At 34.3% G+C, this 65724-nt stretch overlaps 2 protein-coding genes across 2 annotated transcripts; both read right to left on the bottom strand.

Moving 5' to 3' along the window:
- Positions 1-1646: 1646 nt before the first annotated feature.
- On the bottom strand, positions 1647-7768 carry LOC138319489 (uncharacterized). Its single transcript, XM_069262644.1, has 4 exons — positions 7448-7768; positions 6339-6420; positions 5340-5540; positions 1647-2327 (listed from the first exon to the last, which is right to left on the bottom strand). The coding sequence occupies exons 1-4, from the start codon at positions 7766-7768 to the stop codon at positions 2137-2139; spliced, it is 795 nt and encodes a 264-aa protein (XP_069118745.1). The 3' UTR covers positions 1647-2136.
- A 7922-nt stretch (positions 7769-15690) lies between these two features.
- On the bottom strand, positions 15691-34815 carry LOC138317642 (cell surface hyaluronidase-like). Its single transcript, XM_069259443.1, has 27 exons — positions 34789-34815; positions 33976-34119; positions 32957-33176; positions 32257-32426; positions 31102-31246; positions 30585-30764; positions 29598-29816; positions 28887-28991; positions 28035-28207; positions 27653-27725; positions 26277-26413; positions 25896-26026; positions 25565-25634; positions 24930-25061; positions 24365-24497; positions 23697-23757; positions 22966-23001; positions 22456-22590; positions 21837-22020; positions 21264-21479; positions 20693-20889; positions 19871-20041; positions 19293-19452; positions 18802-18870; positions 18231-18324; positions 17661-17778; positions 15691-15802 (listed from the first exon to the last, which is right to left on the bottom strand). Exons 2-27 carry the CDS (start codon positions 34102-34104, stop codon positions 15742-15744), a joined length of 3519 nt encoding a protein of 1172 aa, XP_069115544.1. The 5' UTR covers positions 34105-34119; positions 34789-34815; the 3' UTR covers positions 15691-15741.
- Positions 34816-65724: the final 30909 nt, after the last annotated feature.

Consider the following 65724-nt stretch of genomic DNA (forward strand, 5'->3'; position numbering starts at 1 on the left):
TCCCTGTATAAGAACTGCTCTCTGGTCAAAGAAAAAGTGATATGAATTATCATTAGTATAATAACAAGAACAGGCTCGAGATTCTCTTAAATGGTCGTGATACAGATCAGAGTTTAAATTACTTACTTGGTTTCGTAGCTGGCACAGAATAATGTTATATCTACGGTCGCCATGATATTTAAAAATATTAGAAATTTCTGTAGTTGGAATATCATTATCTATTTTGATACTTTTTTTAAATTGTTCTAATGAATTATTAAATATGAGTTCTATATCTGTTTGATTAAATTTTCTTAGCATTGAGGGACTAAAGCTGTTGAAGTATAATTCAGTTCTACAGAGGGGAAAAGGGGGGGGGTTAAACAGGCGATTATTCCTTAATGTGTAAGGGGTATTATTATTATCATTAATAAGATATCTAGGGGATACATTAATTTTCAATTATAAACATCTATATTGATTTATGCAGTTTCCGTCTGAATGCAAGTGAATAAAGTCCAACTTCATCATAAAATTTATTATGCGATGTTCCTCGCCTCAGGCCTGTTATAATTCTTATTGCTTCTATCTGTACAGATTCTAATAACTCTTTATCTTGTTTTGTACAATTATCCCAAATGACATCACCATATTCTAAAACAGGTCTTATAAAGGATGTATAAATTTTTAAAAGGCTCAATAATAAATGTGAATGTAGAACTACATTAACTATCTGTATCTGTGAATGAAATGTTTTAAAAATATGCATTACCAATATTTATAAATGCAAGGAAAGAGTCATTATATGATGCATTAATTAGCCTACCTGAGGAAGACTTTTCTGTCAACAGAAATATGCCGCGTGAATCGTTGTTTCATTAATATGTGTGAATATTGTCATCAATAAACTGGAACCAGTAAATATCAACATTGTCTACAAATTGTGTATGTAATATTAAGATGAATCAGTTTACATATGTGACACTATGTGAGAAAATGTACGTTTAAAAGGTGAAATAACATAGACTGACGATAACTGTCTCCATGTGACGATAACTGCCTCCGTTCAACCGGAAGTGCAAATAATGAATTCTCCCTTACCGTCAGATTAACGCTGAAAACGAGCGCATTTATTTCTAATTTACTCTAAACTATCCTGGCTGGATAGATACTGAATACTAATTATTGAATATTGAGAACCTTTATGGTATGATAACTATGTAATTGAATGATCAAACTCTGTACATATTAGAACCATAAATGTTGCTTAACTCCAATTGTATAAGAAATTGCATTCAATCTCCTAACAATTTTTTTTTCATATTCAACTAAAGACAAAATTGCTTAGTTTTTGTCAGACTCCCATACAGATTCCAAGGGGATGGGTCAGTGTGCATAAGCACAGGGACTTTATGGCCTAATATCTCATGGTGTGTATGTATGTTAGTCTGTCATGATTTTTATCCCTATTCAAAAACTACAATCATTAGGAATATGAATTCCAAATAACTAAACTTGTTCTGAAACATTTTCTATCAAAAATAAAATTGGAGTTATCCCCCTTTAAATAGTAATTATTAATATTTTTATTACTGTACTGTAACTAATTCAGTTTATATGTATATATAAATATATGTATTAATGAAATGCAAAATGGGAGACAATAATCAAACATTGATTAAGTGAAGTATTTTAAAGGGCTATTAACAATGCCATCTTAATGGTAACTTATAACGTAAATGATACAATTGAATATCGATCTATAATCAGCGGGGAAATATGTGATTTTAATAATAAGAAATTTGAAAGGCATTGATTTACAACACGATACCTGTATATTTATATTACAATTAAAGCAAGAAGTTATTAGATAAATGTAACACCATTAAAGAGTTTAAGAACAATGATGACATTGGTTTGCAAATTTTGACATTTAACGTTTAAGAATTATTTTTAAACCAAAATAAAAAAAAATCTTCGATCAAGCTTTATCAAGCTTAAACATAAAACATTCTAGCCAGTTGTTTTCATTTTGTGTTTACCAACGATTCAACTTCTAAAACAAATATTGAAATGAAAAGTTATAAAAATTCAATGATCTTTTAAAGCATGAAGTGCAAACAGAATACAAATGTTTCCTTCATTTTCATAATCTTTTCACAAAAGTTCACAAATGAATGGTTCTGTAAGATAACACTGATGATCATTCAGAGAAGAGTAAAGCAATATAACACACTTAACGTATCCTGCGTCATTTACATCAACCTGTGTTACAGGCACGCCGCTATCCCACACCCATTTTCCTTCGGCACTCCTGGCGGCTCCCACAAACCAGTAAAGAGTTGATTCTGAAATCAAATGACACCATCGGTTTAACGTACAGCAGTGTGATACTTAATTTTACTGATTTGAAGCTATGTTATTTACAGCAAGATTATAAGAACGAAGAAAATTGACATCGAATGACAATTAATATGATACTTGTTTAAAGATACTATATCGTTGACCAATAGTATTTTTTTCTTTATCAAAATCAGGAGCAGACGAATTAGAGTTTTTTTTTATTTAGCTACAAAAGTTTGCACCATTACCACTATTGAAAATTCTGGGTTTCTTATTTTAAAAATAAAGATATTAAAAATAATTATTTGCGTCCCGAATAGTTCCAAGGCACTATTCCCTATATAGAACTAAGTGCTTATTGGGCTATCACCTGAAGCTAAATTAATTATTTTAGATGCATTTTTGTGTTATTTAGACACATATAAACACGATTATACATCAGTTATTGTTCAAATGATAGGTATCGTTTATGCTCTGTCGGCGGTGGTGTATACCATTACTATGTGTAGAATGCGGCTTGATCAATAACATTAATTATCCATGTGAAATGAAGTTCAAACATTATATTAATTGACTGAAAGCTTAATAATCTGAAGTACTGCGAGGTAAATATTATTTACATCCTAAAATCCAAATTTGAATAAATGTTTTTGGGGAAAATATGCACAACAAATCACCATTTGTTCACGAAATTCGTCGCCCGCATGTGAGTTTCTTATCTTATGAACCAGTTTAAACTGTTTGTGTCACTGTGTTTTTAACAATAAAAACTTGTAATCAATTAGACTCAAAGTAAATATTTAATGAACATTTAAACGGCTTCCAGTCTTAGTGTTATTCCGTATGCATATATATCAATTCTTAGACGTACGTTGTATGATAATATCACCAATGACTCGATATGTATGCTTTTGTAAAGTCGAATCCGCACGAACAAGCATTCCGTGTACCTAATATAGATACAGGTAAACTTAGTGGAATGGTGACAGAAATATATACCGAACCCTGTGGACTTGTTTAACTGAAATTTCGAATATTCGTTTACATATTTTGTCAAACTTTACAAGCAACACAACAGTCGCCCAGCCAACAGTAATACCTAAGGTTAGGCAACATGCATCATTTTTGTCAACTTATTTATGTCAAAGCACACCTAATATGTGATGTATGAGTGGCTATGTGATATGAAATTTATCAAACGAGTTTAATAATTCGATATGCCACGAGGCTTTAGGCGAGTAGCATATCAGATTATTTAACGAGTTTGATAAATTTCATATCACTTAATCACGAGTGTAAGATACTATTTATCACATATTAGGTGGGCTTTGACATAAATAAGTTGACTTTTGATGATAGAAATATAAGTCAAACTTTAGATTTCGTCTCTATATAAAACAATATCAATCCGGCTTGGATGTGACATTTCCGTCTACTGAGACAATTATGCCACGCCATATATAGATTATGACGTCAAAACTACCTGTGACGTTACAATAGTGTTATTACATATGTGTCTTACGATATGTATAACATGACCGTATGACTCGGCTGGATGGGCTAATTATGTTATAAAAGGTTTTATTGTTTCAAAAACAGCGACACAAACAGTTTAAATTGGTTCACAAGATAACAGCCTCACAGGCCGGCGACGTATAACCGTTGAAAATGGTGATTTTTCTCGATTTTTTTTTCTAATCGTTGTATTCAAGTTTAAATTTGGGAGTTGTAACTCATATTTATTACAACTCAACTTGAGATTAATAAGCTTTGTAGACAGTTTTAAAAATATTTTACGATAAAAAAGCCGTTTGGAAAAAAATCAATCAAATAGGTGCTTTTTACTGAACATAATATGGTGATTTACTTCAAACAATTACTTAAAATGTTATGCGATGGAATGAATTAAATTAGGTATCACTATGAAGATTACTATTTGACCTAATTGTTAACAAACTAATTGGTGCGAAAAAGCGTTTTGTTTATGAACAATCACATCATTAGAGTATGGCAACGATGAAAATGAAGAGTCCACCATTTACCAATCTATGTCTGGCAAAATATCGAATACCTTTCGTGTGTTGTATGAATTATAATCATTCTGAATTGATATAAAAGTGAATAGTCATGTTTAGAGAATGTTTTAGGATTCCTATAATATGGATAAAGGTCTTCGCATGTAGTGCGACAAAATTGAAAACCTTGTGGTTTTTTCGCCTGGCCAGAAGCGCTTGAGTGACATCGATAATCGTCCCTTTCTTAAATTGAATTACCTCCCTCACAACTTCCCTGATATTATACTTGGAATGTAAGATTCACTGAATCTCTGTTCTTTATGCAAAATTTTTTTTTTTTGGTTTTGGTACGTGTCATCTTTCTAAACTCAAAAATGTTTGATAATTGCATTTGTTATGCTGCGCCAATCAAACTACGGTACTATGTTCTTTACGATAATATGTCACCAGACAATATGGTGTTCAGTGTATTAATGATAAAAGAATGATATATGGACCTTATAGCCCAGTTATAGCACATATAACTTTAAGATAGAATAAGGGATCTTGTTGAAATGTCTTGAATTATAATTACATATTGATAAATAAATAAAAAAAAAAGATAGTATAAATAAGTGTTCCAGATGACTGAACGTTCTTTCTTTTATCCAAATTCATGTGAGATGATAATTTCTCATTAATCAAAAAAGTTTATATAATTCTATGCTTGATAGATAGGGCATTATAGTTTATAGATTATATAGGCCAAAGAATATTGCAGTTAATAAATATAACTTTAATGTAGATAAAAATAATAGTGTTTTCATAAAATAAAAATGGGTCATGAGGTTAGGTTGTAATTCGTGCGTTATGCGTGAAGTAGGTAAGACGACAACAATAGGATTTCATATTAAATTATAATCCTGTCATCTACAGAAAAAGAAGCTGCCGTACAAACCTACAAACCAAGTCATAAAAAGACAGTATTTTCCCCTTGTAGATTTGTCAATACGAATACGTTACCTGACAATTTATTAACTTCATGGTCCAATATTTCGATCTTCCTCGGAGTATCCAGAATGGCGAGTGTTCCCGACAGAGTTGTCTCACAGTATTTCTGAGCATTAGCTTTTGTTTTTTCGTATCGAACCAATCCAAACATTTTTCCATCAATGTCCACGAACAGAACATTACCAGACGATATGACATCCACATCATAACCTCCTGGAATTAAATAGGGGTTAATTAGGGTACATTTCGAAAAAATCTGAAGGAATGTTTTCAAATTTTGAAAAAAGTAAAATGTATCGAACATTCAAAATAACAATTTTCTGGCTGGAGCCAAGTGTTAATATATGAAATCGATTTATGTTCAATAAAATAAGGAAACGAAATGTACACACATGATGCCCGATACCTTTCATAGGAATTAAGCATAGATAAATAAAACCATATAAATCATTTAATAAATTTGTCTACCAATTATTGATTTAAAGTTGTATGGTATGTGATTTGTGATCTACGTATTTTCGTTGCCTCTCTAAGTGTTAAACTTTCGATATTTACCGACTTTTGTACATTTCGTATTAGCAAAGTTATTCAAAATTTAATCAAAATATTGATTTTAAACGTGTACACGTTTAAAATAGCTCGGAAGTATCCGAACTGACCACGTGATACGGCTCGGGAGGTTCCGATCTTTACGAGTATCGCCGATGCGATCACGTTATGTAACTCAGTTTTGCGATAATACCGAAAGTTTGAAACATGGCGTTGACTGTGGAGTTTCTTTCAAAACGTTTAATATTTCATGCGAATGTCAATAGTATATTGGTGCTTTCATGGATCTGAACCATCATATATAAGCATCCATATTCACATATTGTATGTTTCATGAGAGTTTATGATGGTGAAAATTACAAGAAATATAATTTTAGTCTATCCAGATTTGTGCTAGTCTATGTGACATGTGTTGATTGATAAAAACCCATGCTATATAATTATCAAATAATTATTGCTTACCTCTGAAGCATTCTGCCCACGTTTTCCCTGCAATGCATATGTTGTCTGGACACCTCCCGTTGGTGCATTTCCCAGCAATTGCCTACAGACATGAGAAGTGATTATTTGATTTGATTTTTTTTGCATTTCATTCCGTATTATTTAAGTAATTTAATTTTTGATAAAGTCAAATAAGAAAGTATCAAAATCTTGCTGAAAGCATTAAGTAAGAATCTGATTTAAGTAATTTAATTTTTGAGTCCCTAAGCGAGTGATCACATTAAATCAATAAGTCATTAAGCACGTGATCACAGTAAAACAATAAGTCCCTAAGCACATGAACATAAAAAACAAATAATTCACTAAGCACGTGCTTACAGAAAACCATAAGTCACTAAGCATGTGAACACAGTAAATCGTAAATCACCAAGTATGCGATCACTTTAAACCAATACGTCACTAAGCACGTGATGATAGTAAACCAATAAGTCACTAAGCATGTGATAACATTAAACCGATAAGTCACTAAGCACGTGATCCCCGTAAATGATAAGTCACTCAGCACGTGCATGATCACGTGAATGGAAAGGGAATTGAACTTAACTAGATATAGTTTATATATCACTATGACTATATAGTTCAACAAATCATCAACATATACATCGCAATAATTGTAATAGTTAACAAAAGCAATGGATGGTTCTGTAAAAGCATTTTTACTAGTTTATTGACACTTCTCTTACCAGACCTGGTATTGTTTTCATTTTCAATGTTCTCGAAATTATTGGGTAATACTACAAAACGTCTAATCTTTATGAAAGAAAACAAATCTGTAATATACGATAAAACTTTCTAAAATGAACTAAAAGTGTATTTAAGATTATACTGATATCAGCCATTAATGATCTAGCCTATTAAGAAGTGTTCCCTTAAGACGTTAAATCTAGAATATCTGAATTTTTAACATACTATTTCGGCTAGATCCTCATCAACTGTTCTATATGTTGCACAACACATTTAAATCGTTACATCTACACATGTTTGTTACTGTAACGTTAGTTATAATACAAAATAATATCTGATTAATACTCTCTTTGTTAAGAGTATTGTAATCACGTTGTGAGTATTACCTCCTCAATATCAGCCCTGAAGATAAAGAAACCCGGTTCTGGTTCAATGGCCGTCCCAGCTTCCCCTTCTTCACAACTTCCAGAAAGGTAGAGAAAGCATTTAAGCTGTATTTTATCATATTGCAGTATACTGCAAAGGGAGTAGCGAAGACAGGTTCGTTGACATTGTATGAATCCGATTGAGTAAATGGTCATAAATGGATGATCAGTGCAGCGTAAAGCCTCATGTCCCAGGAAGGAAGATACCAGGTCATCAGCTGCGATACTGGTCAGGAACTGTACCAACAGTCGTGTCAAAAATAGTAAGTCAATGAATCTCATCTTTGAAATTTGATATACTTGTAATGTATACAAAATCAAGACCTGAATCATGGATCTTGGGATTCTGTTACAATACCATGGACGTGCCTTCATGCACAATTAACATAACCAGTTTATTACATCAGATGTAGTTTCCTTATCTTAATTGCTTCTTCTTAATCGATATCTGATTTCGGTTGAAGACCTGTAAATTAGTTTTGCTTTGCTATAAATATTTGATATGCGTTTTACACACCATATCCAAGATATATATATTGTATATAAGATGCAGATATTGTATACTAAATATACAATATAAGACTCTTTCATATTTGGATATGAAGAATAGGGATATTCTACCCGAGGGTTACAAATTGTAGTAAAACCCAACGCTTGCCGAAGGTTTTGTACATTTTGTGATCCCGAGGGTAGAGGGTTTTTTGATATCCTTATCCTTCATATTCATACCTCGACGTTTTATTGCAATTTTACGAATATAATATCCCGCCATTTTGAAATAAATTCGATGAAATCCACGGCTGAAAGTCAATTTTTCATACATAAAAAATTACGTAATATTTTAACAAGAACTCCGTTGTTTGCATCTTTTATAGTAAAACCAGCCAAGTAAATTTTACCGAGGAAATAGAAATTTTGTTGACGCCGTGATGTCACGAGGCTTTATTGCATGGGTAGCGATGCCATACAGTTTCAAGCGACATGAGTGTATTGCCCTAAACCAGCCAGTATTACACCCGTAGGCATGAAAGAAATATGTATTCTATATTAGTTATAAAAATGGTATGTCAGATATATATATAATAGATATGTTATGATTTTCCACTTTTTTCATTGGCTAATACATAGTCATGTGATTTGCAATATACAGGATATTGACTCGTTGTTTCCATTTTTAGAAACACGTAGTCAATATTCATTTGCGAACTTTTTATCGAACGCCGCATTATTCAAGGTGGTTATCTTTGACCAATACTTAATCTTTAATTTAAAGATAAAACATAGTAATTTCATATCATTTTATGTTATGCTAGTACACATTGTGTCTGATCATATTCTCAGTCAATGGGGAGTGAATTATGTAAAATTCATTCCATTGAATCAGGAATGTGATTGAACAAAATTGACTTAAAATTGTTATAAACGATTTTGCCGAGTCATAAGTTGCTTCAAATTGACTGTCAATTGGCTCAAGTTGATCAAAGCAAATATCATATTAAGATTATCATGGCATTAAGTGTATCTAGATACATGTAAGAATTAATTTGTCGCATTTTGTGTTACTTAACAAATCACAGTACAGTCGACTCTCATTATCTCAATTGTGGTTTTAAGCGATTGAATAAACGATATATCTTGTTAATACCAATTATATTCCATCGAGTGAGATGAAATATTACTGGTATTAAATATACTAAAATATAACTGGTATTTATCAAGAAATCAAAAAAAATCTATTAAATATACTAAAATATAACTGGTATTTATCAAGAAACCAAAACAAATCTATTTATTACTTTTTTCTCGATTCCATTTACAGAAGACCATCACTACTAGTTCCGCCAAAGGTGATTTCGCCATTGTATTTTACAGAGTTATTTGTCCTTACGATTATTACGCCGTATTTTTGTAAGCATAACGTTATATTTCTAAAAAAAACATTCGCGCACAAACTAATGAGGTAACAATCATTTACAATGCTCCATTTCCATTTGTAAAAAGCGAGTGAAAAAATCAAAATTGATATTTTTCACTGGAGTGAAGTATATCGCTTGTAACTTCACCGTAAAGCTTTAATTTTCACAGCGAAAAATTTAATAAAACTACATTATTTGTTAAAGATGCTCCACCGCTAACAAATGGTATTTTTCACTATCAAAAATAGCAGCAGACGATTTAGTATTTTTCTTCAGTCACGAAATTTACGTACTTTACACCGTTACCACCACTGAAAAGTTTAAGCTTCTAATTTGACTTCAATTTGAAAATATGAAAAGTAATTAATTGCATCCCGAAAAAAAAATCCTTGGCACGAAGTTCTATATGGAATGAAGTACTGATTGTGCATGCACCAAAGGCGAAATAAATTATTTTATATTATTTTTTGTGTTAATTAGACATATATATACACGATTAAACACCATTTATTGTTCAAATGATGAATATCATTTATGCTCTGTCAGCGGTTGAGCATCTTTATATACCTTCATGGAAAAACATCCCATATATGTCAACATTTAAATAAAATAAAGGCCATCCATTACCATAAGCCTGGCAAAAGAATTTTTGTTTTGGAATTAAATCAAATTAAGATGTTACCGTTTAGGCAGTGGTAATAACTTGTTTATGATAATAGACTGATACCTTGATGTCAGCTGGCTCTTATAACTACGTTTTGATAGAAAATATCCCGTCTCCAAGGAGCTTTTTTTGTCCAAGTGTGCCCGCAGCGTTTATCTTGTCCATGTGTGCTGGAAACCTTTATCTTGTCCATGTGTTCTGGAAACGTTTATCTTGTCCATGTGTGCTGGCAACCTTTATCTTGTCCATGTGTGCCGGCAACCTTTATCTTGTCCATGTGTGCCGGCAGCGTTTATCTTGTCCATGTGTGCTGGAAACCTTTATCTTGTCCATGTGTGCCGGCAACGTTTATCTTGTCCATGTGTGCTGGCAACCTTTATCTTGTCCATGTGTGCTGGCAACCTTTATCTTGTCCATGTGTGCTGGCAACCTTTATCTTGTCCATGTGTGCTGGCAACCTTTATCTTGTCCATGTGTGCTGGCAACCTTTATCTTGTCCATGTGTGCTGGAAACCTTTATCTTGTCCATGTGTGCTGGCAACCTTTATCTTGTCCATGTGTGCCGGCAACCTTTATCTTGTCCATGTGTGCTGGCAACCTTTATCTTGTCCATGTGTGCTGGCAACCTTTATCTTGTCCATGTGTGCTGGCAGCCTTTATCTTGTCCATGTGTGCTGGCAACCTTTATCTTGTCCATGTGTGCCGGCAGCGTTTATCTTGTCCATGTGTGCTGGCAACCTTTATCTTGTCCATGTGTGCTGGCAACCTTTATCTTGTCCATGTGTGCCGGCAACCTTTATCTTGTCCATGTGTGCTGGAAACCTTTATCTTGTCCATGTGTGCTGGAAACCTTTATCTTGTCCATGTGTGCTGGCAGCCTTTATCTTGTCCATGTGTGCTGGCAACCTTTATCTTGTCCATGTGTGCTGGAAACCTTTATCTTGTCCATGTGTGCTGGAAACCTTTATCTTGTCCATGTGTGCTGGCAACCTTTATCTTGTCCATGTGTGCTGGCAACCTTTATCTTGTCCATGTGTGCCGGCAACCTTTATCTTGTCCATGTGTGCCGGCAACCTTTATCTTGTCCATGTGTGCTGGCAACCTTTATCTTGTCCATGTGTGCTGGCAACCTTTATCTTGTCCATGTGTGCCGACAGCGTTTATCTTGTCCATGTGTGCCGGCAGCGTTTATCTTGTCCATGTGTGCTGGAAACCTTTATCTTGTCCATGTGTGCTGGCAGCGTTTATCTTGTCCATGTGTGCTGGAAACCTTTATCTTGTCCATGTGTGCCGGCAGCGTTTATCTTGTCCATGTGTGCCGGCAACCTTTATCTTGTCCATGTGTGCTGGAAACCTTTATCTTGTCCATGTGTGCTGGAAACCTTTATCTTGTCCATGTGTGCTGGCAACCTTTATCTTGTCCATGTGTGCTGGCAACCTTTATCTTGTCCATGTGTGCTGGAAACCTTTATCTTGTCCATGTGTGCTGGCAGCTTTTATCTTGTCCATGTGTGCTGACAATCTTTATCTTGTCCATGTGTGCCGACAGCGTTTATCTTGTCCATGTGTGCCGGCAACCTTTATCTTGTCCATGTGTGCTGGAAACCTTTATCTTGTCCATGTGTGCCGGCAGCGTTTATCTTGTCCATGTGTGCTGGCAACCTTTATCTTGTCCATGTGTGCCGGCAGCCTTTATCTTGTCCATGTGTGCTGGAAACCTTTATCTTGTCCATGTGTGCCGGCAGCGTTTATCTTGTCCATGTGTGCTGGCAACCTTTATCTTGTCCATGTGTGCCGACAGCGTTTATCTTGTCCATGTGTGCCGGCAGCGTTTATCTTGTCCATGTGTGCTGGAAACCTTTATCTTGTCCATGTGTGCTGGAAACCTTTATCTTGTCCATGTGTGCTGGCAACCTTTATCTTGTCCATGTGTGCTGGCAACCTTTATCTTGTCCATGTGTGCCGGCAACCTTTATCTTGTCCATGTGTGCCGGCAACCTTTATCTTGTCCATGTGTGCTGGCAACCTTTATCTTGTCCATGTGTGCTGACAATCTTTATCTTGTCCATGTGTGCCGACAGCGTTTATCTTGTCCATGTGTGCCGGCAGCGTTTATCTTGTCCATGTGTGCTGGAAACCTTTATCTTGTCCATGTGTGCCGACAGCGTTGATCTTGTCCATGTGTGCCGGCAGCGTTTATCTTGTCCATGTGTGCTGGCAACCTTTATCTTGTCCATGTGTGCTGGCAGCCTTTATCTTGTCCATGTGTGCTGACAGCGTTTATCTTGTCCATGTGTGCTGACAGCGTTTATCTTGTCCATGTGTGCTGAAAGCGTTTATCTTGTCCATGTGTGCTGGCAACCTTTATCTTGTCCATGTGTGCTGGCAACCTTTATCTTGTCCATGTGTGCTGACAGCGTTTATCTTGTCCATGTGTGCTGACAGCGTTTATCTTGTCCATGTGTGCTGAAAGCGTTGATCTTGTCCATGTGTGCCGGCATCATTTATCTTGTCCATGCGTGTTTGAACCTGTGTCATACGGGGATTATAGATTAGCTAACTATGTACGATTTTGTCCTCGGTTTAACAGTGAGGAAAAAGAAACATAAAAACGAAAATATTTAGCTGTTTTTGCAGTAGCTGATTTAGTGGCAGGGCTTGCCTCCCCCGCTCGTAACTTCTTTTGTGTTCACAAATCTGTTTCATAAACATCTTATTGTGTATTCAGTGTTTAAAAGGGGTTACTATATGAACAGGTTTATCCTTTGATCTATTATTTTTCATATGTCTATACCAAGGACTTATACGATCGATAACCTGTCTCGGTTGTGGATCAGTAAATGAGATTTGCTTTCCTATGAATAATTTATGCACGAGCTACGTATAACATATTGTTCGTTGCTTAGTATGCGATCAACCACAACTGTGGATATTTTGATATATGAAATCATTTCGTGTGACAATGATTGTGAAAATTTCTTTGATCGTGTTTTAGATAAATCATATCAATTTAAATGTTATTGTTGTCATACTTTTTCATATAGTTGATTTACACAGAAGATCTTCTGGGCTCAGTCGTTCGAAGGATGATCAGCTTAAAATGATCACTTGATAAATGGCATTTTCATTTATCATTTGGTACAACCTCTGGTTATATCTTCAACAAAAACGAGTAAATAGGGGTAAATAGAACACTTCAGAATGTTATAAAATTTTGTGAAGTTTGTTTAATACAAAATTTAGTTTCTCTTGATTTGAAAATTTCTGTTAAGCAATGAATAGTCTCATCATGTTTTAAACACCTAGGCTCTGTTCTAATAGATATACTAATCAGAACACAGTGTTAATTTATTAAAAACGTCCGCAAAATTCGCTAAGACGAATTTAAGGAGTACGGTTCAAGCAGCGATAAGCATCATCACTGCTTTATGAAGCAGTGCTTGTAAAACATGTTACTTTCTGATATACTATATGTAGCATGTTTTAGTTATAAATAGTGTATACGGTAATACGATAGTGTTTCAGCTTTCTACTAGAAGACCTGTTTAACACAGTGTTTCACCGAATAATATGAAACAATTGTGGTGTAAAAACCTTCTGTAACGTACGTGGGTTTTTTTTGGGGTGGGGGGGATATCTGTGGAAACAATGTTCTGCTTCTGTAAAATCAACCATCTACGCTCCAGGCCGAATGAGTGATTTTATGTAGTTGTTTCAAACGAGTGATGATATTTTAATAGCAAGAACTGAAAAGGAATGCCACAGAATAAATGCATTAGAAGGGCGTTAGAACTGTACCTGCTGCCCCTATCCATGGTCATTAAAGGCGACTAAAATAAGGATTTAATCGTTTCTTTTCTTTTCCCAAATTCTGTTCCTGCTTAGCGCTCGGCATTACGGGGATGAGGGTCTGGTTCACCCGTTGTCAGTATAATGTGACCCGATGGGGCCTGTTGCTTGGTGACTTCGGCGGCATGCTTCAGTGATATAGCACTATATAATGGGCAACAGTTCCACTATACAAGACTAACACAGTCTTAAATGAACTTTGCTGTTAGTAGGGCGTTGATAAAATAAACAAAATTTGCATGTTACGATCTATTTTAAATCTCCATCAGCACCCAATAACCATAACAAAATTGCGTTACTCGGAAAAAATACATACGTACATTGCTGTATCCCGGTCATTGGTTATTTGTCTACTTGTTATTGGTCGATTGTTCATGGTTTTAAAACAATATCATTTGATAATATCAATAATCAATTTTATAAATTGATGTCATTTTTTATCACAATACGAGATATTCACATCGGGCATCTCATTCTCATGAATTAAAGTTATTTTGTGAAGTCCAAGTCTAAAACGTGAACTCGAATGCACGCATTCAAACGTCGTGGGATATTTGTTTGTCATTATCAATGAGTAATATTTCTCTGTTCGTGTATATTGTAATTAATGAGGTGATTTGTTGTGAATATTATGAAAATGTAACTACAGCCGGTTTGCATCATGTACAAACAGATTTTGAAATATAGTCTCATTTTAGTATGTAGATGTTATTCCTATAATTTCGCTTCACGATGACAACTTTTGTCTATAACTGGTAGTCAATTGCAACTTCAGTTATCACACAAACATATTTTCTATTTCTTTATTTTTGCTTCGATTTCAAAACATGAAAAGCAATACCAATGCACTTTTTGTAACAAAAGATCACAAGTCAGAAAAGGGAGATATCTTTTCACATCACATATCTACATCATATAAGGATTATTACAACCAAGTTTCCTTGAAATTCTTCCAGTTGTTAAGGAGGATTTGTCGCTTGACTCTAGATGGGATATAATAATTGTGATCGCTTGATTATTTATGACCCTAGAAACCTAACTGTCTTGAACTTTAAACAATTCACTGGATGAGACAGCTGGGTGCCTGCAATATACTGTTTAATGGAATATGAATAAAGCGATTTTTCCAAATTAGGATGATAGTTATATCGATGTCACTATTGAAACATTCTGATACTACAGTGCTTATAGGATCAGACTATTCCTGCAGTAGGAATTACCATTTAGTTTTTGGTTTTATTAATAGTTATAAATTAAAAATATATCAGGCCTAATTAGAAATGCAGGTATCATAACTAAACAGCTGACAATGCAAGCAATTCACATGCTTTCTACCAGTCTTGGTCATAGATATATGTTTCGCTATACAAAGTCAAATGACAATGACCATTCTTAATTATAAATGTATATATAGGAATTGTTTTAGAGTCAATAATTAAATCTTTGAAAAAATGTTCTAATTTGGGCACAAGAATTCAGTAGAAAAACAATGTAAACAATGTTGCAAATTGCAATTATTCTGAGAACAATGCGCATAATGACATGAAATTGATTTTTATTTCAAACATATTCTTTAAAATCTCATATGTGACAAATCAATTAATAGTCATGTCTGTAGTTTAAACATATGGGTATATATTTCCGATTTCAAACATTAACAACCGCTATTGGGATATAGGGATAATAGGAAGTAACTAATGCTCCTTTTGTGAATTCCTTTATGGGTTGGGATCATATCCAATATATATTATGATAAAAATAACAAAGAAGGAATATTTCAGACATAATCACTTTAATTATATAAAGCTAGGCGATATCGGACTTGTTCAGAGCTGAAGATTCCCATCAACCAACATATCTGGCATCCCAGGCATCATGTTGTTGTCACTAAAATAAATTTTAAAAAATAAAGTTAAATAAATAAATAAATAAATAATTAAATGTTAAAAAGAGAACGATCAAGCACAAATTTAAAGATATATTATATGATTATAAATCGTAAGCAATCGACAGAAATTTCGTTGGTTGGCAATTCTTATGCTCTTTTCTAGGTCTTTCTTGGTTTAAATTAAGTCGTGAAAAAGTTTATCATTTTTAACTCTGTCAATTGAGTACTGGTGATACATAAGAGGTTGTCGTAAGAAATTGAAAATGAAATTTTCAAGTCAATTTTTATCAGTGAAAATCATATCAAATACCTTGGGAATTCTTAACTCATTCTTTTGTATTGTAGTGAATAGTCTTTACGAGGATATATTCTGGCAATTTTTACCCTTTGCTATGTACACATATATATAAACAGTAGTAATACCATTCAAGTGACCAAAAAACTTGTTGTTGTTTTTTTTTATTTCAAATGTATGCTTTTTAACTTCTATTGTCAGATGTAATAATAACATCTTGAAATCTGTATTGGACTTATGTGACTCTTATATAATAACATAAATGATTTACTGTCGGTGACATAAGTATTTATGTAACAGGTATTTTTTCACTAACCATAAAATATTTTACTAACCTTAAAGGACCTTGCGGTAGATTAGTCTTTGATTGAGCATGTCATCCTCTTTATATAAAGTTTTATTATTATTATTATTATTAACAAGCTAACCGATACTTACATTATATATATAATTGGCTTCTTAGGTAGATTATGTGTTTTCGTTTAAATATCACATACAGTGTATATAACAATAATGACAATAAACAAGCTAACCGAATTTTATAACATATATATAATATATATAATTCATTTTTCACAAAAAATAATACGGGTAGCCATTTGAATCATCATGATATACACGTGCATATCAAAGGGTATCCAATACTTTTAAATGACATACATTTCAAATTGCTAGTAAACGTTTCTGCTACTATCGTTTGTGCGATGAAATGAGGTGAGGAGGTTTTGCCGAGTCATCTCCGTTTTCAGTGTCGACATCAAGATAAAAATTGTATTGTAAGATAGTGACCGTGTATTCTGTTTATCCTGCAACTTTTTCATTATACATACAGAAGATGGTATTCAAAACGAAAGCAAATTGCCTGTTATTTGCATTCACTATGAGTGTGTAATCCTTTTTACTACCGTGGGAAATATGTAAGCGACGTCATTTCGGTGATTGTGACGTCACTGTTTGGCGGGACTGACTGCCGTTTCATTCACTCCTACTAAAAGTGACGTCACTGGAATGTTCGGGATCAAGTCATCAAATTTAGAAATTGAATCAAACGAAAGAAATTAAACATTTATTTACTGACATCGTAATATTGTCCTATTGCAACTATTACAGGAAATTCTTATTATCCGGTATCGAGTTTTGTGCCCGACTAATATCGATATTAGAGCCGAAAATGCATTGTTTCTTGATATTGTTCCGCTTCTTTTGTTGACTTTATATTCGTAAAATGAACTTAACCCGCGAAGGGCGTCAGAACGTTTGTTTTCAACGGGAATAAACAGCGTAGTGATAAAGACCTTCCAAGTATGGCAAAAGTGAATATTTGCATCAGGGAAATAGGGACACAAAAAGTCGAATTTATCCAAAAGTAAGTAAGTAACACTACATTAATTTTGCTGGAACACTTAAAAAATCGTTCTGATTTCAGAACAATTGGAATTATGAAGATACCTCTTACAGTATTTTTATTATTATTATTATATATAATGTAAGTTAATAATGACCAACTACCTTTTGGTAAAAATGGTTAATAAATGTTCTATATTTATATCACACTGACTTACTCAACTGGAGGCTGTGGGGGTAGACAATCTATGGTCTCGACCCGAGACCCAGAACAACTTGCCCCTCCATTCCTAGGTATAGGGTTATTACAGGTACGTGTCCGCTCCGACGTTAGGTCTGGGTAAATAACACAAACAAGAAAGCATCTGGTAAAACAACACTTAGTTATCTTTGTTTTAAGTTTTATCATTATATAAACAACTTAAATAATATTCATAAATAAAAAGGATTTTCTTGTTTTGGCAGAGTAGTCTTGGTTGTTGTTGTATCGTTTATGCATATTTGTATTTCCACCTTATCTGTGACTTTAATAATTTCCAAACTATTTTGTTATGCTGTTTACATTTTTTTCATACAAAAATGCACTTGTGATTAATCGATATGCAGGTGGTTATTTGCTTGAGTGCAGACTACATAGCTTTAGATAAAGAGCGTTTACGTGCTCTGATATATTTTATTGTTGAGCGTAGAAAATATTTTCAACATCAACGAGTAATTCAACCTGGGAAATCGATATTGTATATAAATCGCCTCTAATTATCAGTTTACTTTTTAAAAAAACCACAAACCTTCCCGACAGTCTCCCCAGCTACTCCAGCTGCCAAACTGTCCGTCAACAGGAACTCTGCTTGTAAAGGGAACGGTTGGACCAGCACCCCAGTCCTAAAAATAGTAACATTTATAAGACATGCATTAACCTTCTTACAATTGTATGATCTATGTGTCATAGGAAAAATATTGTCTAGACCTAGGACAGAGACGTAAAAATTAAATAAATAGAATAGTCCTTGTTTCTTGATTAATAATACTTATCTCGTGAGGTGGAAACTTTTATATATTTCACTCGTTTCTAAATAAAACATACGGCTTTGAGCTTGCTTTTACGTCTATCGAGACGGTATCGCAAACCACATATTCATTATAAAGCCATACTTACCGTTGACGTCATGCAAGTGTTATGACATAAAAGCGCAAGTCCCTAACCTCCTAAGAGGAAGTATTTTAAATAAAAAGTCCGTAAATCATACAGCCTGATTGCAACCTTTGATATCGTTAAAGTATTACTTGTATTGATTCAACATTTCTAAAAATAATAATTAAAGAAATTACAAATAATATTAGATATAACAACATTCATACCGGTTCCGGGCCGTCATAGCTAGTATCAAACGATAGGCTTTTAGTAGTCCTCTTGGTGGCAACAGACTTCTGTGATAGATAAGGAAACAAATTTGAATATATGAATACAATTGGAATCTTCAAACCAATTATACAGATCTGTAGCTTTTATGTACAATTTTCGGATGATTGATATTCCCGCAGATCAAGTCTTAGGTATACAAAGTCTTCTTCATTATAAATGTATATCAAAAATAAAATCACCGCAAAAATAATAATGTGTATAAAAAGGCAGTATTGAGTTGTCGCAATAAGCAATTATAAAATGGCTAAAACTACATGCAAATTATTTGTCTTTAGCTATGTTTGCTGCAGTGCTTGCCCTACCAAATATATTATTATTGTCGCTTGCATAAAGAATATCGATCGATTGGGATGATAAATTTCACAGACAAGATGATAATGACATAGAAAGACTATTCGGTACAGGTTTAAGTGTATCATTCATGAACCTTCGCCGGGGGAGTGGGTACATCCCTTTCCCTGCAGTGGTCAGTGCTCATATCCTTAGCCGTTACATATATCTTCACGACCATACATTTACTGCCAGCACAGGGTCTGCTGTCTCCCTCCAGCCTAACTTCATTTGTAAATAGTTTTACGTAAAGCATTCTGAAACAGACAATAGATATCGAATTCATGCCGTTTTATATATCTTATACAGGTATATGTTTATGTAATGCATATTGCCTAAGAATAGAATGGTATTACGAAAAATGTTTTAAGACGAAAAATGTTTTAAGGTGATTAACCAGATTCAAAATATCAATTAAACATCATATCAGTTTTCAATACGATTTATAAATTAAATTTTATATCGTTTTTATACACACGTATTTTTAATCGTGGTATTGTTTTAGTTTTTTTATCTGTTTTGTTGTGAAACAAATGAAATCATTTCCAAGTACAGGAACTAAACATTTATAATAAAATCTGTAATAAAAATGTTTCCAATATTAACAGCGCTGTTTTCGTATATGATACCACCTAATTAGCCTCCTCTATATACAAAAAGATATTCCTAACTTACCCGGATGTCCTGTTTCTATAGTATTTACCGCCAACCGTATCGTCATCGATATCCTGGACACTGTCCACTTCTGTCCACTGACTCAGACCAACAGCTCTCTTTGGATACCATGACTTTAGGTTGATTGTGGCGTCAAGGGGTAGACACACGCCAACACGAACGGGATAGCCTCTACCAGAAATAATGATATAGTAACGTATGTTATAATAACATCTCGATTCTTCCATCTGGTGAAACAATCATGATTTGTACCAGACATGTATGTCACAACATGTGTACTTGTGACACACATGCTTAATCAGGTCATAGTTCAAAGTACGATGTAAAAGTTTTTATCTCTTCTTTCAAAAAACCAATAATGCTGGTTTACTTTTGAAATATATCCTTGCATAAAAGTAATATGAAAATAGTCTGATAACTTAAGAAAGACACTAAATCAAGGCTTAAAATCAATCAAATGATACACATGTTTGATTTACGATTATATCGATATACAAACAGACTATTCATTCTAATTTAAACACGCAACAATAATTGTTCCCTTTTGCACAAGGGTATGAAACAACCTCAAATACAAATAACAAAGGTTAAATATGCACTCAGAAGAAAATTCGAAAGCAAAATACATACATATTGTATATGATAACACTTTCAAAATGTTAAAAAAATGTTATCATTTTTGTTGAAATATTAATACGTATTTATAAATACATTTTATGTACATAACAATGCAAATATGTCTTAAATGCTATTCATAAAAATGAAATAATAACGTTTATGTCATCTGCAAGAATAGAAGGACTTCTAAAGTTTGATATTTACTTTTCCTGATCCTTGGGGATCAGCATGAACTGCGATGGAGATTTGGACGGCCAGTAGATGGAGTAGCTATACTTCCCTCCACTTATCAGAGGGTATGACCGGAAATGAGTGACAGTCGCATGCCAGGGAGAATCCGGTATATCATCTCGAACGAAGATCGCTTTCATATCTGTTTTTGTTGTGTCTTTGCAAACGAGCTACAATATTTAAAACAGTACTGTATTTTTCAATTTTTTTTTAAAATATGAAATCATGAATCAACTGAAATAATATTTACGATATTGACACTTTTGTATAAATGATATAATTATGCATATGTTACTGAACAAGTTAATTCATTTTTGTTTTGTAATTTGTCTTATGCTTTAATAATATATGTTGTTATAGGACGAACACCAACTTTTTCGGTGCGTTCGGCTTCTTTTTCATAGCGTACTTTTCAGTATCATTGGGAGCAACTTCAAAAGCTTTCCCAAAGTCTTCATCAATTTATAAAACTTTATACTTAAATTTTAATGTTAAATCGTGGAAAATGATGACAAAACAAAATTAATGATATCGTATGTTTTACCGTCATATATTTATAAGGACAGATCATCAGGTTCCAGTTTGATTTCATAGTACACTCGGGTGTGGTCATGAAGTCGTACGGTTTCACAACAGTACTGCCAGGTATAGTAGTTACAGAACCGTCTCTGTCTCTAAAGTTGGCCGAGAGGTCACCATCATTATCCGAGAATCCCGTTATACTACTGTTCCCATCATACGCACGATTTCCTGTAGTAAGCTAGAAATGAAAGACAAGTTTATTATAATTTTATTTGATTTACATTTTCATCCATCTGATACGTATATACATGAACATTTATTGTATTTAAAGATAGGACCTCCTTTAAATTGCTTTTTGAAAACCCTTTGACCATCCAGGTTTGGAATTTATCGCGGCTATCACGTGTCCAATGCATTAAGCTGATCATTTTCACTTGTATATAAATATACTGAAATTTCACATTAGATGAAATATTTTGAGAATACCATATTTTCTTAACGACAATGTTATACATCACATAATTAAGTACCATTTTCTATGAGACACTTTTTCTCAATATAATTGCAAAGACCTGAATAGGTTGCCTTGACATACCCCATCCGGAAATCCGAAGTGGATATTTTTGGCTCCACTTAATGCAGAGCTCGATATTGTATTTAATCGCTTGAAGCCTATAGCACCAGCTTTACGGTATTCGTTGGTGGTGTATTTGTCAAAAAAAGTGTCGGAGATGAATACTGGCCCGTCATAGAAACCAAATCCTATTAAGGGAAAGTTGCTGAAACAATATTATATTCAGATGTGGAAATCTCTTTTTGTTGGTACATAAAACCCTTGTCAAATGAATGTCTTCTAATGCATACATGTTCAATTGTCTTTAGCAGATACATTCAGAGGAAAGCTCAGTCAGAAATAAAATAATGACGCTAGAAATATACTTTATTGACATGTAAGCTTATCGATATATATGGCTTTCTATCCATGATGTATATCATTTCACCTTGTGATGTTGTTGAACAACTTCAACTAATTACGAGTTACGGAATATGATTGATCGAGTACGCAAAAATGAGGTCATTTCTATCGAAAACAAGTAGAGATATATCAAACTATTATTATATATTAATTTATTTTGCTGGAAAACTTAAAAAATCATTCTTATTTCAGAACAGTTCAGATTTTGATGACTATTATTATGTTATAAATTACTTACTAATTATCTTTGTTCGGTACAGATCTAGGAAGGTCCTTCCATCCCTCATCACCATTCGCTCTTGTTGGGTCGCCAATGTTATTTGTTTCACCAACGATAACGCTCTTTTCCATGAATTGCTCCTGATTCGAATTTCTAAATGGCATTATAATATAACTAATATTAAGAAGTGCTGTTGCTGTGCAATTTTATAAAATTTCCTCTTTGGTCATCCTCTTCGAAATTCTCAAAGTATCTTTACAGAATTTTGTTTGCGTTACTTTTACAGAGTGTTTAACATTTGGAGACACGTAACTTTAACTGACGAACTATTTCCTAAATTTATATCAATGACCTCCTGAACCGGTGATGTCACATATTGATAAAATCTAAATATTATTGATAGGACAAATATGTCAAATATTTAGACTAACACTACCAATACCAAATACATCGATTTTCACTTTCCTAAAAGTATTTACTGGAAAAGATACTTTTAATGACCACATTATGAAAAATTGAATGCATTACCTTGCAAAAAGCATAGACGTCAAACTCCCGCCAAGTCTGCAAATGAAAGGATGGTATGGGATGATATTGGCTAAGAGGTTATATTGTTTTGATACTTCATTGACTTAATATAAATGTATGTAATTATCAGCGATAAATTCACACAGGAAAATAACGGATAAGATATATACTGATAGGGTTAAACAGTAGCTCAATTAAGCATTAATCTTTAGCTCAATAATACAAATATAATGATATAAAAATATAATCAAAGAAATATATGATAGAAATGTAGTTTGGCACTAAAAGAATGCAATGTTAACACTTGACAATATGTTCTAACCAATGGATATATTACCATTATAATTGATGTACATTGCGAGTCATTTTTGTAATAAAAGTAATATTCGCTATATCATTGACCAACAATATATTATCCCATTGCTTGGCAGCGAAATAGTGTAATATGTATTTCAATGGGAAACAACTTACTATACTTAGTATGGTTTGGGGAATAATTCATAGAATCTTCCGAATTTGCATATTACAGAGTTATCTGCACTTGCCGGTAGGTATTGATTGTGACGTCATGTGTTTCCGAGCGTAACATCATACGTTTCGGAGAAAACGACGTGAATTGCGCTCACAAAATAATGACGTAACAATCGATACCTACCCGCAAGGGAGCTAACTCTGTAATATGCAAAAGATATAAGATTTATAGACAGTCAGTTAGGATTAAGTTAACTTACGAAGCTCTCGACAACGTGATGTAACCCCCTCTTAGCCAGGCGTTATCTCGATTGTTATACGCTAAGGATGAACAATGAATGATCGAATACATCATATATGCTTATGTCATTTTTAATATCAGTGTTATTTGAAGTAAATTTTAAATATCCTTTTTTAAAATTACTATTCCGATTCAGACTTTATGATGTGTAGCTAAAATATTTCACTTACTCTAACAGAAACATATATCCACTCGCTTATATTGATTAAGTAAAATAGATATGAAACACCTTTCAAATTCTAGATTGTAGAGTTTGTTATATTTCTGAGTGGCTTTGAGTACAAATAATACAAGATTAACCTTTATTTAGAATAAAAACAATACAACGAATACAAACGGAACTTGAAAATAAATTACAAATGTAAAATTATAGTGTTCATACATGTAGTTAGATGGGTATCAATGCAAATAAATTTTTCTAGAAATGCATTATCTTGTATACTAGTATCTAAATGATAGAAATGCATTTCTGGTTGATATTATAAGCCGAAGTCAGATGAGTTTTGTCAAAGTGGTTTACATTAAGGAATCCATCAGGATTAATAGTGGCATAAAATTAGCATCAATGATACTAATAAAGATATTACAATAAAAAGCTAAATTTTCTCTCCAGCAGTCCATACATACCAGTGAGACGGTCAATGATGACATTTTTGTCGGCAGATGATGGATCAGACGGGTCTACTTTCGGTTCGTATCTATTACAGGAGACAATCTCTTCTGTCACCAAGTCTAACCGATCATCAATGAAGAGGCCATTCTATATGAAATAAACACACCTAGTTAGGATATACATCATACGTAACATTTGGTTTTATGTTTAACGTCCTATTAACAGCCAGGGTCATTTAAGGACTTACTAGGTTTATTGGTGGATGAAAGCCGGAATACACGGAGAAAACCCATCTGCCAGCGGCCAGTACTTGGCAATTGCCCTACATGGGATTTGAATTCGGAACCCAGAGGTGAAGGGCTTGTGGTATCATGTCGGGACATCTTAACCACTCAGCCACCGAGGCCCCACATTTCAGGAGCATACATGTATACAAATGCGGTTTCAATGCAAACTAATACTGAATATACTTAATCTCAGCAGAAAATACATGATAAAGATAAAACTGACCAAATTCAATTTTATGTAACTGTATGAACATACTATAAATGTTTCGAAAAAAAATATATTAAATTTTACCTTGCTAGAGTGAACCACATTATTTGAGAACTCGGTGATGGCGGTATAGCGTGCCTCATACATCTTCATAAACCCTTTGTCTGCTGAAGGTCCGAGAGGTAGATCGGGGAAGATAAACCAAATTCCCAAATCCTAAAATAAGTATTAATCATGGCAAAAAATAGATCATGTTTGCATTGTAATGTAGGTTGTGTTTTTATATTTCTTTTAGTTATTAATTAATATTGTAACTTTTATGCTAAGTCACCATCAAGACAGCATCATTTTACTGATTCAGCAACGCCAAACATTATCTATATAAAATCCAAGAATGTTTAATGGCGTTGGTTTTGTTTTAGAATTGTATGTGGTTCAGTGGGAAACGTGTTTGACATTCTGACCTCTGTTAGACGTGGGTTACGTATCGTTGTCTTGTCTGTTTTATTATATATGGGTAGAATTTGATATATCTTCATCGGGAAGGGATGCTCCTCTCCCTCTTTCCTCCTTCACAAACTTTATCAATTTGACGTCGTAACTTGACCACAAAAGGTTGTGTGGTAAATCCATTTAAACCTATCGCTATCAACCTATTAATTTAACATATTATCAATTCATTGCTGTGATATCTTATGTTTCAGTTCTAATTTATTTACCGCACTTCCAGCTGCCACGTTGTTTCTGAAAGTTGTCTGGGGATTTGTGATCCAGAAAGTAGTCGGCCTCCTGTAATTAGAATTTCACATATCTGTGATGTCATTCAAGGTACATATAAACAGACGTTCATAATATCAATTTGAAAAAGTCGAGCAGAAAAAGAAAACTGGAAAAAAAATCATGGAAACTCAATCCATATCAGGTTGAATGATATCAGTGATATCAAATATTTACACTTAACGAAGTTATAAACTGAACACATATTACATTAATGCATTTAGTTCTTAATCCTATCAAGAATAATTTCGCTAATTTATTTTGTTTTATTACCTATCCAGAGGAATGAGACTTCCTGCTCGAGTATTTGCGCCCAAGTTGCCATCAAACACTGTTCTCTTTTCTCCACCGTCTTCCAGGAAGTAACAATGGCCCAGGGACTCATAAGCGACGTTATCCTGTACCTGTGTGACGGAAAGGGATATATAGCTTTATCACAAATATTTTGTAATTGGCGTCTCAGAGGTTTAGAGGAACCGTAAATATATAATTGTTATTAATATAAAGAAAATAAAATCATACCGATGACTTAAATATACATATTCACTTTTTCTCATTTTCTTCTACAAGATTACAATAAACAATCAATACGTCAAAATGCATAATATATCCTCAACGTGTCAATGATATTCATAGTTAATCAAAAGTGCCTACCATGACCCCGTGTGTTCCATGTATGGTCAAACATCTGGCGAACGTGTGGTGGATAGCGTTATCTCTAATGTACGGTGGATTAGGATAGGCGTCACCATCCACATCTTCACACATGTGGAAGTGGATCGGGTAATGTCCTGAATGAAAGTTGTTTGTTTTAATGGTTTGATATCAGTATTTTTATCAAGGTCAAATGATATCAACGTTATTCGGAGGCACATACCAACAGCAGTTACCGTAATAACCTATGTATTGTCAGCGGGCTATACGATGTTTACATCAGAAGATGCCTAATGCGGGCTATCTGTCGATCCGGGCTTTATGTGGAAACTATTACCCAATTTGAAAAATACTATGCGGGCTATATGAAAATAGAGCAATTAACTATGTTAAAGTCTTTCCACGTGAGCTATATTTTTTAGTCTTAAACCTAAGTCCTAACAAAAGATATAATGTTGATAACTTTTCATGTTTTTATCTGTATATTATGTTTGTGTTCATTGTTTATGTTTCTGTGTATGTCCGTGACCGTCCTTAACATATAATTTTATTTGTTCTTCTTGTGTCTTGGCAAAGGGGCAGATCGCCTCGAAAATTCGACAATCTTTTGTCCACACTGTTAGAATTACTTCTTTGCCCTGTATTTACTACTTAAAGTAATTCGTATGTCATACGTTTATAAGTATCCAGTGTTATATGGAAAATAACTGTTGATATTACTTCATTGACCGATATAAACTGACGTATTTATAAACAGGTGCAATCTGTCGGTGCGGGTTATCTGGAATTTACAATTGCATATATTACCTTAAAAATTATAGAAAATGCATGATTTTGCATTCCGTGGGCTATGCCCTGGTGCGGATATTATGCAGGATATCACATAACACGAAGACAGATGTTAAGAGCAGTACCAAAGTACGTTTGCCATACAAAACGGGGAATAACTCCAACAACACAGGGGCGAGAGTGAAAATATCAAAATTGACAAAACAATATAGTTACTTTCTGAATAGAAATACTATGCATCTGTTATCCCAACCTATAGTCACAATATTAAATAAGTGTAATATATGAAAACTACTAATTTTCTATGATCTAGGTGGAAAAAGTTGTAATGGAAAGTGCATTTATTGGGGAATGAAATTGTTACATAAACATTATGTTTGTACAGTGCATGTTAACTTATAGATGCATACAGTTTAAGATTCTAGCTAAAAGAGACCCTAATATATATATATATATAAGTTTAATAAGTTTCAGTTTTATCATTCCAAATAAAAAAAATCCTTAGTTTTCAAGTAATCGTTATTACTTCATATTTTAATGATAGTCCTTGAAACCTACCATTGCTATGAAATCTCAAAACACATTACCTTTGTCAGTCTGTTTCCCCATATTCCGCAGTTCTGCTCCTTCGATGTGCACATTTACAAAACCTTTCAAGACCTTAACATAACAGTAGAGAATTTATGTATCAATGGACAGTATGAAGTAAGTCACTTCCAACAGTGAGGATAAAAATATTTGATAGAATAGTTTTATACTTATGTGAAAATAAACTTATTTATTCTAATTATCGAAAGGCCGAATTATGTTTATTTTTTTCGAAATAAATGAAATCCTTTGATATAGTGGGTTTTTTTCGTGCCTTGCTGTTCACAGTAACTCAGACCTGTTGTTTTGATTGTTGACGATATCATTCAAATTTAAAAAAAAAATAACACAAACGATCCCGAGAATGTATTAATGTTTCACCTTTATATCTCCACCAAAGGTATCGAAGACATATTCGTCGCAGTTTTCATTTGCACTAGGACAGAAGCTATTTACAGCGCCCTCTATGATAATGTTCCTCGACAATAGCGCCACCTCTCCTCTCATGTCGATATTAGTGTTGATCTCACCGAAATGCATGTATTTTGGCAAAACTAAAATGATCAATGTGAACGAAAATAGTAAGAAAGTGTCGTTGTCAATGTAAGGTATTTAAAGGCCCATTACCTTTCCGGAGCAAAATATAAAGGTTTCTTAAGAAACGTTAATAACATCAGAAAATGCATACCGATGACCTAAAATAAGGTTACGGCACCAAACATATGCAAGATTTCCTGCGTAATATATGATAACAGTGGAGAGTCAATTCGCTGTTTTGTCGTCTGGCGCAGTGATAGTCAACTACCGCGCGGTATTTAGGACGACGGCGGGAAACATAATACGACCCGCGTTATGAAAATAAACATTTTATTTATTTTAATCAAATCGTACAGAAGGTGATGATAAATGTAGTATTAACGATAAGTTAATATTTTTTAAGACTCTACAAAAATATCGATCTTGTTTTACATTTCCATTTTAAAAATTAAAAGCCGTTTCGGAAAGGTAGTTGTCAATATTAAGGTATTTTTTGGAAATTATATTAACTAAAATATATGACCCTTTATCCAATGTTTGTAATCTTGTTAAAAAGTTCATTTGCAAAGAAAATGATGCTCTGAATCACACTTTTCACCTAGATGTATGGATTAGGACAATATTGCATTTAAGGATTAGAGAATAAATATATAAGTGTTTTATAATCAACTCTCGTTAAATGACGTGTAAACTCACGTGACACTTTGACCTGTCTGTCTGTACAACTTGTACAACCAATGACTGTCGTTTCCTCAGCCTTCTCCATATCGTAATCAGTCGAGGTCAATAGCACTTTATCGCCTGAACAACGTCATAAAATACAATTGTTAAGTCGTAACAAAGTGTCGCCAATAACAGTTTATCGCCTAAATAACATAATGATACCAATACACGAGAGAAAAATCGTAATGGACAAAATTAACATGGATGAAACCATTTAACAATTTCTAACGATGAAATTTGTCATAGCGACAATCTCCGTATAATGACCACCTGCGTAATACGACTACTTTCCTTGGGATAATTATGGCATATATCAGCGCAGTTTAACTTAAAAACAAAAATCTTGCCGGTGGAAGGTCAATGTGTCCTAGACAGTCTCTATAGAAACATTTGACAGTATACAAAAATATTTTTGTCTGTCAGATGAAGGAGTCGATAGTTAAAGATATTACTATAAATAAATATATCAAGAGAGTGCCACACGACCACGTACTAAAATGAAATTGATATCCTATATTAAACCAAAGAAAAAGAAATGTGATTGGTTTTTTTATCCATATTTGATGCACAAATATTCGAATAAATAATTGTTCACTGATTAAAGATCAATATTAACTTTGATTCATGGCATATTTCAGAATCCTATCATGTTTGGCGTCATACATCTTGTACAATACCACATACCTTCCTTCCAGGTAGTGACGTCATCAATTACATCCAAAATAACAGATGCTGCACTGTTTTCCACCACTTGAAACTCAATCAAGTCATTCCATTTCGTTTCGATTGCTTGGGTCCTGCTGGTTGCTACCATGGTATAGTCACCAACATCTACGGAGGCTCGAGCTGTCTGTTTAAGGTGACTCATACGGGCCATAGACTCACAAGTTGAGCTTGGATCACCTGAATCAAATATACAATAAAGTTAATATGAAAAAAAAAACATTAACAAATTAAGATATATAGCTGCATAATTATCCAAATCAAAATTACCTATATAATCACATTCAATAAACAATGAAACGATCATATACGTTAAGTATTCGTCTAATCTATCTTATATATAACGTCATTACTTAACATTTGCTACATAAAGCATTGTACTCAATCAGTTACAATAGGTCTGGATTATATCGCAAATACAACGTAATAAATCTTCTGATAACTAATTAATTAACGCCATGTTCTTGCTTCTATTTTATAATATTACTAAGTAGTTGAAAGCGAATCTAAGGATTAGCCACATGCTAATTACTTTTCATTACATCTCAGTATTCCACTTTTAATGAAATGACATAATACAATACCCTATACCTATGATGAAATTAGATGATACATTGCCCCTACCTTTTATAAAATTAGACAATACAATGCCCCTACCTTTTATGAAATTAGATAATACAATGCCCCTACCTTTAATGAAATTAGATAATACAATGCCCCTACCTTTAATGAAATTAGATAATACAATGCCCCTACCTTTAATGAAATTAGATAATACAATGCCCCTACCTTTTATGAAATTAGATAATACAATGCCCCTACCTTTAATGAAATTAGATAATACAATGCCCCTACCTTTAATGAAATTAGATCAAACAATGTCCCTATATTTAATGTAATAAGATAAAACAATGTCCCTACCTTAATAAAATTAGATAATATCCCTACCTTTAACAGTTGCCAGTGCGTACGCATCCAGAGGTCCTACCTCTCGTATCTTACTTCCGCCATTCTCTATACCCGCGACTGTTTCTATGGCGTCGAAAACTTTAGACAGGTCGTCAGTCTGAGGTCTCGATACCAGCGTACGCTGTACGGCGATCAGAATGATTTTACCATCGGGTGTTCCTGGGGTAGATATGTGAATATACTATATATCTCTGCATTCAGCATATGCTATTAGTATGCGGACATCGGTGTGCAAACGTTCTTTTCTAATTTGGAATTATAACGTGAATTTTAAATTTGTATTCGAATTTCAACCGGTTACTTCATGGAAATAAATAACTCGTATTATTAAAATACGACCTTTAACTGTGCAAATGAATCCAGATTTGCAAAAATACATTGTCTTTTTGGATTTTATATTAGAAGGGGTGAGTGAAAATTAGGTTTTTCATGGGGAAACATGTGGAAGTTGTATTTTGTTATAATTTTCTTCTAATGATTTGATAATTGAGTTTACCTGTGAGGAACCTGGCGATCTTGTCGACTATAGAATCAGCATCACCAATCATGTTACTACTGGTAGATATAATCTCCAGTCTAAAGAGCGTCCCGTCAGTATTAAATACATACATGCCTAGACCTTCCCGGTTCTGTCTCCTACCCTGTATGGAAAAATGAAACATATTGTTGTTCAGATAACAGTGATGTGATAATTTGGTGGTGATGAATAACGATTTATCCCATAACTATGCATGTTTCACAATGGAAAAACCATGTGATAAATTTCATAGCAGTTGGTTATCATTTATGTTTACACACTCCAGTGTGTAAACACCTACGGCGACTCTGATTGGTCAATGCCAAGATCTCTTGATTCCGATTGGCTTTCAACTTCAGGCTACTTTTGACGGCACATTTTCTTTAAATAGCATTGTATTTACTGTATAACAGGTAGATGCGCGTATTCAAAGTATCAAACAATCGATTATTATTATTTTAATATTAAGGCACTATAGTTAATAGCGGAAAGATATCATTACACATTTTATGGTGGTAAGTTTCCCTGAATGAAGACGAGAAAATGGTCACCACGGTATAAATATAGAGTTTAAGTTATGGGACAAATAAGTTCCCCAACGCGTGATTGTTGTTTATTATGTTTAATATCTAAAAACTCTCGTTGGTTGATTTTCAATTTTTTAAAAGACACGAGCTTAACTCGAGATTGATAAACATGATAAACAGCAGTCACTAGTAGGGAACCTCTATATCTTAATCTATAGAGCGAAACCGATTGTGTATGCTTGACATAACATATTAAAAGTCATATCATTAACATATCAAGTGAACGGAATTATCGTAAATTAACTATAGATTGACGATCGTAATAACGCTATTTGCTGTCATGAAATATTCTTTAATAAAAAAATACATTGTAATAAAAAATCATGTTTATTGGAATTGATGACGTTTTAGGTTATCACGTTGCAAAAATTCGTGATAAACGAGACTTAAATGAGTAATTCCTTGTGCAAACTGTATTTGTCCCTCACCATATATGCCAAAATCGATCCTCTTTCTAGTAAAGACATTATGACGCATGAATCGGCATCATATTCTATAGTAAATACACGTCAATGTAGCAGACATATTATACGTCACGCATACTTACTACATCCAGACTAGTGTACACTAAGCCATTCGTTTTGTTCAGACGAGGTACTGTTTTGTCTAACTTGGTCCACCCGAGTTTCTTTCTTCCGTGGATCTCTAGAGTGGCTCCATCGTCAACCCCAATAAATTTACTACCGAAGTTCGGCATTGAATATTCATTTCGATCACCTTTATTAAGAAGAGTGATTTAGATTAATGCAGTTGAATTGTAATTATAAAATAAAGTTATATAAGAATTATGTATCTTCTTTGATAATTCAAAACTTCATTTCTGTCTTCGATGAGAGATACAATTCTAAGTAGTATGAATTTCGTTTTCTCTGCCTTGCCTAATTTATGCAATAATGAAATATTGACATCTGTTGCATAGAGACAAACAACTATTTTGACGTGTTTGATTTTATTCTACTTCTACTCTTTCTTTTTTTAGAACATCTGTAATTCACGTTTTTCTTGCATTCTCGATATTTATTATGTTATTTCTTATAGTGACCGTTACAAATCTTATTGACCATGCCATGTATGATATAGGAAACTACATAAATACTGTAAATGTTTTGCGTCTTTCTAACACATAGACATATATGTTTCCTGTACATATATTACACAAAAACTTTCTGAAAAAATTGTTTATATTCCTAACTGTTTCCAGATGCCTAAATCTAGAATACAAAAAGCCTACATCTATTAAATATCACCTGTTAAAGTTATCCGTGCGTTCGCTTCAAACGGGCATATCTCTGATCCAACATGAAACGCTCCTTTGACGTGGATAAATTTTGTTGTCACGTGATAATCTCCGTCCGGACTCCAGACGAGGGTCGCGCCAGGCTCTATAGTTATGCTCCTCAGTTCCGGGGGCGATACATCCAGTAACACGTGACCAGTGACGTAGACATCATCTCCATGTAAGGGGACCTGTAGTGCCATAATTAAAACAATGCCTTATTAAAACCTATATGCATGGTGCCTTATAAACATTAGTTACAACACAGCATGTATATACTGTGATTTTTTATGTCTTATGTATGTTTAGATGAAATTTAAAATATCTGCAGAGATTACTTTACAATTACTAATAACACTGTACAAATGTGAAAGAAATGTAGACCTCATCTTTGGTTCATTGTCTGACCATATGTACCCATTTCACTGTACTGTCCATGTAAATAAAACGATATTTAGCAGTACTGCCAAAAATGTTTTCCAACACTTGTTTGTACATGTAAAATCAAAACCTATGTATAGAAATTATTGTAATTAAAAAAAAGTTTTTGTAGGTAAATATAATATCCTATTGCCGCACACATATATTTTGAAGTCGTTTACGTTAAGGGGTGTAATCGATTAATAACAGTTGTGTGAAAAAGAGAATCTTACACTCGTGACTTTGCAATATGAAAATTATCGAAATCGTTTATCAATTTGATACGCTACGGGCCTTTATGTAAATTAAACCAAATTATCAACCTCGTTTTATAAAATTTCTATTACATAGAAACTCATGTAAGATATTACATGACTACAATGACGTAATGTCCTTGAATTCATTTCCATAGATTGACACTGTACACGTAATTAGTGTTATCAATCTCTATAATCACGTGTCTAAATTGTTTTGTTTATGTATTTAATAATTTGTTATTTATTTTTCTCTATTATCGTAAGACTTACCCATATACTTAAAGACAGAAATGTTTTATTCTAAATATCATACTTGCTGACTTGGCCATGTTGTAGATTCGCTCCATCTCATTAATCCGGGATCTTCGTGTGGGCAAACAGAGAGAGATGACGTCATGGATAGGGCGGTCACTATCGCCCAAAGGCAAAAGTTTACCCCCATGATTGAAACGTTATCCTACAAAAGCAGATGATATACGTCATATGTCATGTTGCATTGTAATATATCATATTTCTATAAATTTTTGCTATCTGATATTGATATCAATATTTTCAGTACGAGGTGTTAATTGGTAATGTCTTGGAATAAGGTTAACATTCATTTCGTTTAAATGGATCAATGATAAATATGCATAGTGCGATTTATTTTTATTATAAATGTTGTGAACAACAATTGATTGTGCATTACTCTGTTTGATGATAAATAGATACATAGATAGATAAATTAATAAATACATAAATAAATAAATATATAAATCTGTTAATATATATATAGATCAATAAATAATTTGATTTGATAATTTGATCTCTTGTAACATTATATAACCCCAACTTGCAACGTCAAGTGAAATTATACGGAGAAAGGTTATGCAACCTGGCGATAAACCGCAGTTTGTAAAATATGTTTCCGAGTACGCTCTTTTCCTCGTCGCCGACTATTCAGGCAAAAAATACATTACATGTGAATTTGTAAGTTCGGTATTACCTTAAAAGCTAAATAAACTTTTTAATAAAAGGTAAGTATATCCTAATTATCTAGGATTCTAAAACAAAAAAAATCAACCAATACAACTGTTTATATTTGATTTATCATAGAGAAACATAAAGAAGAAACATCTTCACCTACCTTACTTGATCCGTCTCCAGTAGATTTCTCCAGAACCTTGGTTATTGTAGGTGTATTATGATGTTTAATACCACTGACCAAGCATCACTAATTCATTAAATAACCCCGAGGACACTGATCATATACTGCAATGAGTAAATCTGTTAGAAAAAATAGATAAGACGTTTATATACGGATGAATTGTCAGATCAAATTAAGGATGGTACAACTGTCCGAGAATCCAACAGTCCATGACCTTGACAAGTACACTTATATAGTGATTATCTTCAAGGTAAAAAGTTCGTAGATTAAAACCTTTGCAATACATACATCTGATTGGGAATGGGTAACCCTTTCCTTGCGATAACCAATATAGTTTTTTTTTCTCTGTTTTGGTTAATTGACATATAGGCCTAATAAACAACTTAAAACGGGATTGAGCGTCAAACAATTCCAGCAAAGTATAAATAAGTGAAAAGTATTACTTAAATGATGTATCAGTGCAAAATACTTTTATTATACTTGAATTTGCCAATGTTAGTTCTAACAACCTTTAAATAGATATATGTTGCCGTTACACATGCAGCTTATAAACATTTAAATCATGCGAATGAATGCTTCACTGTAAAGAAACTTTAAATGTTTACTGAATATAAAACACTAATATAAAAACACTATCCAAATTATCCATAATGCTGCAACTGGTTATTGTTAGACGGTGTTTCTATATAATACCGCAAACTGTAAAAATATTAGCCTTGTGTATTATGGAAGACAACCTGCATTATATTTATACAAACTTTTTTTTTCTTCCCGTCCCACACAAAAATACAACTCATATTTACTTTGACTATGTGTATTTTTTTATTCAGCAACATATATAAAACAACATATATACGTTTAGATATATCAACAATGTTTTAATCATGTTCGTCTTTCAGACGACGTTTGCCTTAATAATAAATCGAATGGACGAGCGTGCTGAGTTTCTAAAAAACAGTTTTTTTCGGTGCCGAATACAGACAAAATAAATGTAGCAGGTGTATTTTGACGATGTCAATATTGGTTGCAGTATAAAAATGATTAATATATTTTCATAATAAAGTTGGATGGTATTATGATTTATTTATATCGTTGTTCTTGTTTTGTTCAGCAATAAGGTAGATGTACTTCCAATAAATTAATAACTAATTTACCACACGTATTGAAAATTATGTACGGGAAATATACCCGATCAAGGTCATAAAGTAATATTGACCTTGATTGTATGGATTTGTAGGTAACAGAAGATATTGTTGAACTTTTCAAACTATTTCACCCCTAGTAATTTCATACCATAACCTTGGGCCTGAAGCGTTGACGACCGTTACTGTGTAGACTAGTTGTGGTCGAACTAGTCTAGATAAACAACGTTTTAAACGGATGGCTGCTGCCATCCCGATATGTATAGGACTCCAAGGCCCGAGGGGGGATTTAATTTCAACGTTGTTTTACTTTAATTTGTAAAGTTTAGGTTTCAAGCATTTTCTTTGTGTATTACGACACACAGTACATACTGTAGTTGTCTCCACAATAACACTCATAAACCTGTGTTAGAGAGGACATAGCACGAATATCGTAATGTACGTTTGTATTTCTATTTCGAATAACATAATGTTGTTTTTGGGTACTGATGGAGATTTAAAACGGTTCGTTACATGCGAATTTCATTTGGTTTGTTTTATTATCTTTAGGTTCTATTAACAGCCAGTATCATTTAAGGACGACCTGGTGCCTTGCGTCCTCTATGATCATGCAACAGTCACAGCAGGTACAATTATACCGCCCTACCATCAAAGCTAAATATGCAAACTTTTATTTGCTTTTAATGGGATCTCACTTTCGAAATACACTCTCTTTACTGTTTGATGTGAGGCATTCATTTTGTGGCAGTCTTAATCAGTTCTTGCGATTAAAAGTTGTATTTCTGGTAATTTTCACTGTAACGATATATTGCTTAAACATTTGATATTTGAACATGCACATGTAACTTATTGATTAAGCTCCCCAAAAGAATATGTCGGCCTATAAGAGCGCCGAAATCTAGGGATCATATATTCCTGGTTTTGAATACAGCGCCTTCAATCACCGCCATGTTCAGTACCTTCGGCTTTTGTCGGCATTCCGAATCGTACCACGTGACTTATGTCCACACGTCCTGCACGTGGTGATCCAGGTAACTAGCGTAAGCGCACATGTGTTTGTTTACGTTTTCCTTCTGGCTAATATGAGCAAATCGTGCTGATATGTGTCCACAGAGCGAGTATTTGAAACATCTAATTCACACATTGCCGTAATTCAATATTGTGTGTATGAAACAGACTTAAATTTTGTATGGAATATACGGGAATTTTGTATATTGAACAAAATATATGAAAATCTACCATGAAACAAATACTTCAGGATCAATTTATTCAAAGGTGGTTCTGTGATATCAATTTGTCATCAAAAGGAAAAATGTAGAAAGTTTTTAAAAACGATTTTCAAATGGAGAATTTATCCATTGAAATTGAATGAAAAAGATAGGAAAAATATTGTTAAATTTCGTACTTCTAATTTACATTTGCCCATAGAAACGGGACGATGGGCTAATATACCACGCAATGAAAGAATTTGTCTCCTTTGTTCTGATGGTATTGGTAACGAATTTCATTACTTATTTAATTGTACTAACATATCAATTCATCAAATTCGACAAATACATATACCAAAATATTATTCTAAGAACCCTAATCTAACAAAAATGAAAGGTCTAATCTCACTGTGTAACGTACGTATTCTATCGCAACTTAGCAGGTTTATTGGGAAATTAGAGAAATTTATTTGAAATAATTAGATTAATTATGTCCATTATATTCTATTTTATACTAATGTTGTGTTGATAGTATTATACTAATGCTATGTTGATTGTGTTCCGTCATCTCAAAATATAATACATTGATTTGGCCTCTTTTTACACACGTAAGAGTGTCAGTGTGTCAGTGCGTAATAAAGAAATCTTAATCTGAATCTTTAAATGATATCTACCTATAAAATCAATATTGCGAAAAAATAAAATCGCTTACATATGCTTTTCTCGTTTGTAGATCAAATTGAGAAAAATTTTGTCTGCGAAAATTAACGGCTGTACGGTAAGTTGGTTTTGCATACATTATTTATTAGAAAGCAAAACCCGTTTACTGATCCGCAACCAAAGCAAGTTATCGATCTTATAAGACCTTAGCCTAGACATACGACAAATAAAAGATCGAAGTATTACCTGTTCATATACATGTTGTAACCCTTCTTGAATATTGTCATAAAAGATAAGGTGTTAATGAAACATATTTTTAAGCTAATAAGTTATGTAAAAATATATTCTTAGCTGATATTTTAATATTATATTATACAACAAAATTTAATTCCAGCATATATTTTACATCATAAACTCGGATCACGAAAGAAATTAAAACGAGCATCACAAAATGACGATTACACATAGTTAAAAACAACAGGCTACGTGAGATAAAGCGGGGGAGCCAAGCTCCGCCACTTAACCATCTATTTGCCTTACTGTTAAACCGAAGACAAAATCATACCTATTTAGCTTGTCTTTAATCCCATTTATTCATTGGAATTATGACACGGATTAAAACACATATGTACACTATAAAAGATACCGGCTAATAAACGCCATGGTGAACAAAAAAACCGTAGAGCCAGCTGATATTACAGGACCATCATATAATCATAAAAAAATTATAACCCCTACATTGCCGGTAACATCTTTTTATCATGATTTAATACTTAAACAAAAACTTTCTAGGCAGGCTTGGAGTAATGATCGGCCTTTATTTTGTTGAAAAGGGTGACATATATGGAATATATATTCCACCATGAACGTATTACACGCATTATTTAGTTTTATCACATTTTCACTGTGAAATGTAAGGCTTGTAAGCGATATACCTCACTCCAGTTAAAATATGAATTTTGACCAATCTGAAAGCAGCAATAAATGTGAAAATATCATTTTGATTGTTTGCTCGTTAATTTGTGTGCGAAAATGATTTTGAAGGAATATTTTATGAAGTAATGTTGCCTAATGCTCACAAATATACGACGTAATAATCGCAAGGGCAAATAACTCTATAAATACAATAAAAAAAACTTTGGCGGAACAAGTGGTGATGGTCGTCTGTAAATGGAAGTGAGGGAAAATGTAAACTTTTGACTCGGCGGTCTTTTATAACAATTTTAAGTCAATATTATCAAGCCATTAAAAGTGCTCTTTTCACGCAAGTTAACTTTCTATAAGTATGCATCATAAATTACACTACCACAGTCATAATTTAATGCCACGAATTTTCCATATTGCATTTCACAATAGATTGAAAAGATCATGTGCACTAACATAGCATAAAATTATATGAAATAAACATATTTAACCGTGAATATTGGTCTATTTATAGAGCCAAATATCGGTCATCGTTTACTCTGATAACGATTTTCATTTTCTCATGTTTGAGTTAGAGTTCAGATAGACAATATCTATATCTAATATCCATTGCCAATGTATACGATTTAGATTGAGGTGTGTAAGTCCTATCAAATATTTATAGCAAAGCAAAACTGATTTGCTGGTCTTCAACAATCTAGACCAGGTATCGATCAATAAAGACACAATTAAAATAAGGGAACTACGTTTGATGTAGTAAACTGGTTATGTTAATTTTGCATGAAGGTACGTTCATGGTACTGTAACAAGACCAAGATCCAGGATTCAGGTCTAGATTTTGTATACATTTCATGTATATCAAGTTTCAAAGATGAAATTCATTGACTTACTATTTTTGACACGACTGCTGGTACATTTCCTGGCCTGTATTGGAGCTGATGACCTGGTATCGTCCTTCCTGGGACATGAGGCTTTACGCTGCACTGATCATCCCTTTATGACCATCTACTCAATCGGATTCATACAATGTCAGCGAGCCTGTCTTCGCCATTCCCTTTGCGGTATACTGCAATACGATAAAATGCAGCTTAAATGTTTTCTTTACCTTTCTGGAAAATGTGAAGAAAGGGAAGCTGGTACGACCTTTGAACCAGAACCAGGCATTTTCATCTTCAGGGATGATATTGAAGAGGTAATATTTACAACGTGATCGTAATACACTTAACAAAGAAAGAATAAATCAGATTATATCAGTTTTGTATAACTTACGTTATAGTTACAAACCTGTGCTGATTTTACGAGTCAAGTTTGTTGTGTTACTTATAAAAATGTTAATGAGAATCTAGCCGAAATATTATGTTACATATCCGGCAATTATAATCGTAGCGTCTTAAAAGGAATACAATTTAATATGCTAGATCAGTTATGGCTTATATTTCTCATATTTTGAAAAATTTCGTCGTTCATTGCAATTTTGGTCTCTTTCATAAAAGTTTTTATATTTTTTGTAGTATTACCTAAGTAAGTTCGAGAACAATGAAAATGAAAACAATATCGGGCCTTTTGATAGATGTGTTAATAAACAAGTTAAAATGAATTTACAGAATCAGTTAAACCCCATCATGCATTTCTTTTACTTTTTTACTTTTACAGTCATTGCGATATATGTGTTGATTATTTGTTAAACTATTACAGTCATAAATATATATAAACTACATATTGATTTGAATTTCCTTTCCATTAATGTTACCACGTGCTAAGTGACTTATTGGTTTACTGTGATTACGTGCTTAATGACTAATTGGTTTACGGTGATCACGTGCTTAGTGATTTATTAATATACTGTGATCAAGAGCTTAATGACTAATTGGTGTACTGGGATCACGTTCTTTGTGACTTATTGGTTTAAAACGATCACGTGCTTAGTGACTTGTTGTTTTAATGTGATCACGTGCTTAGTGACTAATTGGGTTAATATGGTCAGATTCTTAGTGCTTAATTAGTGTACTCTGATCACGAGCTTAGTGACATATTTTTTTAATGTGATCACGTGCTTAGTGACTTATTGGTTTACATTGATCACGTGCTTAGTGACTTATTGCTTCAACGTGATCAAGTACTTAGTGACTACTTGTTTTAATTGATCACGTGCTTTGTGAATTATTGGTTAAATGTGATCACGTACTTAGTGACTTATTTGTTTACTGTGATCACGTGCTTAATGACTAATTGGTTTACTGTGATCAAGTGCATACTTACTTATTGGTTTACTTTGATCACATGCTTAGAGATTTTTTGGTTTCATGTGATCACGTGTTTAATGACTAATTGATTTACGGTGATCACGTGCTTAGTGACTTATTGGTTTAATGTGATCACGTGCTTAGTTACTTATTGGTTTAATGTGATCACGTGCTTAGTGACTTATTTGTGTAATGTGGTCAGATTCTTTGTGACTTAATGGTTTAATAACTAATGCTTTCAGCAAGTTGACTTCATCAAATATTGAAATTTCTTAATAATACAGAATAAACTGCAAAAATCAAATTATCATTTTTCATTTATGTAGACAATAGCAGGAAAATGCACCAACGAGAGGTGTCCAGATAACATATGTATTGCAGGAAAAACTTGGACAGGATGCTTCGAAAGTAAGCAATAATTATTTGATGAGTGTATAAGTGCATGTATTTTAGCTATCAACGCATGTCACATAGAATAACAAACATCTTGATATATTTATCATCTGAAATCAATAATTGGTTGACATGGTTATTAATTAATTTTGTAAGCTCATAGTTACATGATTGTATTTCATTTTTTTTCTAATGAAAACAAAAATTTGGTATATGCTTAGTTTCTATGAAAGGCATTGGGCATCGTGTGTGTACATTTCGAATCTTTATTTTATTGAATAAGTTTAGGGTGGTCGGGTGATAGAGTGGTTAAGCCGCTCGCCTTTCACCTAGCCGGACGGCGTTCGGCCCCGGGACGGACGTTAGGGGTCACCTGTCCGATCACGTTGGTTTTCTCCGGGCACTCCGGTTTTCTTCTACACTAAGACCCCTCGCGTGCATACATATTGGTCATCTACAGTGATTTACATAAGTTGTCTAAGTTGTTTCTCAATCGATATAAAATCAGAAAGTTTATTTTTATATTCATTTTATTGAATATAAATTAATTTCATATATTGAACAATTGTCTCTAGCGAGAAGCCTGTTATTCTGAATGTTCGATACATTTTACTTTTTTTTTCCATTTTTCAAAATTTAAAAAGTTTTCTTCAGATGTTTTCGGAAATAGTGCTTGACGAATGGTACCCTAATGTACCCCTGTTTAATTCCAGGAGGTTATAATGTGGATGCCATAACGTCCGGTAATGTTCTGTTTGTGGACATTCGTGGTAAAAAGTTTGGATTGGTTCGATACCAAAAAACAAAAGATGATGCTCAGCAATACTGTGAGACAACTCTGTCAGGAACACTTGCCATTCTGGATACTCCGAGGAAGATCGAAATACTGGACCATGAAGTTAATAAATTGACAGGTAACGTATTCGTATTGGCATATCTATATTAGCTTATAGTTATATGTGCTATAACAGGGTAAAAGGGTCGATACGTTAATTTTTGGTCAGAAATACACTGAACGCGGTACTGTTTGACTACATATTATCCTATCGTAAAGAACATAGAGCCGTAATTTGATTGGCCCAGTATAACAAATGCATTTAATTATTTATGTCACTCTGGCCAGACAACAAAATGCAAGGCAGTCAACAATGTCAATTTAATATATCATTCTATTGTTACAGGATAAATCATCACCGAGAATCTTTCAAATATCCTTAAAAAGAAAAGTTCGGGAAAGGACAGTATAAAGTCGTAAAATGGTGTTAATATATGCAACATTATTTTGCATGAAATAGAAAAACAAAATTTCCCTTCAAAATCGCTCTGCATGTGAAGAAATCAATAAATATTATTAGAATCCTGAAACTTCCTCCCGAATGGCTATGTCCGTGTTGACATTTCCACGCATCCTCGATTTCAAAGAGTTAGATAAATTTATTTTAGAACAATGCTAAATTTACACAGGGATTTTCCATATTTTTATCGTGAAAACTGGACAATGTTAGCAAAACTTGACTATCGTTTTTTATGTTAGTATGGACTGGTTTTCTTGGCCTGGCTATTCACTTTGATATATTCGTAATGCTAATAATTTATACATGAGAAATATTCGCCATTTTGCTAGACATAGGTTTGTAAATTATGGCCTCTTCATTTTCACCGTAGCCATAATCTAACAATATGACTGTTCATAAACAGAACGCGTTTTGCACCAATTAGTTTGCGAAAAAATAAGTCAAATAGTTGTCTTTATATTGATACCTCATTTAATATATTCCATCACATAATAACGTTTGATAATTGTTTAAAGTAAATCACCGTAATATGTTCTGTAATTTGATTGCCTTTATTCAAATGGCTGTCTTATAGACAAATATCTTATAAATGCCCAAATGCTTATTAACCTTATTAATGCTTGATTAAGTTGATGTTGTTGTAAAGATGATTAATAACTTTCAAAAGGTCAATTTTAGAGAGAAAAAATCGAAAAAAATCACCATTTTCGACGGTCGCCGGCCTGTAAGGTTCTGATCTGGTGAACTAATTATATTGATATTTTGTATTATTATATGGCTGTGTGTTTTGCTCGCTCTTGTTTGGCTTAAACTACACTTTCCCGCCTTGATTCAACACGATATCCACCAGATAATTCTGAACTATGCATTGTTACGTCATCCGAGGTTGATATAAGATTCTAAAAACTCCAGGTAATACCAAAATATAGAAATCTCGCATTATTACGTCTTGTTAAATGACGTCACAATCACTACACGGGTCGATAAAAGATTCCAACAAGTCCAGGTCGTACCCAAATATAGCGTTAAGGAAATTTTCATTACGTCAAAAATCTATTGTGACGTCATCATTCAAAGAAAGGTGACGAAGAGCAGTAGGTTTACTGGAATCAGTATACTCCTGCTATTATTTGTATGTACATTTTTGTCATTTTGTTAAAAAATCAAAATATGTCAAGTGGTATTTTCTTCTATCAGTCTTCATTTTTCTCCTCGAAATTATTCAACAAGACTACGCAATATCGGGGAGAGTGCCTACTCAATATCATGAAGAGGAGATACATGTCAATTTGTATGTACATGAAGTCAAAGGGTTAACATCACTTTAATACCATATAATAAAACAGATATCAATCTGTTTTCAGGTGGATACTGTGATTTATCAACCCTCGAAAGTGACGTAACCCTTGGTCTCAAGCCTCGGGTTATCTGACTTCCTCGAGTTGATAAATCCCAGTATCCACCTGAAAACAGATCGATATTTGCATAAGGTTATATACCACATGTTAGATATGCTTAAATATAACAAAGTTGATAGAAACTGATGCATCGTGCCAAATCTTATTACTGTTGAATGGTAGATTAAATGTTTGTTATAACGTTTGGTAACACATGTAAACAAAAATTGAAAATTTAAGTTAAACAATGCCACGGGGCTCTGTATATAATTCTCTCAGCGTACCACAATGCGCACATATAGTATGTATAAGGATGTCTTGATGGTGCGGATTCGACTTTACAAAACATAAATACCTAGGCCTTATTGTACAAAAGGATTCACACAGAGTCCTTGGTTATCTTGTCATGCAACGTACATCTAAGAAGTGATATATATAGGCATATGGAATAACACTAAGACTCGAAAACGTTAAGTGTTCAACAAATATTTACGCTGTGGATAATTGATTACAAGTTTTTATTGTTTTAAACACAGTTTAGATTGGTTCACAAGATAAGAACCCTACAAGCTGGCCAATTATTTCGCGAACAAATGGTGATTGTTATTATTGTTTTTCCGTTGTATTTAAATTTGGATTTTAGAATGTAAATAATATTTACTTCACAGCACTTCAGATAAATAAGTTTTCGGTCTATTTATATAAGATTTTTACTTCATTTCACATGGATGATTATTGTTATTGGTCAAACCATATTCTACACATAATAATGGTATACTACCTTAAATATGCCCCACCGCCGACAGAGCATAAACGATACCCATCATTTGGACAATAACTGAAGAGTAATCTTGTTTATATGTGTCTAGCTGTCTAACTAGCAGAAAAATGCATATAGACTAATCTATTTAGCTTTTGGTGAATGCACAATCAGTACTTAATTATATATAAGGAATAGTGCCATGGAATTTTTCGGGACACAATTAATTATTATTTTAACTGGAATTAAAGTTATATGTGCCGTATTTTTCATACTGGTGAATCAAGATGAGCTTTTAATATGCTATTCATCACCAAAAATTACCAACTTTTTGAAAATTACAGTGCTTTCAATGCATAGGTTTTGATTTTACATGTGCAAATAAGAGCTGAAAATGATCATTTATTTACATCAATAGTGAAGTGAAATGAGTACATACGGTGAGACCATGAAGTCAAATTATGGTCTACAATTTCATTTCACATTTTTACAATGTTTTTAGTAATTATAAAGTGAATTCTGCAGGTATGTTTTCATTTAAACATATTAATGGCATAAAAACAACAATTTTTCAGTACAAAATTTCCGTGTTATAACTAACGTTTATAAGTCATCTGAAGCCATTTGAATGGTTTTTACAGCTTTATTCACCAAACCTTATGGTTTTTAATAAATTAATGATGAAAAACTATGATGTCAAAATTATCGCCCAGTTACGGCACATACAACTTTAAGATAGGAAGCCCAAAATTTTCAATTGTGGTAATGGTATAAACTTTTATTAGTGAAGAAAGAAACTAATTCGTATGCTCATGTTTTTGATAAAGAAAAAAATACTATTCGTCAGCGATAGAGCATCTTTACTAGTAAACAATGTATCATATTAATTGTCATTCAATGTCAATTTTCTTCGTTCTTGTTTTCTTGTTTGTCGTAAGTAACATTGCATCACGTCAGTAATTCAGGTGTAATATCACACTGCTGTGCGTTAAACCGAAGGTGTCATTTAATTTCAGAATCTCCTCTTTACTGGTTTGTGGGAGCCACCAGGAACGAGAAAGGAGAATGGGTGTGGGATAGCGGATTGCCTGTAACACAGGTTCGTGTTGACCAAAGTAACGTGAATTGTGCTATATTGCTTCACTCCACTCTGAATGATCATAGGTGTTCTCGTACAGAACCATTCATTTGTGAACTTTCTTGAAAGATATACTAATGTAGGAAACATTTGTATTCGTTTTGCACTTCATGCTTTAAAAGATCATTGAATCACGTGTCAGTTCAGTTCGGTTTTCAATAATAAGGTGTTGAATCGTTGGTAAACACAAAATGAAAACAACTGGCTCTATGTTTTATGATATAGCTTTGAACCTGATAAAGCTTGATTGAAGATTTCGTGTTTTATATTGGTTGTAAAATATTCTAAAACGTTATTATGTCAAAACTTGCAAGCAATGTCATCATTATTAGAGAAATCTTTAACGGTTACTAATTTATCTAATAACTTCTTGCTTGAATTGTAATATCAATATACAGCTATCCTGGTGTAAATAAATATCTTTCAAACTTATTACCATTATGTTTTCCATTGATTATGAAATCGATATAATTCAATTATATCATTTGCGTTATAAAGTATCGTTACGATGGTATTGCTAATAGCCCTTTACAATAATTCACTTCATGAATGTTTGAGTATTGTCTCCCATAATAAATTACACTACCGATACATTGTTAAGTCTATTAAGATAAAGGTCTGGACTTTTAATGAATGTGCTTTAACCATACTGTCATAATATAAGAGTAGTTAATGAAGAATGTCTAGTGGTATAATACAATTATAGCCTTACCTTAACCCCAATGTGTCATCTAGACACCTTAACCATTTCGTTATCCCGACTCGAAGTTGGTGGTTAAAATAGAATATCATTAATTTTTAACACTTTGTTACCTCGAATTTGTTGCATCTCAACATTATTTCTTCAGTATACCATATCACCCTTTTCCTTACTAACTGTTCTGTTCCATAATGTAAATAATGCATTTGTTTAAAAAAAATCATCCCAGTAAGACAAACAATGATCTTGATGGCTGTCTTCAACTCTCGGGAGGTTATTTATAGAAATGCCAAACTCTCCGTCAGTCGAATGCTTCACTCCGAGGGTAAGGCCGTTTTCGTTTATACAGATTGACTGGTTCGACCTCTAGTTGTTCGTTTGTTAATTAAAAACAGATCTGATGATTAAATATTATTTCAAACGAGTCTTGACAATGCCCGTATAAGCTTGTATCGAAAACTGAAAGTCAGTCAGGACTTATACTTGAAATGATAACTTTAACAAATTGTCGAACCGGTTGTTCCAATAAATGAAAACGGCCAGTCTCGTTCTGCCATTTTAACTCTGATCAAACTCTTCATATACGAGGATTCTGAAAACGACCTTCATCTTCCGGATAAAATCTATTTTTATCATACTCAAGTAAGATCCCTGCGCGTTTGTGATTACTCTGTCGACTCGAGAGTTGCCAGCCGAAGGAAGACGATGAGATTGCTATCACTACACGAGCCTTGTCAATAACGTAACAAATCAAATAAGCGCTACGGTTGGGTTTTAACCAGCTAGACTAATCCACTTAGACATATTTGGTTGCTAATAGCGACATGGCGTCATACTGCTCATCAACATCGACAATAACCGTTACAGACTGAATAAATTATTCTACAGGTTTTACGATATACGTGTGGGATCGTTTAAAAGAATACTCGACCGACGAATACAAAATATCGGTGTATATGTTAGTTGTTAGCAATCACTTAAACCCTCTGCATACATGCTCTATTTGTTATGTAAATGACAAGAATATATTATTGATAAGGATTTTATAGCCTACTTATAGTTGGAAGGAAGCCAATGGTCCAGAAATTTATTATTACTAATAATACAAGCCGGGAGAAAATAATCAGGATTATACATTTTTCATGATAATTTGCTTTTCTCGTAAGTAGTCGGCACCGTGTTACGAATTATCAATGGAAATAAAAGCATATGATAAATGAGGTATTGCATATAGAGTGAAAATATGCCGACGATAGCGTTTGAATTTAAACTAGTTAATTGTAATAATACACGTATATCTATAACTCAGTAAACTCGACTGCACCATCATTATTATTATACAGCGCCCCTCTACATTGAGACTGATAAATTATCCTGGCCTTTTATGTGAAAACACATCGCATTTTGTTGTGACTCAAAATACCCCATGATATTGCCTTCACATTATGTAACTACATATCAAACTTTGCTGTATCCGATAGCAATTAAATTTGACACCGAATACGCTTCTTTCATGTTTTTTTTTTAGTTTAACCAACATATTCAGTAAGACACCACTGGAGTAGTCCAAAATTTTGATGTGTAAATTTTATCGCTTGTTTTCAAGTACCTCTTGTTTTTGAATTAATGTCAAAGTACTGGGAGTACATTGTTAAATCATGCTGACTTTACTGCAAGAGGTTCAAATAATGGGTTTAAAATATGCATAATACCATACTGTATTCCCGAAACTGTATTGGCATTAAGGTAACAAAACTTCAATGTTAAAGTATGTATCTTTCACCCATTGTTACAGGGGACTATCAAGATGGCCGTGGCCTCAGGTAATTCGTTAAAATTATACCCGCTGTCACCATTGCATGATCGTACAAGGAGCCTTAATTGGGATTCTCAGTGTCAATTAGACGAGGCATTAAGTTGTCCATTTTACCATAAGTGACCTTGTGATTAAGAATATAATGCCACCATTGAGATTGTCAGGTACTGACTACATCAGTTGATTTTTTTTGTTCGCAGTCGCATCATCGTTTTTATCTTGCTTTCTTACTTTATTATTCCTAGAACTGAGAACTAGGAATTCGCAAACAAGTTCAGCCCTCCTTATTGGTAAGGGCGCCATTGACATCATTTCAGTTTGCTTTGTTTGTTTGTTTGATTGATTATTTTAACGTCCTGATAACAGCTATGGTCATGTAAGGACGGACTCCCATGTATGTGATGGATTGCGTGTATGTTGTGCGAAGTGCGTGTTTTGGTAGACTGCGGTATATTCATGTCGTGTCTTCTTGTATAGTGGAACTATAGCCCTTTTTATAGTGCTATAAAACTGAAGCATGATGCCGAAGACACCAAGCAACACACTCCATCCGGTCACATTATACTGACAACGGGCGAACCAGTCGTCCCATTGCCGTTATGCTGAGCGCTAAGCAGGAGCAGAAACAACCACATTTATAGACTTTGGTGTGTCTCGGCCAGGGGACAGAACCCAGAGCCTTCCTTACAGGGGCGAGCGCTCAACTAAAGGCCAAAAGTGAGGCGGTGCCAAGGGAAGACGTTAGGAAGAATAAGTAATTTAGGAAGAGAGAAAAGATAAGATCCTAAATTTAGTCGCCTTTTACGATCATGCAATAGGGGCAGCAGGTACAATTATAACGCCCTACCTACAGGACAGTCTCAGTGTGCCCCCGAGTTGTGTGTTCGCACCTTTGAAGAAGGATCGTGGTTCTACATATACATCTTATGTATCCCCTGGCCGAGAAACACCGTAGCCATTACTAAATAATAGTTAATGTCCCTGCTCAGTAAAGAAATAGGATGCCTGTTTTGAAACTTGATATTATAATGTGACCGAGAGATATGTGTTGCCTTTCCCTTTTGCAGCATTCTTTAATCTGAGAGCGAGAGTTCGATTATTACCTTGAGACAAAAACATCAGAGCTTTTCAAGTCACGTAGAAGACACAACACGAACATACCGCAGTCTCCCAAAACAGGCACCTCGCTTTCACATTGTAAACAGGAAATACCGTCTTCAAATGACTCTAGCTGTCACAGGATTTTATTAAAAACAACCAGTTTACTTTCGCGGTAAACAAAGTCCTACAGTAGTCCATTTTAATCTCAATGTTGATTATTTGGATGTATTTGTTCTACATTGTGTTTAACGCCCTATTAACACCTATGGTCATTCAAATACGGTCTCCCTTATGTGCACCGCGTTGCGTTCGTTATATATCTGTATATTGTGGAAGGCTGCCGTACATTCGCGTTGTCTCCTTGTTATAGTGGTATTCTTGCCCTTTGATTGTGTCACTATGTGTCCCTTTATCACTGTAACATGTCGCCGAAGACATCGAACAAACACAACACACTCTAACCTACCAAGAATTTACTCTACCTAAATTTCGATACAAAATAAAACATGGATATAGAGATATTTTTGAGGCATGAATAACCGTTTCCAGGGGTAACGGAATTGTTACCTAGATCAACAGAGTTTTCAGGTCGTCTGTCCCATATCTGGGTGATCTATATGCAGGGTAGTGCTTCCTCCGTCTGCTTGCGCGCTGCTAACAAGATTACCTACTGACTTAACACTAACATGTTTGTTTCTGTTTTCCTGCGCGAAGTCGACTGGGTCACGTGATATTTTGAGCTTCGTGATCTTCTTCGTATGGTTTCGGTTTGTATTTATTGTGGGTCACAATAAACCTTTTTGATCTTTTTATATTTTTTTCGAAACTTCACAGTTGGGTTCAATAACATCTTACCTTCCTTTAGTCAATATTTTATCCAGAGAGAATGTGGTAATTTCCTTGTAAATGTTTGTGATTACAAAAAAACAACTGAAAAGTTACGTTTAGTGTGCCTTTAATAATCCAAACTCTTAAAATATTTTTATAGTTTCATAACCAAACTGGTTCAATCAACTACAATGTCAATTTTCCCTGTGCGGACTAACTTATGGTCAGTAAACAGGACTTCTATTCTTTTTTATAGGATTTATTGACTTATAATGTAGATCATGATTATCAATAGAGTAATGGGAGTATCTATGGCCAAATATAAATATTCTGTGTTACCGTATATTTTAGGTAATTGACCTGAAACACCTGTTTGATATTCATTCACTCACATAGTAATTACTGTACCTTTGTTGAGGTAGGTTCATATAGTATTTTCCCTTATGCCTACCGATGTAATACTGGTTTATCCGATGCATGTCGTCTGATGTTGAATTACATGGCTACATACAACTAAGAGGGAAGGATAATCTTTGTATATTTTGAGTTTGATTAACTAACGAAAATATATTTCTTTCCAATTACTATTTGATTTCTGATATAAAAAATGAAACCATTTATTTCACTCAAGAGCATATCTAGTTGTTAGGCATTTTTGTACTGTTAGGGAAAATGGAAGAATAAAAATGCACGAATTCTATAGAATATATGTTAGTTTACTTAGTTCTATCAGTAGCTGTTGTTTATTACCGTAACAATAGGTCAATTTTGAATTTACAGTCACCAAGGACATTTTTTTTTAGAAAATCCTCTCTTGCTGCATTTCAGCCTTTGAAATGCTATTTTCCCGGATTTCAATTTTTTTGAAAGCGTATCTGCCATAAGATTATTGATATGGCGTGTTTTAGAATGATTTAAAAGTGTGGACAAAATCGATAACATGCCAACTATTTGTTGCAAACCTAGTACCCTTAATTTTTATTTCCTTAAACATTTGTCATTTTTTGCTTGAAAAAATCAATTGGTAGTCAAAATAATAAGTAAATATCATTATAAATGGGTATATGATTAAGAATAAGTATCTTTCATTGAAAAATAATGATAAAAATATCCCACCTTGACACATACCCAGAGTAAGCATAGAAAACATCTTTTTATGCCCTTTAAGCCTTCTTAAAACGACAAAATAGATTACTAACACATATAAAGTAGTAATGTACCTAATCCTATAATACTGCAATTTGTTGGGGTGTTTTTTTTTTGGGGGGGGGGGGGGGGAGGGGGAGATCGGAACGTGGGCAAATTTTGCAAACCCACCTTTAAGTGGTTTTTTTTCTGTTCCTGCCACCTCACACTTCACATACGCAATACATCACATACATGGGAAGCCATTACTTTTTTATCATACATAGATAATAACCTTGTCTTCTCGCTTTGCTAATGCATGTCTGATGATCTGAGGGCTAGGTACAATATGCTCAACTGAACAGCAGTTACTATTATTCATGAATTAAATATCATGCTTTAAAGATTGTACCGGCAGCCGAGAGGAAGATGAATAAATCATTTTCGTAGCAAGTGGCAGTTTTGACATCAATTAATCCCGATCTGTAGCGATAGATGATTAGTAGGTGTATCATACCCTCAGACTTAAGAACCTTGTCATAATGGAGTTTTAAAAAAGAAACTTAAAAAAAACTCATAGTATCATCGTTTTGTCTTATACTAAGGATGAATATTGTTGATATTATATTGTTGATACGGCTGTTGGTACATTTCCTGACCTGTATTGGAGGTGATAACCTGGTATCGTCCTTCCTGGGACATGAGGCCATGCAATGCAGTGGCCACCCTTTCCTGATCACCTACACTATCGGATTCCTACAGTGTCAGCGGGCCTGTCTCCGCTACTCATATTGTGGTATACTACAATACGACAGACACCAATTTGATTGCTTATTTTACTTTTCTGGAACCTGTTCTCTTGCCAGTCAAGCGGGAACTGGACTGACCATCTACCTGAACAGGAGCGATATTAATGAGGTAATTTGTTTTATTTTTGACATATCAATGCATAGTAATTCATACAAAAATGGTTCCAAGAAAAGTGAACCAACCCACAATAACTCGTATTACTTTACTATTATTTCATTATAGTATTAACCAAATTGTATGCCAAAAACATGATGACCTAACCCCCAGGTATCTGTAAACAAATAGATACACAGATGACCTAAATTCATACTCCTTTGGTAAATTTAACATTAATGTAGATAGTACTGTACTTCGCGGAGCTGCATTTGTCATTGTATCTAAACAACTCGAGAATGTTGATTTATAATTTTTGAGGATAAAGAGGACATTAGCAATGATGACCACATGATGGTGAAATTTAACATTGAAACTTTCCTCTTTGATTTTGTTTCTCTGGAGAGTGTTGAAGGGAAATTTATTGGATATGAAGACGTGACAAACTCTTACTTTGATGCATGGCGTCAAAAGTGAAACAATAATCCTGATTTGCTATACTATAAGGCATTCATCAGTACCATGGAACAAATCCACTATAATCTTCAACGCCGAAATTTTCAAAAACAAATGGCAAATTTTGCAAAATATTTGTTTTCAATGTAACCCTAACAGGCTTTCGTAGGGATATATTGCTGGAACAAATAGTAGATTTTATACGTGTCGAAAAGTACATGCAGTATGATACGCTAGGAACAGACGAAAAGTGATCGTTCATTCTTCGTGGGATAAATGACATTGTCTAAGATGATGATGAATGGGGAATATGATGGTTACTATAAGTAACAAACCCGGTGGAATGTTCACAGAAATAAACGTCATTATCCAGAATGAAAACTAAGTGACTCAACGAAATTGAAATAATATTGTACATATGTAATAGGCCGGGATCTAGGTGGGGATCCTCGTGCATCCCCCCTCCCACAACTTAACGAACCAATGTTTTCTAAAGCCTTATAACGAAATCGATAGGTAACATTGTATAAACTAGGATGAACTTCCGGTTATGACGTAATCAAGATGGCCGCCACCGTAAATTTCATGAAACTGACCAAAATTAATAAAAAGGACATAGGGACCTTAATTGCTGTCCGATTTACACAAATGAGGTATCAGAATGAAGGTATTACCCCTGCATATATTATGACATATGTACTTGTTAAATTAGATGATACAAAAATCGAAGATGGCCGCCAAAACTGGAAAATTGATAGAAAATTGTGCGATTTCAACTGCAAATTGGAAATCATCGATTTTCTTCGCATTGAATGGTTTTCATTGATATAAGATATAATCCGATGTAAATGGCCATACCTGGAATGAACTTCCGGTTATGTCGTAATCAAGATGGTCGTCACAGTGAATTTCACGAAATCTGTTAAAATCGATAAAATTCACATATCATCGTTGAATATTGTCCGATATGCATGTATGATGCATCAAAATGACGGTATTCCTCTCGCCGATATCTCCACGTATGTACTCAACAATTTTAACGATACCAATATTCAATATGGCCGCCAAAATTGAAGGAAAATGCAAAAAACTGAGAAAAGAATAAAATAATCGGAGAAACTTCAACTGATATCTGTTTTTTCCTATCTAATGATTATTATTTAAATAAGATAAAAACATATGGCTAAACTTCACGTCACAGTCACAAAGATGGCAATCACTGCAAAATTATCTTATCAAAAAACAACAATACAAAATATACATCAATCACTTTTTTTATAAAAAAAAATAAAAAAAAAGCTTAATTCGTAAACAAGGATACGAAAAAACACTGTGATCAACTCTGAGATAAACTTAACTATAACTGTGATCAGTAAATAAAAAAAACATAAGGTCAACAAATGTTAGGGTTAGCACATGATTATCCGAAGCATAATCATTAAAAATTAGTAAATTTGGCACAAAATTACATTATAAGGTATAAAAAAAAATTGACACAGCAGTAAAATCACAAAGTACAACTCTAAGAGTAAGAGAAGAAGGAAGTTTAAAACAGAAAATTATGTGATAAAAGGTTTGTTCATTGGTAAAAAGAAGCCTTCTGCATATCAGTTATAAACATTGAAGTGATTTGGCACAAAAATAGAAATCATATGTGTACAAATATATTGGCACAACAAAGAAATCACAAGGTACAACTCCAAGACAACATCAATGACGCTTTGGCGTTAGAATAGGGAATCATGCCTTTTGTATATCGGATAATGAAGTTCCAAGTATTAACGAATCATCTCATAAGTCTATTCGTCGTCATCACTGCTAGTTTCAAGATCATCCTCGTCGTCGCTAAACTCACCATCCTCGTCGAATTCGCTGTCTCTAGCGTCACTGTCTGAGGCATCACGGTCAGTGCCATCGCTTAGATGCTGTGGTAGCATTCTCCCCTCATACCAGCATGGCTCCAGACGTCCTTCCACTTCTGACCATCCGTTCCCAGCTACTTTTGGAATTTTGGGATTTGGGATAAGTGCACGTTTCCAGACACCAACTTGGAAGTTAACTCGGCGAATATGTTCCACCAGACTTTTCTTACACGGTGGAAATGTTCCCATGTCGATGTTACGCGAGAGCAGAATCGCTGTGGCACAAAGCGTTGATCTTTGTATAGCGGGCAAGATCCGCCGTAACTGTCCATTTAGTGCACACGTGAAAGATTCTAGTGCGGCCACCAGATCATCAGACACAGTCCAGTTATCGCCCAGACTAGACAATGGGCCGCAGTTTTTCGGGTTCTTCTCCAGTATCTTGATAGGCTTGATCTTTCCAACTCCCTTGAAGGCACTAGTTGTATCACATCCTGAATAGGCGTGTACCCCCAATAAGGCGGAACAGTAATCGGGCGTATACTTCTGTTTCCTCCTCCGACGACTGGAGAGACTCGACGGCGAACTTCGTTGTACTGACTCCATCTGTCGAGGTTAGGAGATAAGCCTCACCGTTACACACGAGGACCACTTCCCGGTCTTTGAGCATGGGGGCATACTGGTCTGTGCTCCACTCCTTCAGCAGTAGGTTGGTGAACTGTTGCTTGTTTTCGTCATTGGTGAGGAATGCCTTCCAGTCAGGGGGGTGTTGGTCTTTCACCTCTGACAGCAACAGTAAGCACAGCAATCACATAATTTCCTGTTTTAAACTTCCTTCTTCTCTTGGAGTTGTACTATGTGATTTTACTTTTTTATACCTTAAAATGTAATTTTGTGCCAAATTTACTTATCTTTAATTATTATGCTTCGGATAATCATGTGCTAACCCTAACATTTGTTGACCTGATGTTTTTTTAATTTACTGATCACAGTTATAGTTAAGTTTATCTCAGTGTTGATCATAGTGTTTTTTGTTATACTTGTTTACGAATTAAGCTTTTTTTTATAAAAAAAAGTGATTGATGAATCTTTTGTATTGTTAATTTTTAATTAGATGATTTTGCAGTGATTGTCATCTTTGTGACGTGAAGTCTAGCCATATGTCATCGGATTTTATCTCATTTCAATAATTACTTTGAGATAGAAAATAAAGATATCGTTTGAATTTTCTTCGATTATTTTATCTTTTCTCAGTTTTTTGCATTGTTTTCAATTTTGGCAGCCATATTGAATATTGGTATCGTTTAAGTTTATGCGTACATACTTGCCGAGAGCAATACATCCATTTTGATACATCATACATGCATATCGGACAATATTCAACGATGCTATGTAAAGTTTATCGATTTTAACAGATTTCTTGAAATTAACAGTGGCGGCCATCTTGACTACGTCATAACCGGAAGTACATTCCAGATATGGCCATTTACATCGGATTATATCTTATATCAATGAACACCATTCAATGCGAAGAAAATCGATGATTATCGACTGAATTCTTTCCAATTTGTAGTTGAAATCGCACAATTTTCTATCAATTTTCCAATTTTGGCGGCCATCTTGGATTTTTCTATCATCAAATTAAACAAGTACATATTTCATGATATAGGCAGCGGTAACACCTTCATTCTGATACCCCATTTGTGTAAATCGGACAGCAATTAGGGTCGCTGTGTCATTTTTATTAATTTGGTCAGTTGCATTGTTACGGTGGCGGCCATCTTGATTACGTCATATAACCGGAAGTTATCAGTGGGTCATTAGGCTTCAGAAAAACATTGATTCGTTAAGTTGTCGGCGGGGTTGGATGGGGGGGGTTGCACGAATGTTTCATTGATTATATATTTCAGTGAAGAATGACGTCCATGGTCAAAGTTTTAAATGGTCATAAGATATTTTTATACTATACGATGTGACGTCCATTATCATATTTTGAATCAATGTGAATTCATTCTAATATATATTTTACCACCAAAGGCATTAGCAGGCATCTGTACCTCTGGAAACTGCCAAGATGAAAGTAATATATGCATCGAGGGAAAAACATGGAGTAAATGCTTAGACGGTAAGTTATTACTGATTTGTGGTTGATCAGTGAATAAAACTACATTTATACATAGGGATAGACTTTAGATATGTAAATCATATTGCGCCTGATAAATTAACTAATATGTGTATATACAATTTACCTATTTATCAAACGTTTAACTAGTTTAAATGGGGCTGCGGTTATAATGACCCGACATAATACAAAAAGCCGCCCAAAACTGCTAGTTCGAATCCCATGTGGGACAGTTGCAAGATACACCCTGGTCCGTGGGTTTTCTCGGGATACCGTGGTAACAAATTATAACTATTATAACCAACGGTTGCTATTAACGGATTTTCAGTACTTTTAAATATTTTGGTTATAGGTGGGATGTACACGGATGACTTGACGAATGGTGATATTGTATTTGTGGACATTGATGGTACAACGTTTGCGATCTCTTTGATGTGGCGAACACATGCTGAAGCTCGGGAATACTGCAAGAGTGTTGTTTCTGGAAGGCTAGGGATTCTGGATACGGAACGGAAGCTCCAGATAGTTTTTCAAACTACCGTGAAACTTACAGGTAACATAGATATTGTAATGTGGACATTGTGCTTGCGTTCCATTTGCGGGTTCGTACCGTTACGAATCAGTTGTATCTGTAAAGGAACGCGCGTAGTGCCAACCGTATGAAGCGTACCATCAGGATCCGAGATGGCGAACTCGATGAAGTACATTTGCCATTGAAAATAACTTTTTATTGTAAGCAAGACGTTTTTTTATCAACGTCTTAGATATTGCATTAAGATTTATATCTTGAATGTTGTAAAGATAAAAGATAAATACTTTTTAAATTCGAAACGCATCTATCATATAAGTGACGCCATATAGAAAAAAAAGTCAAACTCGTGTTATTACGCGATGCCGTATCAATTCAGAAACAATGGCACGGTTTGCAGTAAAATTAATTTCAATTAAAAGAAAGAACATTTTCTATCCAACAGCATATGTCATATAATAGCTATAGTCTTGGTCTAAAGTATGTACGAGTTACGTCCCTTGTATCGTAGTCTGTGTTATGTAACATGTATTGCTTACGTCATCAATAAAGGAGTTCTAAGAAATGGCTGCCTCAGTTATCCGTTAATAGCACATGGTGTCAGAAGAAACTACAAAAAATGGACAGGTTAAAGCCGCCCACTGAACTCCAATTTACGGGTAATGTGTCAGAAAACTGGCGAAGGCTCAAGCAAGCCTATGATATATACGAGGTAGCCGCTAAAATTGATAAAGAAGATCAAAAGGTACGCGCTTTCAATTTTCTTCACGTGGCTGGCCCAGCAGCGCACGACGTTTATAAAACGTTCGTCTTTGAACAAGAAGGAGATGATGCAAAGTTAGGCAAAATATGTCAACAATTTGAATCGTATTGTAATCCTAGAAAGAACATTACATATGAAAGGCACGTATTCTTCACTAGAAACATGAGAGAAGGGGAAAAGATCGATGCTTATGTCACTGACCTAAAAACTAAAGCTGCTACTTGTGAATTTTCAACTCTTCAGGATAGCCTGATTAGAGATAGAATTATTTGTGGAATTAGAAACGTCCATTTGCGCGAAAGATTACTTCGAGAGAAGGACCTAACACTTGAGAAATGTGTAGAATTTTGTCGGGCATCAGAGGCAAGCAGTATGCAATTAAAAGAACTGGGAGAAACACAGGGGTCATCTAAAAGTATACATGGCATAAAGAATAAGCAAATATCTACAAAAAAGATTCAGAAAGAACAGAAACCCTAACATTCTACTCAATCTAGTCAGAAAAGGAAAACAGACAAGCCAAAGAAAAGATTTAAATGTAAAAAAATGTTGTCTTTCACATGCACCCAGGAACTGTCCGGCATATGGGAAATCATGCTTAAACTGTAATGGGATGAACCATTTCGCGAAAATGTGCAAAAAGCAAGTACATGCACTGGACGAAGAAAGTGATGATGAATACTAAAACACACAGTTTGTAGGTATGGTACACAAAACCTGTAGTGAACCGGGTATACAGACAAAAGACACAGAGTGGCATGTCAAAGTATGGATCAATGATCAAAAGGTAACATTTAAGATAGACACAGGAGCAACATGCAACGTCATTCCTGTAAACCTTGCACAACAGCTGAATATAAAGGGCATCAAAACAACAAGGACAAAACTTGTGTCTTATTCTGGGCATAGCATTAAAACCGTAGGAAAGAAGGACATTGCTATGGAGTACAAAGGCAAATTCCATGTGGCAACATTCAACATTGTCAGGTCAAGATTCATGCCAGTCCTAGGTCTAGAAACTTGTGTAGAGATGGGTCTCATACAACGACTAAATGCTATACAAACTGGTAGAGACAACAATGAAGTCACAAACAACAATCAACAAACACCTGTTGAAAAGTACAAACATTTATTCTCAGGACTAGGTTGTCTACCTGGAGAATACAAGATTAAGGTTGATGAGAGCGTCCCAGCTGTAGTACATCCTCCAAGGAAGATTCCGCACATGCTTTCACAACAAGTAAAACAAGAGCTTCAACGAATGGAAGAACAAGGTGTGATAACAAAAGTAACAAAACCTACAAAGTGGGTGAACTCTATTGTTGTTGTTAGGAAGCCCAACGGCTCTGTAAGATTGTGTTTAGACCCACGGGACTTAAACAAAGCGGTGAAACGCGAGCACTTCCCTATGAAGACTGTCGAGGAGGTGGCCGCTAAGCTAGGAGATGCTAGGTTATTCACTAAACTTGATGCATCACAAGGATTTTTCCACATAAAGCTGGCAGAAGAAAGCACGTGGTTAACGACGTTTAACACCCCATATGGGCGTTACAAATTTGAACGTTTACCTTTCGGCATCAACGCAGCCAGTGAGGTATTCCAGAGAGAAACAAGTCAAACTTTTGAAGATATTCCAGGATGTGACGTCATAGTACATGACATTCTGCTTTGGGGAAAGAACGAAGATGAGTTAAACAAAACACTCGAAGTTGTTCTCAAAAGGGCCGATGAGGTAAATCTAAGATTTAATGAAGAGAAGTGCAAGTTCAATCAAACTGAAATAGACTACGTCGGTCATACGTTTGGAGCAGATGGTCTGAAACCAAATAAAGACAGAATTGAGGCGATACTCAACATGCCCGAGCCAACAGATGTGAAGAGTCTACAGAGACTGCTGGGAATGGTGAGTTATCTACAAAAGTTTATACCAGATTTGGCAACTGTTAATGCTCCATTCCATGAGCTACTCAAGAAAGATGTGTGTTGGCACTGGGATCATAAGCATCAGCAAGCACTTGAACACTTGAAAAGACTCATTTCCCAAGCCCCTGTGCTACAATACTATAATCAGGATGAGGAAATTACAATATCTGTTGACGCATCTTCCACAGGATTGGGAGGTTGTCTGATGCAGGGAGGCAAACCAATAGCATTTGCGTCAAGATCCCTCAGTTCGGCAGAAAGGAATTACGCTCAGATAGAAAAGGAAATGCTTTCCATTGTATTTGGAGCAACCAAGTTCCATCAATACATCTACGGTAAAGAGACTATATATATACAAACAGACCATAAGCCATTGGAGAGTCTGTTCAAGAAACCTCTTATCCAGGCTCCACAAAGGATACAGAGAATGATGCTCAAGCTCCAAAAATACAACCTAAGTGTGTATTACGTACCTGGGAAAGAGCTACACATAGCTGACGCGTTAAGTCGCGCACCGTTAAGGGATCAGCCAGATACAGAAGAATTCAAAATACATACATTTGTTAGTATCTCAACAGAGAAAACAGATGAATTTGTGGAAGAAGTAGATAAGGATCCAATTTTGTCAAGAGTAAAGCACCACGTGACATATGGATGGCCGGAAACCAAGGCAGATGTTTCCAAAGATCTGGATGTGTATTGGAATATTCGTTATGAGCTCAATTTGTGTGATGGTCTCCTCATGAAAGGTGATAGGATAGTGACTCCGAAGTCACTAATTAGTGATATGATGAATAAGGTCCACGCTGGACACATGGGAATCACAAAGTGTCTAGAGTTAGCAAAGTCCAGTCTTTTCTGGGTAGGAATGTCAAAGGACATTCAGAGCAAAGTTGAAAATTGTGAAATATGTCAGAAACACAGGAATTATCAGCAAAAGGAACCAATTGTGCAGGATGAAATTCCTGATAGGTCATGGGAAAAGTTAGTAAGTGATATATTCTATCTTGTCAGTGATAAATACATGATTTTGGCTGATTACTACTCAAAGTATTTTGAGGTGTCCAATATTCCTAATGTTACAAGTTGTACAGTGATACAATACATGAAGTCACACTTTGCGCGCCATGGCATTCCTGAAATTCTGAGGACGGACAATGGTCCAGAATATTCATCAGGTGAATTCCAAGCATTCATGAATGAGTACAACATCAAACATGTTACCTCTTCACCAAGATATCCGCAGAGCAATGGATTTGCGGAGAGAGCCGTTCAAACTGCAAAAAAGCGTATAAAAAAGGCAAGAGAGGATAATCGTGATCCTGAAATAGCTTTATTAGAACTGAGAAACACACCGGTCTATGGTGTAGGACTCTCACCAGTCGAAATACTGATGGGACGGAAAACAAAATCTACTATTCCTATCAAAAGATCTTTGCTGAAGCCAAGAGACAAATCTTACAAGATGATACAAAGAAACCTGGAAGAAAACCAACAAAAACAGAAGAATTACAACATTGATGACAAAGAAATGTCTAGAATTCAACCCAACGAGCATGTAAGGATGCATACAGGGAGGACGTGGATACCAGCCAAGTGCATAGGGTATGATAACACTCCAAGGTCATACATTCTAAAGAGTGAAGGTCGAACCTATAGGAGGAACAGGAGAGACATTATGAAAACTCGCGAGAACTTTTGTGATGAACAATTTTACCAACATCCGTATGCGTACACAAACATTCCTGAAGCACCAACTCCATCTTCAGTGCTTAACGAGACATTACCAAGAGAACGCGAAACCAATCAACAGGAACCACTTCCAATGAAAACTAAAGTAACAAACAAAAACACTTCGCGATCGCTTACTATGGATGCATCGATATCCAAGGAACTAACACCAAATGACAAAAGTGAACAAAAAACAAGTCGAGTGAGTGGTAGGGCAATCATCAAACCAAAACGCTATGAGAACTAGATAATGCCCATGACTTGTACCAAATTCGTGTTCGAACATTTGTTTAAGTGTTTGATATTGTTCGTGAAATATATGTCAGACAATGGTTAATTGATATTTCAAATTTCAAGTATTTTCTATATTTGACTGTTTAAAGTATTTTAATGGTTAAAAACAAGAAACAAGATAATTTGCTGTATATTAACAAGATTTATTCAATAATTTCAAATATGAAGTAATTCTGTGATAAGCAAATTTCTATATTAATGATCTGCAGAAGAAATACATTCATTTTTCAACATTTGATATATAAGGTAAATTTGGAAGGGAGATGTCATATAATAGCTATAGTCTTGGTCTAAAGTATGTACGAGTTACGTCCCTTGTATCGTAGTCTGTGTTATGTAACATGTATTGCTTACGTCATCAATAAAGGGGTTCTAAGAAATGGCTGCCTCAGTTATCCGTTAATAGCACATCATATATAAAATAATGTATGTGTAGTTCAGTTTATATTCACATAGTGTAATAATGCATCGTCCTTATATAGTTTATAATCGACAACAATGGGGCAAACCAGAAAATAGACCTCACTGGTTAATCCCGGATAACCATGTGACCATTGTCCTGATCTTAATTGTCTGTCATAATCACTCCGTAAACCCCAGAGGGCCCACGCTACCAACCATATTTATCTCTTTTTCACTGAATTATCTCAACAGACAATTACATAGGCAAATACATACATACAAAACCAAATTCATTTCTATATTTGTACAAAAATCCACTTTCATTGTTTTTACTGTCATGATAGCTATTTATGTGCAAATGAAACCAGATTAAAAAATTCCGAACTAACATCGGACATAAAAGAAGCGGAATGATAATTACATGATTATTTATAATTTTGCTTGTAGTCAGCGGTTTTGTTTTTTTCTTTTGTCGTTTCTTTTTTTTTTTTTACTTTATCTGTCCATAAATGAAAAATTAGTGTCGCCGTTTGCAACGTCGCTCTGACAGCAAAGATTTCATAGAAAACAAGGTCAAAATAAATTTCGAAATCTGAAGAGATTATCGTTTGTAAATTGTATCATACATACAAAAGTGGATAGACTCGCAGTTTATTTTGAGCATACTCAGAGTTTTGTTTAGTATCGCCATAAAATAAAATAAATATATTCAACTTAATTCTTAAATAATTTCTAAGCCCAATCTATGGTGTTTGGTGTTTAGGTGATTCAATAAAGCCTTGGCTCGTGGGAGCGGGTAAAAATCAAACCGGAAAGTGGATCTGGGACAATGGCGCTCTTCTCACAGACATAGACCAGGACGAGACGGATGCCAATTGTGTTGCTATTTGGGATGCCACCTTGGACGACTTTGCATGTTGGAAATCTGCTCCTTTCGTTTGTGAAGTACATTGAAACTGTGAAGTGAAGAAAAACACTTTTTGTTGTGTTTTTTCTCAGGATTCATAAACCGTTTCCTTATCTTTTTCATTCACTTTCGACATATCAAATGTAAGTAATACTTACAAGAACGCTTATGCTCTCTCTGATCATGTGAATGTTTTTAAACGTTCTTCAAAATGGAAGACATATATCATATCGTAGCCGTTTTCTCAGATATTCCAAATATGTGAGTAAATGTGTGTACAGCCACGGTACCAATATATAAATGTTTCTTTAGGTTTAAGGCGGTATAAATAGAATATGTAGATTCATATAAATGTCGGGTTCCGATTATGACATCATTAAAGACCGGATTATTCTCTATAGAGGAAGTACAAGAAATGACGATGTAATGTGTTGTATTGGTATACATGCACTTTAGTTCTTAAATAAGGGAGTTAATTTTTAATGCCAAATAATCAACTAAGATAACTAAGGTAATGTATTGAGTCAGCTATAGAATATTCTAAATTAGTACCAGGTATAAACATACATATTTATAATTTGTTGAATATAAGACACAGGGACCTGGCACGATTTTTTTAAGCTAACAGTATACATATGTATACTGTTGGTTAAAAATTTTCGTGCCAGGTCCCTGTGATATAAGTGGGAATCAAGAATGATCTATTTCCGGAATGTTTGTATGCAGGTACAGTATTCCTGAAGTAAGTATTTAGCAATATATACGACAGTTTTACAAGGGATAATCAGAGCTGTAATTAGAGTTGTGAAGAACTATACCCAAACTTGTCCATAGTATAAATTAATCGACTCAACCGATTATTCTGAAACTGAAACCGGAAGTTGTGGAATGAAATCTTATGCGATTCCATGGGATTTTGCTATGAAAAACTGTCATTCGGCAAATCAGAAGCATGATCCAATGCATTGCGCCATGCGAAGTCAACAAAAGTTTGGCTGTGTATTGAAAAAAAGCATGTCGCTGCAGGGATCGATATTTTACAACTATCTGGTGTTTCTATATAACCGAAAAGGAGGAGTTTCCATTTGGGCCTTCTGGCGGCCATGACGGATAAGCATTATTTTTATTTACATATAGGACATAATGATATGGCATATGATTAAGGTCAGGTCGGAGTCCCTTGTGAGTTATGGAGGTTAAAGGGAGGGTAAATTTTCTGTTTGTATAATGTATTGATATTTTATCATTTTGATGGTTAAATCGGAAGAAAATCATAGCCCGGTATCTGTTGTCATTGAAACGCGATTTTCCGTTAATTAAAGCATTTTACAATTTAACATGCTTCTTTTACGTAATTAGGTTCATCATTATTATAATTCCAGTTCATAATATTTCTTTCAAACAAGTTTCCCCAGTTCTAATGTATATATGTGTTGTACCGCCGAGTAATACCTACGATTTTCTCATGTGAATTACGACGTAATAATCCGTCTCAAACTGCATCTGGTACGTGGCAATTTTCATCTTTATTATTAAATCTGTCTTAAAGGGATTTGTGCCGTAACTGGGCGCAAATCGTGATATGTTATTTTTCTTCAATAATCTATTAATAACCATCAGGTTTAATTAATTAAGCTGTAAATCATACAAATGGACAGATAGATAAATATATATATATATGTATACATGATGCCCGGTAAACGTTAGTTATAAAACAGTCATGATGCGCTGTAATATTCGTGTTTCTATTCCTTATGTATGTTTAGATGGAAACATACTTGCAGAAAGCACGTTACACTTACTAATGACACTCAAAAATGTGAAATAAAATTGTAGACTACAATTTGACTTCATGGCCTAAGCGTGTGTACTCATTTCACTGCACTGTAGGTGTAAAATTGTCATCTCTTAGTCTTGTAAAGTTAATATCGACCGATAATTATCAAGATGTTAATAACTTTTGGTGGTGAATTACATATTAAAATATCTTCTTGATTTTTGAGTATGAAAAGAAAACAGCACAAATAACTTACCAACTGTCTTAAAATGCGACCATATTCTGAACCTCCCTTGGAACGTCACTTAAGACATGTTTGACTGTGTAGTTTGTGCATTATCTAGAATTATATACACATTGGTTTGGAATGAGAGTGCTATATCTTGTTTAACTCTGGAATATAACAACATATTCTGTGGATATATATTAACATTATCTTTATTACCAATCTGTAGACACTCGTATTCATTTATTGATTTGTGAACACTATTAAATCGGAACCTGGAAGCATTAACA

Source organism: Argopecten irradians, chromosome 3 (genome assembly GCF_041381155.1).
Source record: "Argopecten irradians isolate NY chromosome 3, Ai_NY, whole genome shotgun sequence".
NCBI lineage: Eukaryota > Metazoa > Mollusca > Bivalvia > Pectinida > Pectinidae > Argopecten > Argopecten irradians.

Bases quoted from the DNA above. Each gene is read 5' to 3' on its own strand.
- LOC138319489 (XM_069262644.1), bottom strand. From the start codon at position 7,768: ATGAGATTCATTGACTTACTATTTTTGACACGACTGTTGGTACAGTTC. The intron at 6,421-7,447 runs GTAATACTCACA...TCATGTCTGTAG, and splicing joins TCAGGGCTGATATTGAGGAG to GCAATTGCTGGGAAATGCAC. The intron at 2,328-5,339 runs GTAACGTATTCG...ATTTGATTTCAG, and splicing joins TGAAGTTAATAAATTGTCAG to AATCAACTCTTTACTGGTTT.
- LOC138317642 (XM_069259443.1), bottom strand. From the start codon at position 34,104: ATGGGGGTAAACTTTTGCCTTTGGGCGATAGTGACCGCCCTATCCATG. The intron at 29,817-30,584 runs GTAGGGATATTA...TATTTGATTCAG, and splicing joins CGCACTGGCAACTGTTAAAG to GTGATCCAAGCTCAACTTGT. The intron at 27,726-28,034 runs GTGAAACATTAA...TGTTATGTTAAG, and splicing joins CCTTTGGTGGAGATATAAAG to GTCTTGAAAGGTTTTGTAAA.